This window comes from Camelina sativa, chromosome 5 (genome assembly GCF_030686135.1).
Source record: "Camelina sativa cultivar CO46 ecotype springtype chromosome 5, ASM3068613v1".
In the NCBI taxonomy this organism is placed as follows: domain Eukaryota; kingdom Viridiplantae; phylum Streptophyta; class Magnoliopsida; order Brassicales; family Brassicaceae; genus Camelina; species Camelina sativa.
Genome location: NC_141884.1, coordinates 9074475 through 9125209, shown reverse-complemented (window position 1 = coordinate 9125209; position 50735 = coordinate 9074475). Strand labels below are relative to the sequence as shown.

General features: G+C 33.1%; 3 protein-coding genes and 2 pseudogenes across 4 annotated transcripts; 2 read left to right on the top strand and 3 right to left on the bottom strand.

Annotated features, from left to right (window-relative positions):
- Positions 1–1885: 1885 nt before the first annotated feature.
- Positions 1886–4070, bottom strand: LOC104786314 (receptor-like protein 41 pseudogene; annotated as a pseudogene). Its single transcript, XR_015556526.1, has one exon. The product of XR_015556526.1 is annotated as a receptor-like protein 41 pseudogene (transcript).
- A 3868-nt stretch (positions 4071–7938) lies between these two features.
- Positions 7939–22153, bottom strand: LOC104789060 (receptor like protein 24-like). Its single transcript, XM_087449665.1, has 3 exons — positions 21795–22153; positions 12783–12919; positions 7939–8045 (listed from the first exon to the last, which is right to left on the bottom strand). The coding sequence occupies exons 1-3, from the start codon at positions 22151–22153 to the stop codon at positions 7939–7941; spliced, it is 603 nt and encodes a 200-aa protein (XP_087305791.1).
- A 4116-nt stretch (positions 22154–26269) lies between these two features.
- On the top strand, positions 26270–26843 carry LOC147943435 (uncharacterized). Its single transcript, XM_087512237.1, has 2 exons — positions 26270–26404; positions 26562–26843. The coding sequence occupies exons 1-2, from the start codon at positions 26270–26272 to the stop codon at positions 26841–26843; spliced, it is 417 nt and encodes a 138-aa protein (XP_087368363.1).
- A 20810-nt stretch (positions 26844–47653) lies between these two features.
- Positions 47654–49193, top strand: LOC104789059 (glycosylinositol phosphorylceramide mannosyl transferase 1-like). Its single transcript, XM_019245801.2, has 4 exons — positions 47654–48046; positions 48360–48523; positions 48620–48690; positions 48792–49193. Exons 1-4 carry the CDS (start codon positions 47669–47671, stop codon positions 48950–48952), a joined length of 774 nt encoding a protein of 257 aa, XP_019101346.1. The 5' UTR covers positions 47654–47668; the 3' UTR covers positions 48953–49193.
- A 15-nt stretch (positions 49194–49208) lies between these two features.
- Positions 49209–50094, bottom strand: LOC104789058 (nematode resistance protein-like HSPRO1 pseudogene; annotated as a pseudogene).
- Between the last annotated feature and the right edge of the window lie 641 nt (positions 50095–50735).

Genomic DNA, 50735 nt, shown 5'->3' with positions numbered 1-50735 from the left:
TACTAAAAACACAATCATCAAAATGAAAACTTATAAAAAAATATATTATATAGAATAACGCAATTTTGTAAAACATATTGTTTAAAGTATTATAAATATAAGATATTTTTATGAAGAATTACGGTAAAGAGTTACAATTAAAAAAATCATTATGACAAAGTGATCCTAACTGAAAATATTGAACTAATGGTTGTAATGAGTAAATGTAATTTTCTATTAAATAACTATAATTAAAAATATATTTAATAATGAGTGAAACTGTATCAATGAAAATTAAAATTAAAATACACAACTCTTAAAAACAAAATAAAAGAAATTTAAACATTAAAATAGTTCTGAAAGGAAAGTTACGATAAATATACGCAACTGTAAATTCTATATTAAGTTTTTTAAAATTTTATATTACTATAATCATTTCAAAAAATTTAGTTAGATTATAAAATAACATTGAACATTAGATATTAATATTCAAATTATTTAGATTCAACATAAAACGAAAACTTGTTTCAACGAACAATAATTTGTTAGTTATTGATGAAAAGATAAATATATAGAGAGTTCAAAAGATATGACTATTTAAATAGACAAACCTATTAGAACAAAAAGTTGTGATGAATAATTATAAATAAAATATAGTGAAAAGACACAACTCTACAATGAACAAATACAACTGTTTGAGTTTAAAAAAAAAACCAATTTTTTACAAAAAAGTACTACGAAAAGTCGCAATTGTTGTTCTCATTTTTTCAGATTGTTATATTTAAATATTTTTTTAATGAAAAGTTATGATAAATAGACGCAACTGTAAATTCTATATTAAGTTGTATAAAATTTCTCTATTGCTATAATCATTTCTGAAATTTTGTTTAGATTATAGAATAGCGTTGAATATTAGATATTAATATTCAATTATTTAGATTCAACATAAAATAGAAAATTTGTTTCAACGAACTTGTTAGTTAGTAATGAAGAGACAAATATAAGGAGAGTTCAAAAGCATGAATATTTAAATAGACACACCTATTAGAACGAAAAGTTGTGATAAAAAAATATAAATAAAATATAGTGAAAAGACACAACTCTACAATGAATAGATACAACCGTTTGAATTAAAAAAAACAAATAAAAATAATTTTATTACGAAAAGGTACTACGAAAAATCGTAAATGTTGTGCCTGCAATTGATTATACCTACAAACTGCTTTAAATAGAATACATCTTTATTACCATATTCAAAAGTCAAATCCAAAAGCTCACTATATAATCCATCTAACTCTTGGAAAAAACTCTAGGTATTTTCATTAAATTTTTATATATAAAATTAACTAAAGGTTGTAAATTAGTTTCATCGTTGCAAAAATCTTTTGTTAAATCAAGAATTGGAGGAATATCTTTACATTTAAAAAAATGAATGCTAGAAAATAATTTAGAGAGCTGTAAATACTATTGAGATTGAAATTTTATATTATTTTGTGTCATGGCAAAAAAATGAAAACAGTTCAAAGAGACTATATATAGATTTCAAAAGATATGAATATTCAAATAGACATAACTCTACAATGAACAGTTGCAACTTTACAAAAAGTCTATTACAATGAACAATCGTAACTTTTTGTAAAACACACAATTTAAATTTCTACAGATTTTTTCGAAAATTATCCAAAAGATACGATTGAAAAAACATAACCTTTGGTGACATTTATTCGGATTGCTATTATATATAGATTAACCTACTATATATATCTCTGTTAGACTGTTACAGTTATGCATATTATCTACCGTGTGAAAACAAATTAACACGGAGGATAAATCTCATAGTACTATGCAGAGACGTTTGTGAGTTAATATGATGCATATATTATTCAAAATCACATTTTTAAAAAAATTTTACATCAAAAGACATTTTTATTAGTGTAACAAATCACACGTAAACAGATAATTCACCATACTTTATAGGAAAACAAATAGAGCAGAGCATCTGACAAAGATAGAACAAACACAGAAGAAACTTCAATTACAAGACCAACAAAAATTTGACAGACAACCAAAGGATAAAAACTAAAAAACAAAATATAGTCCTAACGGTTTTTGCGTTTATTCAGACAAAACATCTTGGCGAGCCACTCCGGCTTGTATGAAGCAATGACTTGTGCTATTACCAATCCAAGCAACACTCCAGACCCGTACCCTATTGCCACTGCTTTCCAGTTCAACACTTCTTCTTCTTCTTTATCGTCTTCTTGCTCATGGTGTTGCATCGGAGGTGCACTAGTGCTGAAGCAAGTGTCATCCAGAGGGAGACCACAAAGCCCTGCATTCCCTTCAAAGGAGGATTTAGGTTGCCCAGTGATTTGTGTTCCTTGTGGTATTTCACCCTTGAGTTGGTTATGAGACACATTTATGAACGCCAGAAACGAGAGGCTCCCGAGTCCATTAGGAATAGTCCCTGAGAGTTGGTTTCTTGACATATCTAGTGACTCTATCTCCTTAAGATTGGACAAAGACAAAGGAATATGGCCTGTGAAAGCGTTGTTTGATAAGTTGAGTGCAATCAATGCCTTCAAGAGACCAATAGATTCAGGAATCTGTCCTTCAAGTCTGTTCCCAGAAAAATCAATGGTGGCAAAGAAAGTGAGAACCTTCGCTTGCTCCATGTGTAGACCTTTGTATTGCAAATCTATATGATCTATATAGGTAGAAGATCCAATTGACCCGTAAGGAACGGTCTCGTGTATCATATATAAACCCCCACCTTGATTCAACATGAGAGATGATGCTTTCCAGTTCACAAAGAAATTTGGTGGCAAGCTTCCAGTAAACTTGTTATCAGTTATCTCAAATATCCGCAGCTCAGGAAATCCGAGTGGACCTTGATGAGGAGGAGATATAGGACCGTAGAATTGGTTTGAACGAAGGGTAAGGACACACAAATTTGGTAAAGCCTTGAGCCAGAAAGGAAATGTATCTTTGATTCCATTGTTGTCAACGCTTAGGAACTTTAGAGATGAGCAATTGAGAAGAGATCTTGGAAGCTTCCCGGTTAATCGGTTGAAGCCAACGTCGAGCGTCAATAGAGAGGTACCGACATAGAATGCGTCCGGAATACTTCCTTCCAAGTTATTCTTCCGGAGAGACGCAATTGTCAAATTACTCAGACATTGTGGAATTGGGCCACTGAAGTTGTTGTAGGAAAAGAAAAGAACATCGAGAGAGCTTCGGTTGCATATTGAAAGAGGTATCTCCCCTGTAAAATTATTGTGAGCCACAGAAAAGATATTGATAGAGAGTGGTGGATCCGGAAGTGCTCCTTCAAAACTGTTTAACTCCAAATCTAATGTCCGCACTGCTGAATTTAATAAAACTTCCGCTGAACCTTCGAAACTATTTAACGAGTTATTTGCAAAATACACTGCGCTGAGATGAGGAAGGCTCCATAACCACTCGGGAATTTTCCCTTTCATTCTATTGCTGGATAAGTTTATAAATTCCAACTTCTGAAGGGTCCTTAAGATGTTTGGGAACTTGTTGATGCCGCAGTGCTCCAAGGTCAACGTTTCTAGGCTCGACATTATGTTTGAACTTGAACTTAAACGTAAACTGGCTTGAGATATTTTGTTTCCGGAAAGATCGAGGGATACCAAAGACTTGAGAGGTGATAACAAGCTTAAGTCAATTGGGTAGCTTGTGTTTTGGAAAGAAATGTCTAGATATTTGAGGGTGATGAGCTTTGAGATAGGCTTTAATATTTGTTCTTCAAAATGGTTATTGGCAAGTTCGAGGGACATTAGCTTCGATGAAGAAGAGGAATTGGGAAATTCAATAGAACCGGTGAGATGGTTCTCATTCAATTTCAACATTGATAAGGAAGGCATAGTGAGGAGAGAAGAAGGAATGGTTCCAGTTAAGTGATTATGAAAAAGTGCTAAAACGAAGAGCTTGGTTAGATTTTGTACCTGTGGTAAACTACCAGTGAGCATGTTTTGGTCAAGCCACAACTGTCTCAACAAAGTTAGGTTACTAAATGTGGGGGGAACATTGTCGTTATGAAATCCTTTTAAGAAGAATGATTTTGGTTTAAGAAAAGTGAGAGGGGAGTTTGGTATTTATAAATAGAGATATGTGGTTTTGCATAGGAGGCAGGACAACTTGACTTGGACGAAGTTACACCTAATAACTGAAGTCTTTGTATTCGGGCTTGGAGAAGTCATGTAGAGAAGTCCATGAATCATGATAGTTAAAATTTCTAACGTATAACTTGGGACTGGAATCATATCAATTTGGAAATTCTCACATATGTACAAAATTACAGAAAGAAACTTAGCATAACGACAAACACATGTAATACGTTTGTAGATTGGAGACGTCTATAGCTCTTAGTGTATTACAAATAAGAAATGGCATTATTTTAATTTGTTTGCAGATTATACAAACTTCAAAGCTGGTGAACCGGCAAAGTGATCACTTAAGGTTTAGTTAACAAAAGATCATTACACCGAACAAAAGATTTACGGTGATGATCGATGATCGATCTAAAATGTAACAAGGAATGTAAAGTCAGAGAAAATGGTTGTTTCAAATTTATTTATTGAATGAATTATGAAAGATTTCCCATAAAGATGCTACCACAAATTATAGGGCAGAAAATTCCAATTAGTATTGACTATTGACCCTAAAAGTGTATCATCGGATAACATGGCCCATAGTCTACGGGGCCTTAATACAAACAAATTTTAAGAGGACAAAAGTAAAGATGGGAAATTGGTAAAGATTAACCTATGGATACTCGTAATTTTTAAGATTTCAGAACGCAAGGAACAAAAATGAGAAGAAATACAGTTGGTTTGACAACATGAGGACTATAAGCTCATAGTCCATGGTATTAACATGGTAATATTTAAATTTTGAATGGGAGACTGCTTCTATGAGTTTGATTTTATTGTGATTAACACTATACCTGTATCAACTATAACCATAAATTTACTTATCAAGTTTTAAGTTTATATACTCATAAATTTTAAGTTTAACTATTGAATTGTTAAAAAAAAAAAATTATGTGATACAACAATTTGTTTCAAGGTGTTACAATTTTAGAGACTAAGTTTTTGGATTAGACATTCATCTATTGATACATTTTTGAACGTTGTTAAAATATACAATGTTATATAGTCACCAACTCACCATCAATCATGGTACATATATAAGTTTGCCGTTTTGAATGTTTCCAAAAGTAACCAAATACTATCCCGTTTTACACTGCAAGAAAACGCGCCTATGACGATGGAAGATACCCCTCACAAATTTGGGATGCTTTTGCGAGGAGTTTGCGAGGAAAAAATAAAATCTTGCAAAACCATTGCAAATATGTGAGGAAGTAATCCCTCAAAATTGCAACGAGGGGGCCATCCGTCGCAAAAGTATCAAAAATTTGCGACTGATGTGCGATAAATATTTTCATAGTAAATTTACGAGGTTATTGCGATGGATATTTGAAGTAGTTACAAAACACGTTTTAAATGAATGTATCCACCTTGTCGGTAGACTTGAATGGATCGAAGTTCGCCACACAAAGTTGCAGAATGACTTTGTGATAAGAACACAAATCAATATCTATGTGTGTAACGCCCCGACCGCCATTTCTCAGTGAGCCCATGTTCGTTCTCAGTTCTTGGGTCCACCTTCTTTAATGGACCTCACGTCCTCTCACTAGGTCCTTGAGCCCATCCATATCTGACGGTCGGTTTGTTACGTCCGGCTTTAAAGACTTGTTTACCGTCCCTACAAATCACCACATGATTTTTTTCTTTGTTTTGTCCTCACTCGCACAGTTCCGAAAATCACTTCCCGAAAAGTCACCCATCCTAAAACTACTCCAGCTCAAAAAAGCTTAACTTTGGAGTTCTCTCAGAACCCTTGACCGAAAAGATAAGTGCACTTTGGTGACATAGGTGGTCAAATCAATTCTTTTAAACCTCTCCAAAGACCGGGGTGTTACAATGTGAATCACACACAAAGATAAAGATTCCACAAACCTTTTTCTCAACCAATCCACACAAGAGACATTGATTCACAACTAAAATAAACAAGCAAAACAAAGCATAAGCTTTAAAAGTGAGAAACTCTCTCTTTATTTTCCAAAAAACTGTTTCCATTTACAATGAATAAAAAATGAGCTTGTATAGGCTCCATTTACAAATCATCAACATAAATACAAAGTAAATAAAATTAATTACACAAATCAATCAAGAGATAATTTATCAATTCATCATTGATGGAGATGGGTTCTTTTTATCTAGCTAGACACTTTCTTGATATATACATGCATTGGTTGCCTTCTAGAAACTACTTTGTAATTTGTTCCATGTATGTGAATCATATTTTTAGGATTGCATCATTTTTCTTGCTCAGAAGCTTGCTGTCGTTGAAGCTTCTCTTGCAACTCAAGCCACTCAAATACAAGAAAATGCACAAAGAATGTATAGCTATGATGCATACTTTGACTACCTTACTGAGAAGGATCCCGAGTTTGCTGCTAAGTTTGGAAGCAGAACCCCAACAAGTATTTAACATGGCTGCAATCCAACCATACCTAAGACAGAAGACGACACAGGCACAGCCATGGGCACGGTCACGGAACAGGAACCAGAGTTCCCTCTGTATCACAATCCTCTTAATTAGTTGGTTTAGAAACCGTGTGGTTTCTTATGTTTAAGACAATTTTTTGTTTGTAATGAAAAAAATTTAAGTTCTACTTATATTTATGTTTGACTTTTATTTTCGATTTTGAGTATATTTTCTTTATAATAATATTGTTTTTAGAAATGTAAATATCAAAATAAACAAAAAAAAAAAGCCAAAATCCGTAGCACTTTTATGCTATGGATTTGCGATGGATATCAATATCGCAAAATTGCTACCAATTTGCGAGGAGTACATATCACGTGGTTTATGATATTGTTCATATATTGCAACGACAAAAATTTTCGCAAAAGTCTTGCAAAACAGAGAGGGATTTAGTATGGCATATATTGCAAGATATTTGCCAGAAATAATGTACATCGCAATTTGCGAGAGAAAATATCCGTCGCAAGATTTGCGAGGGATGTGCAACGTTTTTTAAATTTGCGAGATGCGTATTTCGAGGAATTCACTTCTCTCGCAAATCTCTTACTATTATCGTTTTGCGAGGGATTAACGAGGAATCTTTTCATCGCAATAGGCGTGTTTTCTTGTAATGTTACCATATTTTCTACTCATAAAATTTAGCTAATCTCGTTTTAACAAGTCTTTGCATGATCATTTCATAAGTTTGATCAGAGTATGAGATAAAATCGTGATGATCAAACTCTTTCAAATAGAACCTTTAATTTTTCAGAATTAATCAAGCTGTTGGTGGGTATGCATATATAAGACTAGGTCTTTGTGCTCGTGGTGAAGACCTTGTTCCTTAAATTTGTAATCTAAAATCTAATGTTGAGTCTCCGGCCAACTAGGTTGGTGACGTGCATGGTAAAGTGATCATGTTATGGTTTAGTTAACAAAAGATCATTAAACTGGATTTTTTATGCCAGCCCAAAACAACACTCACAAATTCTATGGGAAGAAAAAATCTGAAGCAGAACAGAATGTGAATGTAAAAGTTGGTATATATGAGATTGTTGAAGGATGTTAATTAGAAACCGTTGAGTAAAAGTTGGTAAGAGATTGTTGTTTAAAGAAGAGATGAACGGTGAAGTTGATTTAAATCTCGACAAAACGTATGTCAAAAGCAAATGATGACTCCAGAGACTGAACCATTCTTTTTTTTTCATTTTTAACTCCATAGAAAAATAAATGACACAAGCATTAGATAAAGATTTCACAACAAACACAAGGAAATGCTTCAACACATCAACAATTACTTAACCAACATTATAGGATCAAACTCAAACTGAAACAGTTCTAACGGCTTCTGCGCTTAGTCGGACCAATTATCTTTGCAAGCCACTCGGGCTTGTATGAAGCAATGAGTTGTGCTATTGCCAATCCAACCAACACTCCAGGTCCATGACTTAAGCTTGAAGAAAGCTTGAGTCATAAGGAATCCTAATCCTACCAAGTTGTGGTTCTAAAGGATTAGGATAATGACATGTTATATTTAGGAGTTATCTAAATATATGCAAAGTTTAATAGGAATAGGTTTTGGTGTTTGGAGTTATCTATATTAGGAGATGCCAATGTGTGGCATAACTTAATAGGTTTTAGAGAGAACAAGAATAAGCTTTAGGTTTTGAGAGAGTTTCCTAAAGATCAATAAAAGAGAGTGATTCTTTTAATTTCTTGTTTTCTTTAAGTCTTTGTTTACAATATTTGGTATCAGAGCGATGGGAGATATCAAACCTACGGGAGAAATTGTTGAAGCTACTGCAATAAAACCAATCGATGGAGGAGGTTCTTCTTCCCTCAAGTGTCCAATGTTGAATTCGACAAACTACACTGTTTGGTCTATGAAGATGTGGATCCTCCTCAAAATACATAAAGTCTGGCCGATCATTGAAGCTCCTGGTGATGACAATGACATGAATAATATGGTGACAGCTCTGTTGTTTCAATCAATCCCAGAATCTCTCATCCTACAAGTCGGAGAACTAGACACGGTAAAAGGTGTGGGACGCAATTCAAGCACGGTACGTCGGAGCCGAGCGAGTCAAGGAAGCAAGGTTGCAGACCTTAATGTCTGAATTCGATCGACTTAGAATGAAGGATACAGATAAAGTTGATGATCTTGCTGGAAACTATCTGAAATATCTTCAAAGGTCGCAGCACTCGGAGAAAGCATTGAGGAATCCAAGATCATGAAGAAATTTCTCAAGTGTCTTCCTCGGTCGAAGTTTATTCACATGGTGGCATCGTTAGAACAAGTTCTTGATCTTAACAAGACCAGCTTTGAAGAAATTGTTGGTCGAATGAAAGCATATGAGGAGAGAATCTCTAAGGAGGAGGCAATACAGGAAGATCAAAACAAGCTAATGTATGCAACCCTGGAAGCTCAACAAAACCGTGACTACAGTGGAGATTTTCAAAACAGAGGATGAGGAGGACGTTTTGGTTTTAGAGGAAGAGGTCGTGGAAGGTCTAATGGTGGAAGAGACTTACAAGCTGGTCACTACGCCTCAAGCTGTCCAGACCGTTTGTTGAAATTACAAGAGATTCATGAAGATGATAACAATAGTGAAACACAAGATGTAGATGCCTTTATGATACACGAGGTTGCTTATTTGAATGAGAAACACTGAAAACACAGCTAATTCGAAACAAAGCTAAGCGGAGAGAATGTGTGGTACCTTGACAACAGAGCCAGTAACCACATGACAGGTGATAAGCGATATTTCGAGAATATTGATGAGACCATCACAGGAAAGGTAAGATTTGGTGATGATTCCAGGATTGACATCAAAGGAAAAAGAACTATCTCGTTCATAGACATTAATGGAGAACCAAGAAGAATGTTAGATGTATACTTTATTCCGGAGCTCAAGAATAACATCATCAGTCTCGGACAAGCAGCAGAAGCAGGATGTGACATAAGGATAAGAGGAAAACATGTAACAATGCATGATCAACAAGGAAAGTTACTTGTTCAATCTGAGAGGTCCAAGAACAGGCTATACAAGGTGATCATGGGAATAAAGAACACTACATGCTTATTCACTAAGACTATGAGTGAATCAAGTAAGTGGCATGCAAGGTTGGGACATATAAACTCTGAGACTCTGAAGTCAATGATGCAGAACAAGCTAACTCAAGGATTACCACGGTTCATTGTTAACTCTGAGGTGTGTTCATCATGCTTGCTTGGAAAACAAACACGTAGGGTGCTCCCCAAAGCTACTTCGTACAGAGCAGATACGGTGTTAGAGCTCATTCACGGTGATCTATGCGGACCCATCTCACCAAATTCTGCTGCCGGTAACAAATGTATTTTTGTCCTCATAGATGATCATTCACGATATATGTGGACAATCCTACTCAAAGAAAAAAGTGAAGCTTTCGAGAAGCTTAAGATATTTAAACAACATGTGGAACAAGAAACAGGGGCTACGATACAAACTTTCAGAACAGATAGAGGGAGAGAATTTGTGTCTCATGAGTTCAACTCGTTTTGTGAAAGATTTGGAATCAAGAGACATCTCACAGCTCCATACACTCGACAACAGAATGGAGTGGTTGAAAGGAGAAACAGGACATTGCTAGAGATGACAAGAAGCATCATGAAACATATGAAGATACCAAACTATCTTTGGGGTGAAGCAATCAGACATTCAACCTACTTGTTGAACAGAATTGCAACAAGATCGCTTGAAAACAAAACACCATATGAGGCACTGCGAAACAAGAGGCCAAATATTGATCACCTCCGAGTATTTGGCTGCATTGGATAAGCCATGGTGGACAAACCTCATCTCCGAAAACTCGATGATAGATCAAAGAACACAGTTCATCTCGGGACAGAACATGGCTCTCAGGCCTATAGACTCCTAGAACAACATACTCAGAGAATAATTGTAAGCAGGGATGTGGTGTTTGATGAGACAAAGGGATGGAATTGGAGCACTAACAGTCAAAACACAGAGCATAGTGGAAGTTTCAGTGTTGTATTTGGTGATTTTGGAAACCGAGGCATTCAACAAGAGGACGAAGAAGACTCTGTTGGAGTTCATGGTGATAACATGGAACGAAATTAGGAAAACAATGAGGAAAACGAAGATAATGTATCAGATGGTTCTCTAAGTGACCAAGAAATTGAAGAGATGCAGAATCAAGAGCAACCAGTGCTACGACGAACAACACGGCAGGTAGTAAAACCAAAGTATCTACAAGATTATGTCTTGTTAGCTGAAGAAGAAGGAGAATTCCTGCTCATGTGTTTGAACAATGAGACTAGACTATGAAGCAAGAGAGACTAAAGAATGGATATGTGCTTGTGAGGATGAGCTGCTATCGATCAAGAAAAATGAAGTATGGAACCTTGTAGACCTACCAGCGGGAGTTAAACCCATAGGTCTAAAATGGATATTTAAACTCAAGAGGAACTCAGATGGGACTATCAACAAATACAAGGCACGCTTAGTGGCAAAAGGTTATGTTCAACAGTATGGAGTCGACTTCGACGGGGTATTTGCTCCAGTGGCTAGGATAGAAACTATAAGATTATTGCTTAACCTAGCAGCTTCTAACGGTTGGGAGATCCATCACCTTGATGTTAAGACTGCGTTCTTACATGGTGAGTTAAGAGAAACAGTTTATGTTACACAACCAGAAGGCTTTGAGGTGAAAGGGAGTGAGGACAAGGTTTACAAACTCAACAAGGCTTTATATGGATTAAGACAGGCCCCGAGAGCATGGAACAACAAGTTAAATCAGACTCTGGTTGAGTTGCAGTTTAAAAAGTGCTTTAGAGAACCATCAATCTATCGCAAAGAAGTAAAAGGGAATCTACTTGTTGTTGCAGTATATGTAGATGATTTGTTTGTGTCTAGAACAAGCAGTCATGTTATAAATGAGTTTAAAACAGAGATGGCGACCAAGTTTGACACGAGTTATCTAGGAAGGCTAACCTATTACTTAGGTATCGAAGTGTGTCAGTTTGAAGGTGGGATAATACTAACTCAACAACGATATGCTAAGAAAATACTACAGCAAGCGGGCATGAAAGACTGCAATCGAACTCTCACGCCGATGGAGTCCGATTTAAAGCTAGCAAAAGCAGAGGAGGAAGAGGATATTGATGCTACAAGCTTTAGGAAAAATGTTGGATGCCTTCGATATCTACTCCACACTCGACCGGACTTAATGTACTGTGTAGGAGTGCTAAGAAAGTATATGCAGACCCCTAAAGTCTCTCATGGTGCTGCGATGAAGGAGGTGTTGCGTTATTTGCAGGGTACTACGAATTATGGATTGGTGTTTACACGATCCGATACAAAAGTGCCAAGGTTGATAGGCTATAGTGACAGTAGTCTTAATGTAGATCCAGATGATGGAAGAAGCACCACCGGTCATATTGTTTTATCTTGGAGGAAGCCCAATCACGTGGTGTTCACAAAAGCAAGATACCGTGGCATTTTTGTCTTGCGAGGCCGAGTTTATGGCCGAAACAGAAGCAGCTCGACAGGCTATATGGCTTCAAGACTTACACGAAGAAGTTACAGGCGTGTCTAGTGAGAAAGTCACAATTAGAGTTGACAACAAATCAGCAACTGCCTTGACAAAGAATCCGGTCTTTCATGGTAGGAGCAAGCATATCCACACAAGGTATCACTTTATAAGAGAGTGTGTGGAGAATGGTCAAATAGAGGTTGAACATGTCCCTGGACATGAGCAAAAGGCTGACATTTTGACTAAGGCTTTAGGAAGAATAAAATTCAAGGAAATGAGGGAGCTAATTGGAGTTCAAGACTTGGAGGAGAATGACTTCAAGCTTAGGAGGGAGATTGTTGACTTAAGCTTGAAGAAAGCTTGAGTCATAAGGAATCCTAATCCTACCAAGTTGTGGTTCTAAAGGATTAGGATAATGACATGTTATATTTAGGAGTTATCTAAATATATACAAAGTCTAATAGGAATAGGTTTTGGTGTTTGGAGTTCTCTATATAAGGAGATGCCAATGTGTGGCATAACTTAGGAGGTTTTAGAGAGAACAAGAATAAGCTTTAGGTTTTGAGAGAGTTTCCTAAAGATCAATAAAAGAGAGTGATTCTTTTAATTTCTTGTGTTCTTTAAGTCTTTGTTTACAAAAAGTCCATATCCTATGGCCACTGCTTTCCAGCTCAGCACTTGTTCCTCTTCCTCGTTTTCTTCTTTAGGCTGTTCTGTTGGTGGCGTATTAGTAATACTCCCAAAGCAAGTCTCCTCCAAAGTAAGACCACAAAGACCAGCAATCCTGTAACGCCCCCGAACCGTTCTATGACCACGAAGGCCATCGGACAGCCACGGAACGTTACTTGCGAAATTGCACCGACATGATTCGGTCGAGGGATGAAAGCTGCAGACTTCCCGACCGGTCCCCCTGGCACAACTCCACCCGCAACCGAGGTTACTTAGGCTTTGCAACCCTTGCGGCCTGGTGCGTTGTGTTAGCCCGGACAAGGCCGAGTATCATTTGCAACTTGCCATGTTTTCCCGAAAACCGAATATATTACTTTAACAAAATATTACATTGTAAATAAATCATTAAAGCAATATATAAAAATAGTCGGGTAATTTACATAATCGTTTATAAAAATATAGGGTTTTACAAAGAACACAAGAAAACCCTATCTGGTACCCCAATGTTTGCTCCGGCTCTAGACTCACTTAGGCTTCCCTGCAAGACAAAATAATATCATGAGTAATCTAAGATTACTCAGTGAGCCTGGGTACCCCTTTCTCCTAAACAGGATTCAACTTTCCCCAACCCGACTACCCGGCAAGCAAAGAAAACAAGCAAGTAAAACAAACTAGCAAGTAATCAAAGCAACGCAACGAAAACAATAGCGGAAGCAATTTAAACCACAAACAAGCGAGAAAGGTTAGATCAAGACGACTCGACTCAACGATCTAGACTCGCTATACGCATTACAAGACGACTAAAGAACACTTTAGACTCTTGACTCATACGCGACTCGCAAGGACAATCTAGAATAAAACAAGGGACACTTGAAATACCCTAGACTCCTTCGCCTATCAACCAAACAAAGACATCTAGAATACTACAAGGATCGCTTGGAATACCCTAGACTCTTTTCACCTAAGGGCCCTCGATAATCTGTTCCGTTCCATACTGTCCCCCATGCCGAGACCACAAAGGTCACCAGCAATGAGCCCGCAATTATGCTACATCGTCATGTAGCGGTCACGCTAGTAGCTAGCTAGTCGTGACAGTGTCCCGCGTGAGTGGTCGTCAGGAACTCATGCGTGACAACTGCTTTTGGAACAGAGATCGACTTTACTATTCTAGCTAAGACTCGAGAAACAAATTCAAGAGACTAAGCTAAAATAAAACACACAATAATTCAAGCAATGATAATCAAGAAAACATGCATGAAATCAAGCAAGAATACGACATGCAATAATCAACAAGCAACAAGAAATACAATTCAAGCAACTTAAGATTCTTCTACATTAATGCAATCAAATTAAGCAACTTAAGCAAAATTAATGCAACAAGTTCTAATATGCATGCAACCAATTTGATTTAATCGTTTTGAATCCTTAAGTCCAAATTACGCATGCAAGGCCATTTGATTTAAACTCTTAAATCATCTTAGTCCAATTAAGCATGCAAGTTCATTTGAGTTAACCATTTAAATCCTTTAAAATTCGTTTAAGCATTTAAACTAACCTCACACGAATTTATGCGATAATATTTCAAATGAACTTTACCAAGTTAAACATGCATGCAATCCTCTGAACCAAATTTTAAGTGTTCCATCTTACTTAAAATGCATCAAAATTCATTCGCATGGTGATTCATGTTAGATGTGCATTTAAACATTTCACTAGTATGAATCCTACCATATTACGCATGCATCCAATTTAAACCGATTTTTACATGCATCTATCCTACATGCATTACCGCAGAACTCACCTTTTCACGCGTCGATGATTACCAGACTTCACCGCACCACTCGATAAGACAATTTCCTCTCTCTTCGCGTCAAACAGCTTCCCGCTTCTTCGTCTGCTTTTGATCTGCCACCAACTTCCTTTCTCGGCTCGACATCAACTCTGTCTCTTTCTCGGCTTTACTCAACCGTAAACCGCGTCTCGCTCTCGGTTATCTTCGATCACAAAACGCGTCTTGATATCTATCTTCTTCGATCGAAATCGCCTTCTTTTATCAATGATCTCTCTTGACACGATCGCCGTCTATTCTCGATGGCTTCTTCGACAGGAACTCCGTCTTTTCTCGATGATCTCTACCTCATTTTTCTCTCGGCGCAAGTAATATTTCTCGACGATCTCCCTCTCTTCTTCTCTCTTGCGAACTTGCCCATTTTTCTTTCTTTTCTCTCTCGCTCACCTTTTCTCTCAATTTTCTCTCCTTACCCCTTTATGTCTTGTGCGAAAATGAGAGAAGTGAAGCTCTATTTATAGAGAACTTGGGCGGTGGAGATAGCCAATGTATGAAGCACAATTTTTTCTTCTTAGTGCATGTGTTTAAACACTTGGTTGTGTTTAACTTCAACACTTGGCCACTAAACTCCACTAACTCCATTTGATTTCTTTAATCCTCCACTAACTCCCACTAACTCTTCTTGATTTATTTAATTATTCCACTAATTCCACTAATTTTTCTTGAATAAATTAATCCTCCACGACCTCTCCTTTGATTAATTTAATTCTCCACTTCTCCATCTTTACATAGTCGATTTTACAAGAGAAAACGATCTCTTGATTCCTCCGGCAAAAACTCAACTTTTTCGGTCATCACGCAACACCTTCGGATGCTATCGGTCTCGCTCAGCAGCATGTCTCGGATGCTTCGACGATACGTCTCAGACAATTTTCTCGGCACTCTCGGTTAATTTTGTCGACCATCCTCGAACTTCTTGATTTTCCTCGGTCATCTTCATATTTTCTCGGACATTACCCGGATATCTCTTGGACGTCTCGGTTTTCTTCCTTGGTATTTACCCGACTCTTCCACAGATGCCGTTTCTGCATAAACCGTTAATTTTTTTTATCGATCTTAAGACCTCGATCGTACCTCCGGTCACTCCAGTCTTGGCTCGGCCATTCTCCGACTCACGAATATTTTCTCGGACTTCTTCTGGTCGTTCTTCTTTGTTTTACATCTTCTTTCTTATTAAGTCCTTCCCGAGTCATTTCCTTGAATTTTTATTTTGGGATTTTTACCCTTGGTGAGGGCCATTACATTCTCCCCCCCTTATAAGAATTCGTCCCCGAATTCTCACGCCTTCTCCTTCTCTCCTTGTGATGTCGTTACTCCTTATCTTAAATGCCATTGCCTTGCAATTACTATCACGTCAATATCTTTATTGGAACCTCCCTTTCCTTGGTAGTTTCGTCTCCATAATCTCACTTCACACTTATACCACCGTTGGCGATGTTTTTGAAAAGCTTACTCATCTCCAGCATTCACTTGGCTCCTCATAATCTTTACGATTTTCAAATACTAAGGCTTTTGCCTTGTTGCACCATGACTTGTCCACCACTTAACTTCTTTGACTCAATGCTTCTCTTTCTTCAGCTTGTTCCTGACTCTTCTCTCCTCCTCCAATTTACATCTTGATTCACCCCCATCATCTTGATATGCTCCTCATACAACTTGTATTTTCTCCTTCGTTAGCAACAATACTTTGCTTCTCTGGTTCCTCCGACTCCTTTATCCTTACATGCCTTAAGGTTTCACCCTCCTTCGATTTCTTCGGCTTCGTATAGCTTCTCTTAAAATTACTTTGAATTCCTTCTTCAACTTCCATACCAATGAAATTGGATTTGGTAACTTCTCTCGACTCTCGCCTCTTAGCATAATAATGCTTCTCCGTTGCCGTCTATTATTTTCTTGCACCTTCTTTATCTATTCGCAGACCATTTTCTTCTTTTATGCATTATCTTCTTGCATCCTCTTTGTCCTACTCCTTGGTCCACACACTATTTTCCGCACCTCTTTGGTCATGTCTGGTTTGACCTTTTTAATTTTCCACTGTCAATTATTTGCACTACTCTTTCGTTCTTTCGATTTCTTTGAGTTTGCCTCAACCTTCTCCATCATTCTTCTTCTTTTCTCTTCTCCTTCTTTTGATTCTTAACCCGAACCGGCTGCCCTGTCCTGATCGAACTCTCTTGGACTTTCCTGAGCTTCTTCTCTTTTGTCTGATCGCGTTTTGTGGCGCATTACGTGAATCCTCATCGATTGCGTGAGAGTTAATTATGCAAATAATTAACTATGCATCCTATAAAACTCAAGCAACAATCAAAGCAAGTAATTCAAACAAGCAAAGATTAGTAAGTAGTTAAATAGCAAACAAACAACACAAACACGGCTAAAGAACGCAAAGTACTTTTCCAAAAGATACAAAGGTTCTACACCAATTAGCCGATAATTCTAAGGGTTCGGATCCTAGACAAACACAATAAAGGTTAGGTCTAGAAACAACAACAAAAAGAATACTATCCAATCCTTACACATACACCCCAAAAAGAACTTCCCTTACTCCCCAGAGTCCTACTGGTTCCTGAGCCTAGTACACGCTTCGCACATGCTCATGCACTCCCTAGCTGGCTCATCAGGTGGCGGTTCAGCGGGAGACTCGGTTGAGGTAGAGGCAGCAGACATCGAGGTTCCAGCTTGGTTCGTCGGGTTCTCTTCCACTCGTTCAACTCGTCCTATCGGGTTCTCCCCCGTCTCCACACGTTGACTAGATGAGATCATTGTCTCTCGCACAGCTCGATATGGGCAGTTGTAAGTGTAATGTTCCACGCTTCCACACTCAGTACACCCAACACGCTCTGGGAATGGCAGATGTTGTGGTTTGGTCCTCCAACAATGATTGTTGAGATGTCCCGGCATCCCACACGTATCACACGGCCTTGTATATCGCATAAGATCCGGGTTTGGGCAGCGATAGGCAAAGTTCCCTCGCATCCCGCACCACTCGCACTCCACGTTCGTCGGGTCACACATGCGCCTCAACTCCATCCTCCAACAATGCCTTGTCCAATGTCCAATGCCCTCGCACAGCTTGCAATAAGGCTGGTTCCTCATATGGACTTGGTTCGGATAAACCACCCTTTTCCTAGCAGTGGCTCTCACTCTCAGCCTGCCTCTCGGTTGAAAGGTCACTAGCCGCGTCTCTGGCTGCTCTCTTGCCTGAAACTTGTGATACGACATCCTCGGCCTCTTCAAACTCGAACTACTCTCTCCTATCTCCAGTCTTACTCGCTCTCGGTTCAAATTCCTTAACTCATACATCCTAGCAATCTTCTCCAAATCTGGGTCTATCGGTTCCTCTTCTTGCCGCGATAACACCATTCGCAATGGTATGGCTCGAATAGGGCTGTCGCGCCTCAGCACCATCTGGTTCGGCTCCACAGGGTCTGGTCTCACTTGACTTGGTTCACCTTGTTCTCTCACAACATGACTTGGTCCTCCTTGGTCTCTCGCAACTCGACTCGTACTAGCTCTCGATCTTGCATCCTCTCCATGCTCCATTCTCGCATCAGCTTCTTGGTCTTGATCTCTTGGTATCGGGTCTTGGTCATCCATTGGCTCCACTACAAAAGTTGGAATCCCTTCATCATCACTCGACAATAGATCAATCACCTCCACACACCGTTCTCTCTTCATCGTGGGTTCCCTGATCCTAGAGTCTCCATCGGCTGGATTCTCTTCTCTCTTGGCCTCCGGTACAACGACTTCCCCATCGCCTTCGTCCGCTCTCTCCGGTGAACGCATCTCATTCAGCATGAGAAGGATCCTCGCAACCATCTCTGGCCTCTCCTCTGCAGGTTGCTCTCCACTAGGGCCTCCGGTCTCGGGTACAACTCTTGCACCACTCGCAGCTCCTTCTTCTTCCGGCAAGTACACATCTGTCAAGAAATCCAGGATTTTATCAATTACCTCCGGGTACTCCCTCATATAATTCTCAGGACTGATATCCTTGTCCTGATCCTCCACAAGATCCAACAGCAACTTCTGTAACTTGTCGGCGAGCTCCACCTCCGCGTCTCCATAATCTCCAACAGGAATAGTCTCAAACTTTCCTTGCGCATCCATTCGCACTTGAAGACGACTTGGCTCTCCAATCTCCAACACAATTGTCTGGTCATCTTAATCAGCTTCCAACTCCTCCGTTTCCTCTAAACACTCGGACGGATCGGTCTCAATAGACAAGTTGGTGTCATCAGCGTCAAACACCCCGTCCTCATCCCAATCATTCGAATCATTTGGCCCTTGGCTGTTTTCTGATTCCGTCGACAAGAACCCATTGTGATGCCCACAATCCTCATGTCTCGGCCCCTCATCTCCTGAACCATCCCCGCGACCTGAATCACCTGAAGACATCTAAAACCCACAAGAAACATGGTAAGATGCTTAGTCCACTCTAAGGTTCAACTTAAAACTAGACAAGCAAACAATCGGATAAAAGTTTTGTGTTTTTGCGACACATTTACTCGATAAAACCTTGAAATGCACAAGTGCTCGCGGGTTCAAAAACACCGCTCTGATACCACCTTTGTAACGCCCCCGCTCCGGCTCTAGACTCACTTAGGTTTCCCTGCAAGACAAAATAATATCATGAGTAATCTACTCAGTGAGCCTGGGTACCCCTTTCTCCTAAACAGGATTCTACTTTCCCCAACCCGACTACCCGACAAGCAAAGAAAACAAGCAAGTAAAACAAACTAGCAAGTAATCAAAGCAACTCAACGAAAACAATAGCGGAAGCAATTTAAACCACAAACAAGCAAGAAAGGTTAGATCAAGACGACTCGACTCAACGATCTAGACTCGCTATACGCATTACAAGACGACTAAAGAACACTTTAGACTCTTGACTCATACGCGACTCGCAAGGACAATCTAGAATAAAACAAGGGACACTTGAAATACCCTAGACTCCTTCGCCTATCAACCAAACAAAGACATCTAGAATACTACAAGGATCGCTTGGAATACCCTAGACTCTTTTCACCTAAGGGCCCTCGATAATCTGTTTCGTTCCATACCGTCCCCCATGCCGAGACCACAAAGGTCACCAGCAATGAGCCCGCAATTATGCTACATCGTCATGTAGCGGTCACGCTAGTAGCTAGCTAGCCGTGACAGTGTCCCGCGTGAGTGGTCGTCGGGAACTCACGCGTGACAACCGCTTTTGAAACAGAGATCGACTTTACTATTCTAGCTAAGACTCGAGAAACAAATTCAAGAGACTAAGCTAAAATAAAATACACAATAATTCAAGCAATGCTAATCAAGCAAACATGCATGAAATCAAGCAAGAATACGACATGCAATAATCAACAAACAACAAGAAATACAATTCAAGCAATGTAAGATTATTCTACATGCATGCAATCAAATTAAGCACCTTAAGCAAAATTAATGCAACAAGTTCTAATATGCATGCAACCAATTTGATTTAACCGCTTTGAATCCTTAAGTCCAAATTACGCATGCAAGGCCATTTGATTTAAACTCTTAAATCATCTTAGTCCAATTAAGCATGCAAGTTCATTTGAGTTAACCATTTAAATCCTTTAAAATTCGTTTAAGCATTTAATCTAACCTCACACGAATTTATGCGATAATATTTCAAATGAACTTTACCAAGTTAAACATGCATGCAATCCTCTTAACCAAATTTTAAGTGTTCCATCTTACTTAAAATGCATCAAAATTCATTCGCATGGTGATTCATGTTAGATGTGCATTTAAACATTTCACTAGTATGAATCCTACCATATTACGCATGCATCCAATTTAAACCGATTTTTACATGCATCTATCCTACATGCATTACCGCAGAACTCACCTTTTCACGCGTCGATGATTACCAGACTTCACCGCACCACTCGATAAGACAATTTCCTCTCTCTTTGCGTCAAACAGCTTCCCGCTTCTTCGTCTGCTTTTGATCCGCCACCAACTTCCTTTCTCGGCTCGACATCAACTCCATCTCTTTCTCAGCTTTATTCAACCGTAAACCGCTTCTCGCTCTCGGTTATCTTCGATCACAAAACGCATCTAATCTCGATCTTCTTCAATCGAAAACCGCCTTCTTTTATCGATGATCTCTCTTGACACGATCGCCGTCTATTCTCGATGGCTTCTTCGACAGGAACTCTGTCTTTTCTCGATGATCTCTCCCTCATTTTTCTCTCGGCGCAAGTAATATTTCTCGACGATCTCCCTCTCTTCTTCTCTCTTGCGAACTCGCCCATTTTTCTTTCTTTTCTCTCTCGCTCACCTTTTCTCTCAATTTTCTCTCCTTACCCCTTTATGTCTTGTGCGAAAATGAGAGAAGTGAAGCTCTATTTATAGAGAACTTGGGCGGTGGAGATAGCCAATGCATGAAGCACAATTTTTTCTTCCTAGTGCATGTGTTTAAACACTTGGTTGTGTTTAACTTCAACACTTGGCCACTAAACTCCACTAACTCCATTTGATTTCTTTAATCCTCCACTAACTCCCACTAACTCTTCTTGATTTATTTAATTATTCCACTAATTCCACTAACTTTTCTTGAATAAATTAATCCTCCACGACCTCTCCTTTGATTAATTTAATTCTCCACTTCTCCATCTTTACATAGTCGATTTTACAAGAGAAAACGATCTCTTGATTCCTCCGGCAAAAACTCGACTTTTCTCGGTCATCGCGCAACACCTTCGGATGCTATCAGTCTCGCTCAGCAGCATGTCTCGGATGCTTCGACGATACGTCTCGGACAATTTTCTCGGCACTCTCGGTTAATTTTGTCGACCATCCTCGAACTTCTTGATTTTCCTTGGTCATCTTGATCTTTTCTCGGACATTACCCGGATATCTCTTGGACGTCTCGGTTTCCTTCCTCGGTATTTACCCGATTCTTCCGCGAATGCCGTTTCCACATAAACCGTTAATTTTTTTTTTGATCGATCTTAAGGCCTCGATCGTACCTCCGGTAACTCCAATCTTGGCTCGGCCATTCTCCGACTCACAAATATTTTCTCGGACTTCTTCTAGTCGTTCTTCTTTGTTTTACATCTTCTTTCTTTTTAAGTCCTTCCCGAGTCATTTCCTTGAATTTTTATTTTGGGATTTTTACCCTTGGTGAGGGTCATTACAATTCCCTTCAAAGGAAGATTTAGATTGCCCAATAATTTGTGGTCCTTGTGGTATTTCACCCTTGAGTTGGTTGTGAGACACGTTTATGTACGCCAAAAATGAGAGGCTCCCTATTCCATTGGGGATAGTTTTAGAGAGAGTATTCCTTGACATATTAAGTGACTCGAGTTTCATAAGATTGGCGAAAGACAGAGGAATATGGCCTGTGAAGGCGTTGTTCGATAAGTTGAGTGCAATCAATGCCTCCAAGAGACCGATAGATTCAGGAATCTGTCCTTCAAGTCTGTTCCCAGAGAAATCAATGGCGGCGTAGGAAGTAAGGACCCTCTCTTGCTCCATAGATAGACCTTTGTATTGCAAATCTATAGCATCCATAGGTATAGTGAACTTTACCAAAAGAATTTTTATCATATACTATATATAGACCCCCATACTCATTCATGGTGAGTGATGATGCTTTCCAATTGATAAAGTATCTTGGTGGCAAGCTTCCAGTAAACTTATTATCAGCTATCCCAAATATCCGCAGCTCGGGAAATCCGAGAGGACGTTGAGCCGTATCTTTGTGACCTCACCCGTAGAGTTATTGCACAAGACTCCATTAGAGTAGTCACTATGGTTGCAATTAAGAGTATCAAACTCGTTCTTGAACTGCGTAAAAGCGTGAATCTGGCGGGGGCGACAAGCAACAAGACCAACAATAGAATTATTATAATATGAAGAAGCTTGAAGGGGAGACAAAACAGAGTAAGAGTAGCGAGAGCCGAGAGAAAATACAAACGCAGATGCGATTCTGACATGGTTGTCATGAAAATTAGATAAGAAGAATGAGTTTGCTTGATAAAAAATTGTGAGAGAGAAGATTGGTATAAACAAAGATACATGTGGTTTTTCATTGGTGCTATGTGACAGAAACACAAGTTGAGTTGGAATCAGTTAAAGCTAAGTGAAGTATTTGTGTGGGAAGGAGAAAAGTGCGCCTAAATTAGTTTATTTTTCTAACGTATAACATCATCAGTTTGAAAATACTTTAGCAGATACTATTGGATTCATTTCTGAATCATAACAGAAAGGTAACTTTAATCATTCGTAATCCTTGTTGCAAACGGAAATAGAACAGAGCAATATTATACTTCGTTGTGACTTGTGAGACATGAACTGATAAATAAAACTTTGGCATCAAATAATTTTTTTAAAATGATCAAAGACAAGAAGATCATCATACACAGCTTATAAAGCACGTACCGCATATATTTAGCTATATTTTTGTTGAAACTCTATTTCCTCACTGAAATTCCTTATACCATTGTATTAGGTTTTAGAAATTGTGGCCTTACAGTGAAATGGCATTAATTTTGTTAATGGGTGGACTAAAGAAAACACAGCCTATCTTTAATTTTGGTAGTGGTATAAACATTAAAGAATATGGGATTAATCGTGTTTGTGGAATTGGAGAAGATTTGGTCAAATTTCAAGAACAGAGACTTTTGCATTGACACTTTTTCTTTACACACCTCTTTCCTTCCCTGAGTCAAGCATGAGAATCTCAATGCATGATGATTTTTTATTCTTGAACTAAAAAATTTCTAGTCACCACTCTAAAAATTTCATTACTAGAATACAAAAATGCCCAAATCTTATATAATATGAGAAGGTTTTTTTCTAACTTTGCCTGCCAATGCAACAGTTGGCGCTCTATATTTGTGACACATGTCTTTATCACTAATCTTAAACTAAACATTTTTTATCTAATATATTAAAGGAGAAGTCGAGAGGGCTCACAGCCAATCTCACAAAATTTGACCTTTCTTGCCCTTAATGAAAAATACCCCTGAAAAATTTTCGGACAAGCTTTTGTTCTCTATTTAGGTTGCTGAAACGCACCACATTCATCCTCAGATTTAAGATTACTAATTTGCCATTAATGAGAATCCAAACTGGACGTTTGTACCCTTCAAATTAATTTAGAAAATTATTAAAAGTCTAAATTATTAAATATCTAATCTATATAATCGTTAAAACATGATTTTATAAATTTTAAAACGCTAAAACCTAAAATAATGGGCTTTATAAAAAAGCCAACCAAAATATACCGACCTATTCGAAACCCTATTATAGGTTGTTAACTAATATATATATAGGTACAACCCTAATCATTCTCCAAAATCCGAAATCTTTAAAACAGAGAAAACCCTAATTTTCTCCCATGTTCTTCAAATTATATATGTATTATAGTTTTGATGATCCCTTATATGGTTCTTCGTATTCGTGTTCGTGTTCTAATGATTCATGTCCTCTTTCTGTAGTATTTGTTTGGAACGCAGGTTCGAGCATTACCAAAACTTTGTGTATGGTTTCATTACTTCTTATATTATTTTGATTTATTAAACGTTTTGTAAAAACGATTATACTAATTCTTATGTTTCAGGTGAGTTAGTAAATGGTCGTGATCTTTGTTCTATGTTCCCGCACAAGAGATCTAGGTCTTTTATTTGTGAATACTTAAAACTTTATTCTTTATAGTTTGATGATGCTAAATAGAAAGGCTTATTTCTATAGTTGCAGGAAAGCTTCCGAAGATGATCATATTTATGAGAGATGTTTGGTAATTTTAATAGTAAACTACTCTATCATCGTTCTTAAATTTTATTCATGTGTTTGTGGCTCTAATAAATAAATATAAATGAATAGGTGGAGGTGGCGAGGACTATCGAAATTTCTTATTTGAATTCTGCATCTTCATCCATGCTAAAAGGTATGTTACTAAATTTAAAATTCCTTTTATTAATATATTTCTAATGATTTAATTAAATTTAAACATTGTTTAGATGAATCTACCAATGATCGTATGGTGAAAAACAGGTATTATTTTACATTTTAAAGGAAAATTATTTATATATATATTTGATTCAGAAAATCATATTAACATTTGTAGTTACTGACTATTATTATAGAAAGACTGTGAATGGTGCTAATAAAATCCCAGAAGTTATGGTATATTTTTAAATAAATTATTTTTTTATTGTTTTAAATTAATTACTCTTATTTTCTCGGATATAACATCATTTAGTGTGACTAAACAACAGATTAGAGATGCAGAGTCAGCAATACAACGTCTTTCGGCTATTGTTCGGTAGTAATTCTATGTTAAAAGGCGGTTTTGACACTAATTCTTTGTTTGGATCATCTTCTAATGTTTGTTAATAATTTTATTATTTGGTATTAACACGGAAACAATATGTGTTTAAAAGTCATCCTGATACTAAAATTTTAATGAAACATTTTACTAGCGTTTTTCCGTAAATTTTGATTGTAACCCTATTTTTGTTAATATCTGCAAAGAAGCTATTGATCGCAAAAAATCAGAGTCGTTTCCTTTCCATTTAAACTACACGGTAATTATCTTCAAATATTATTTTAAAAATAGAAAGCGCTTTGGAAGAAGATATGATTGGTGTCGTTGAAAAAATCCAGGCGTGAAGAGAGGAGGAAGACGAAATTTAGAGAATAGTAGGATGAATGTTATGAGATCTTATAATCGTATTTTTATTGATATTGTTTTAGATGGATGAATATTTTATGAAATAGAAATATTCCAATGACTATTTATTTTAATAATAAAAAATTGTACTTTATAAATGATGATCAAATATAATAATCGTGAAATACAATTATAAACAATACAAACGACCGGATACCAAGGTTCTTGATGATTATATAAGAACTAAATAAAACAATGAAATGCTATATTCATAACTATTATTAAGAAAACAAAAAGCATTTAATATTATGTTTAAAATTTTGAATAATATTGTTAATTAATGAAAATAATCTGCATATAGAAGAATAATACTTGGTGTCGTAGCTCATATTCAGGCGTGATGAGAAGATAAGCATGATATTTAGAGAATAGTATGATGAATGTTATGATATCTAATCGACCAGTTACTAAAGTTCTTGATTATTATTTAAATATGGAAAAAATAATGAAATGACATAAAGATAGCTAATATTCTTAATGTGATAATTATTATGTTCAAAATTTTGAAGATTATTGTTAGAAAAATCTAATGTTGTTATTTTACATTATGTAAAGTAGGGTGGATAATCTTAAGAGATATTCTATATTTAAAACAGAATAGAATATAGTGTAAGATCACGATTTATTTAAAAAAATAAAATGTAAATACGCATTAAAAGCCGTAATGATAAACATTAAGAAGATTACTATTTATCTCTAAAATAAAGGGAAATATAAAGATATTAATGACTGGAGATCTATACAGATTAGTTAAATGAATTGCTAAACACAAATTTAAACATATCACTTTCGATAAAAAAAATGTAAATTGTGAATATATAAAATTGCATATATATATACGTCTATTCGACTCTTTTGATTTTAACTTAAATCAAAGAAGAAAACAAATATCAAAAAAAAAAAAGCAAAAAACTATGGTTAGGTATAGCCTTTTCGATGATGTTTCGCGTTTGAACTCTTCAAAATATGAATGGAAAATTCGTGTGAAGGTTTTGTGTCTGTGGGAAGAGAAAGGTCCAAGTTTGGAGATGGTTTTAACTGATGTTAAGGTATTTACTTTATTTTAATTATAAGCACATTATATATTTCAAACAACAAGCTTATATGCAATTATACCTGAAAGTTAAAAATTACAAGGTTTTAAAAATATTGTTAAGACATATAAAATCGTATTATGCGATAATTAATAATACTATGTTTTACTAGGGTGTAAAGGTCCAATGCTCATTTCGTGGAGATGTTTATGATCGTTTTGTCTCAAAGTTCAAGGTTGGTGATTGGCTTGATTTCGAAGACTTTAAGGTTGTTGAACAGAATGGTTCATGTTTAGCTACTACACATCGTTACAAAATTGTTATTTTGTACAATACCAAGATCAGAGATAATTCAATTGTTGGAGGGGAAGATTTCTATGATTTCGTCGATTTCAAACTCATTCATGATGGTACCCAATGTGAAGATTACTTAGTCGGTGAGGGATTATTTTAGTTATTTTAAATTTAATCTCAAATATTATTTGTAATTCTTTATATTTGAACTAATTAAAATTTTATACAGACATTATTGGTGAGGTTGTAAATGTTGGCGAAATCATATGTAATTTTAGAGAATTACAACAAAAAGAGGAAATCAAAGGGGTGGAAAATAATAAGAAACATGTGGACGTCACACAAAGTGATAATATTCATATGTTATTTAAGTACTGTACTCGATATGGTTCAGATCAAAAGAAAAACATTACTTTTCATGATCAATATGAAACAGATTGCACAATCTTTGAAGACTCTGATGATGACAGTGATGTTGGAGATCAGGACATGATGATTATAAGGAAGATTTTATTTACAATGATACAACGGATGAAGAAGAGGATGATACTGAGGAAGAAACTGATGATGATGGCGAATACCAATCAGATAACAGTGGTAACGATGATCAAGATGACGAACATTATGCCCAAGATTTAGAAGAGGATGAAAAAGATGATGAGCTGCAAAGTACTGAAGATAATCTTAAAATTAAAAAATGAGGAGAGGATATCTCAATTAACCACAAAATCTCATTTGATCTTCGTGATTTCAGGTAAATTATAATACTCATATATATATTTATATATTATACATAATCATAAACTTTAGCCATTATTTTGAAATATACAAATTTTAAATTTTTAATTTTAGTGGAACCCTACTAAGGTGTGAATTATTCGAAAAAACGGCTGCAAAATTCTACGATGCTTTAAAATCATTCCAGGATGAACGTTTAATTTGTGTTATTCGTTGGGGTGTTATTGAAGATTTCCAAGGTATACAATTAATTTAATTATAATTATTGCATATTTATGTTGATCGGGTATTTAAAGGAATAAATTCTGTTATAACTTTGTAGAAAAAAGAAGTATATCTTCTACAGTTTGTACGCGAATAACACTCAATCCTCGCAATTCTGAGGTTGCGAAAATGATGGAATTGTAAGAATATCATCTCTGTTCATGCTATAAAATAGATGAAAACGAATTTTGTTTATAAACTTCTTTCATGTTCTACTTAATTGAATTATAGGAGATCGAGGAAGAGGACTCGCGGATAGAAGACTGACTTCCACATTTTTTATGGCTTTCTAGGGATTTTATGGGATTTAAATTATTTTATATTTAATTAGTAGTTGGATTTTAAAAAAATTCTTGCTTTGATATAAAAGTGAATGTTTTAATTTATTTACATTTAATTAGCTAATTAATTTATTTACATATGACGAATTATGGTTTAAAAAACCATTAATTTTACCTTTAAACAAAAATATAAAAATTAACTACATATAAATTACTTATAAAGAAATATGAAGAGGAAGACTTTTAGGTTTCCAATGAAGTATCAACCAAAATCTTAACAAAAAAACGATAGCCCAATGCATGATAATTAAAAGATGTCAGCATGCAAGTTGAAAAAAAAAAGGTAGGCATGCAATCTGAAATTTAGAGTTTCAACCATCCAGTTTAATTTTTAAAAAATAAAGTATTCTGAAAATACGAAAACATTGATCATTCATATCGAACAGAGACTCATGCAGCTTTCCCTGTGTAGAGCACGGGTTTTAATACAATCCACACAAATATTTAACTGTAATTTTATAATTCTTATCTTTTTTGTCTATGAATATTTGAAGTACAACAAATTGTAAGTTCTCTCAGAAACTTTTTTTTGCTTCTAAATACACGCAAAAAAAAAAGACCAATCGGGATGGTGCTGTACTTGAAAGATCTGAAACCTACTTTACGTAACCCAAAAGTTGCTGTGAAAATACTTCGAGAATGGCCACCGCATTTTATTCAAGGACAGCCTTTTTATCAAAGTTTGATTTTGGTAGACGAAAGGGTAAATTTTCTTCCTCATCCCATTTTGCCGTTTTTACAAATATCAAACAAGATTTACAACAAAATAAATCAATGGAATGCTATATTATGTTTATATTATAGGGAAATAGGATTGATGCCAAGATAGATGCAGGACTTTATGTAGACCGTTACTATGGAAAGCTCAATGAAGGAGACTGGTACGGGATTTCTAGATTTATGGTGATTGAAGGTCAACAATCATTCCGAAATTCAAACCATCCGTTTGAGATCATTTATACAGATCCAAGAAAAAACAAAAATGGTTCTAATAAATCCCCGAAGTATTGACAATTTTATTCTTATGTATGATGCACCGAGAATGCAAAATGCGACGCCTGACGAGAAGAATTGTTGTGTAGGTAAGTTATTATACTCAATTCATGTTCATACATGCATCTTATTTTTACTATATTTTTTTAACATTAGAATTATTTTCTATATTAGATGTCTTAGGAATGGTGATACATATAAACGAGCCGCAGATGATTGATTTCCTTGATAATCAAAATGGCTACATTTCAGAGAATGAAGTTATGACCTTCACTATCCTTGAACACAAGTAAGAGATTTTTTAAAACTTTCTATAACGTTATAAATACATACAAATTTTATTTTAAACAGTTCTTGATTAAATTATATACAATCATTTTTTTTTTCTGAAAGTGGCCAAGAGATTGAATGTGTTGCTGTTGGTTCGGTTTGTACTGCATTTCTTGAGAAACGGAAAAAAATTATGTCTTCGCCTACCTATACTACTAATCAACCAATAATGTGTACTCTTCTGTTTTGGAGGATCTCTGTTTACGAAGGTACTGTTCAATATTAAGTCTCATATACCACCCAAAATATCATTTTACTTAAATTCTACTTTGCTAGGTATGCAATGTTGATGTCTCAGTTGCAATGCTCAAAGGTCATTCTTGAAGATGAAGTAGATGGAATTAATACTGGCGATATGCTGTAATTTCATAATTTAAATAAATTGAAAAAAATAGTATAAACAAAATTATGTGGGAAGTTTAATCCTGAATTGTTTTATTTTTACAGACGCTGGCTAGATGTTGATTCCAGTGATGAAGATAATGAAGATGAAGAATGATTTGTATAGTTTGTTAAAACTTTGGGCATGAATATTTGTTTTTATTTATTTAATTATGTTTTTGAATGATTATTTAACTTTTATTAAGTATTTTACTAAAATAATAAATATCTTTACAAAATTCTCACGTGATTTTAATTAAATTTAAATATAAAATTTGACAGAGAGGATCGAAGGTTTTTCTTGGTTAATCTATATGCGCCTGGCCTTAATAAACGCCAATTTGAGAACCTTCGCAACTATTAGAACTAATATTTAAGCATTTTACGTCTTTATATTATTATCGTGACCATTTGTTTTCCCCTGTCAAGAAAGAGAGAGAAAAATAAAAGCTTATTATCATCCATAACCTTGTGGTAAGATCCCAAACGATATTAGATTAATTTTTTCGTCTCAGCAGTTCTTAGTTTGAAAGTTTAAATATTTTTATATTTTTCTTTTCAGAATTATAGATGGAAGGTGAAAGTTCTAGGAAACGGAAAGAGCCCATGTCAGCTTTCGGATGGGAAGATGGAGCAATCGACATGGTTAAACAAGCGTTCAGAAAATCGAGAGACGTGGTTCTAAAGGAAACGACGAAACATTTCACTGCGATTATTGATATGTTGAAAGAGTATATCAACAAAAAGGAAGAATCTGTCGGCTTAAGCTGTCAGCTTGAAACAATCGATGCTCAGATCTCGCTAATAAACAATATCTTGGAGGGGCAAATCGACTTGGTTGAAGAACGAAACAGGCTAGAAGATGTTAGGGTTGTTATTGAGAAAGATGAAAAAGAATGTGTTATTCCTAATATTGATTGGGATAAACTTCGTGTTCCCTTTATTAGTGGTTAACAATGTTAAGAATTTTATCTTAATCGTTTGTTGTTCTTGAATTTTAAATTTTTTATTATCTGACGTAAAATATAATCGATGCTTTATTTTATTATTCTAAAACCCGATAATTCGTTAAAGCGATAATATAAAATAGAGATATTGACCTAATTACGAATTCTAAAATTAGTTTAAAGTTATTCTCATAAATCGTAAATAAACATAATTTAGTCTTGGACTTTAATATTTCCATAAATGTTCATGTTATATAGTTCCTATATTCATTGAATGAGATATTTATACAAATATTTAAAACTTTTTAAAATCGTAAGTTTCTTAAAAGATTAGGTAAATATTTAAAGTTTATGTAAATATAAAAATATATTGGTGATTACTGAGAATGAATATATACCATCGAATTTATCTAATGATAAGGAATATTGAGTTTTGACAATATCGTAAATGTACGATTTCCAAAAAAAAAAGGATAATGTATATATATATATATATTTCTGATAACAACTTTATAAAATCGAGATCTTAGGTTTAGTTTTACCATAAGATTTTTTTCTCTTTTATAAGCATGGCATGTCTTCTGTTCGATCCTATTAAAAAAACAGAAAGAGAGACTATTTTTACGATGTGGATGACCTAAACCCTTTTATTCATGAGTGGACGATTAACGTCAAAATACTGAGGAAGTTTGAGGTCTGGCATCCTAATTTCAAATCATCAGACTTGATTGTAGTCGATGATAAGGTAATTTTACAGTATGTATCCCGTATGATAAATTTCAAAAAAAAAAAATATTATGTTGCTTATATATTTTTTAATAATGTAGGGTAAAAAAATTCAAGTGATGATGCATCCTCCTTATCGTGACATCTTTTTAAACGATCTGGAAGAAGGTGACTGGATAACGTTATCAAGTTTCTCACTAACCATTGTTGATGGGGTTTTAAAGTTAACTGATCATCGTTTTATGATACATTGGGGAGACAAAACATGGTTTAAAAAAATTCATCCTTTGTCTTCCAAGCAGTTTTATTCTTTTTTATCATTTAATGATATCAAAAGAGGGAAATTAGACCATGATCATTGTGTAGGTGAGATTAAAATAACTATATTAAAAATTTTAAAAATACCTGTTAAATAATTTCTAATGCAATTTTTATGAACAGACATTATTGGAAGAGTGTACACTGTTGGAAATCGTTTTGATGAAGGTCCACCATATAAAGAATGGGATGAGTTGTACGTCCTTTTGGAAAATATTGAGTAAGTCGTTCTATTATCGAAATTTGAATTAATAATACAATCGTATTCATTAATGTCTCTAATTGTACACAACGTATAATTGTAGGTTTGAACGATTATCATGTCGTTTACCAAAAGACTACGCGAATGTCTTTTTCAATAATTGGATAAATTGTGATTTTGATATCATATGTGTGTTACATTTTGCCAAACTTGAGACTATCAAAGGTTTGTATTATTTATACACGTTGAAAATATTATTGTTTATAATTAAAAATATGTTAATTAATTACTTATTGTTAATGTAGATACATGGATGGCAACAACGGTACACAATTGTACAATGGTCATGATCAATCCTGAATGTTCTCAAGTCACGCAGATGTTTGAGGATTTTGCCTTAATGGAGAACTGATATTGATAATATTTAAAGTGTAATTTGATATATCATAAAATATCTATTATATTTGAGTTTGGCCTTTACAATGATTTTTAAATTTACGAAATAACCGTTTTGGTGATTATCATATAAAGAACTTATTTTGAGGAAATTCTCAGCGAGTTTTGTATTAATAGATTAATTGACTTTAAGATTGATTGAATTTAATTTAAATAATTTTAAACTAAGCAATATAATTATAGTATGATCTAATCAAAGAATTCTATTGTATTAGATATATATATATATATATATATATATATATATATACGAATATCTAATTATGGTATATACGGATAACTAATTATGGTAATTACATAAAAATATGAAGATAATATAAAATATAACTATGAAAATAAATATATTTTGTTAATAAGCTTTGCAATCAGTATAAAATAAAGAATATTTTAATTTTTACTAACCGGAAATGTTTGTGGTGATAACATAATTTGGAATGTAGATATCTAAAAAATATTGAATACTGATACAAAACAGAAATTTTACAAAAATGACGGGAAACATGATAATAATGATTTACTAATTTATGATTTTTTTACAAATACCATTAAAGTTTTGACGATGATAAATATAATGAATATTTGACAATATCTTTAGATGTAAATATTCCAAAACAGATTTCTGTATTATGTATATATAAATACGTTTAAAAGACAGATCTCTTTGAGAATTATTTGAAAATAAGTTTATTATGGCTAACCTCCTATCCAATGCTATAAAAAAGGATAGTGAAGAGAGACTATTTTTTCGATGTGGATGACCTAAACCCCTTCGTTCATGAGTGGAAAATTAACGTAAAAATTCTGAGGAAATATGAGTGTCGTCATCCTCTTTTCAAATCAACAGACTTAATCATAGTAGCTGAGAAGGTATATTTTCATTATATAATGTTTTATTAAAAATTTAATTTAGTTTTATGTACTTATGTAAAACGTTTATGTAGGGTACAAAAATCCATGTATTGATGGGTTCTCCTTATCGTGACATCTTTCTAAACGATTTGGAAGAAGTTGAATGGATTATGTTATCAAGTTTCTCATTAAGCAATGTTGATGGCGGTTTTAGGCCAACTGACCATCGTTTCAGAATACATTGGAGAGATGGGACATGGTTTAAAAAAATACTTCCTTTGTCTTCAGATCAATTTTACTCTTTTGTATCATTCAGTAATATTAAAAGTGGATATTTTGATTCTGATCATTATGTAGGTAAGGGTAACAATTTATTATTATAGTATATGTTAAGTTTGAAGTGCTTGATTAGTTAAATTATTGTAAAAAATTTAGTAGATCGTATCGGAAGAGTCTTTAGTGTTAGAAATAGCATGGAACAAGGTCCACCATACAAAGAATGGAATGAGTTATTTGTTGTTCTTGAAAATATTGAGTAAGTTGTTCTAAATTATTGAGCTTTCTATTTTAAATTTCAATGATTTGAGAAGTACTCAATGATGATAATTTGTAGGGGTGAACGTTTCTCATGTCGTTTACCAAAAGACTACGCGAACGGCTTCTATGACCATTGGATACATTGTGACAATGATATTATCATATGTGTATTACGTTTTGCCAAGCTCGAAAGTAATAAAAGTTCGAACCATTTCTTGCTGATATATTTATAATATGTTTCTTTATAAAAAGATAACTAATTATCAAATTTTATTAATGTAGATACATGGATGGCTACCACGGTGCACAATTGTACCAGTGTCATGATCAATCCTCCATGTCCTCAAGTCACACAGATGTTGGATGCCTTTGCTGATATGGAAATTTGAATTTAATTTTAAAGTGTATGACTTTTATACTTCATATTTATAAAAAAAAATGATACTTAATCCCCTATGATAATGTGATTGGATTTTAAATTGATTTATAATATTATTAAATTATTATATAATACATAAAACGAAATCTATATTATATTAATTCCCTTTTGTATTCAAAATAGTCGTCCCCTCTGATATCTACATATTCATGAACCTTTCAATTATTTAGTTAAAAGGTGTGAGTGGTAACATCCCTTCGAGTCGATACTTTTTATGCAACCATTAAGACCTTATAAATTCTTATAGTCGAGTTTTAAAACTTAAAACTAAACTATTGTCTTTTCAACTTCTACATTTCACTCTCTTTTGAAACTTCTCTCTAACTCAAATACTTTTATTTTTTAAGAAAAAAAAAATGGCGAGATTTGTGATGCTCAACAAATTGTGTCCTTGGACAATGGGATGGATGATTCGTGCCAAGGTTTTTCGTTCATGGAGAGTGAGAGATCGTTCGAATGATGTGTCGACAGAACTAATCTTGGTAGACGAAGAGGTATGTTATACAGATTTATTTCGTTGTTTCTTCATATGTATTCGTGTGTCTAAATACTTTAGATAATCATACTCTGAATTAGGGTACATTTGGACATGCTACTATCCCGGCATCACTCAATGGTGTTCCGGAATTTAATTTGTCGGAGGATCGAACTTATGTTATAGAGAAGTTCGAAGTTAAGGATGACAAAGAACAGATCCAGAAAACTAAAAACGGTTATCGGATCTTCTTCACAGACAAAACTGTAATCAGTTTTGCAAGAGATCCTATCATTTGCAAATCTTTTAATAATCTAGATTTTAAACGTGTTTATGATAATGCGTTTCATGGAAGATGGCCTTACGGTAAATCAGACTTTATAATGGATTGTTTTAGAAAACATTAATTTGTTATTTTTAATACATATTAATTGTTTTTATGGCAGTTAATTTGATTGGATGCATCACCAATATGGGTGAAATCAAGAGTTTCAAAAAAGAAGATGGTGTCTATCGTTGGAGCTTTATGGATCGCTACATAAAATTCACTATCGAGTCGATTGAGTAAGTTTATATATGAATAGTAATATTTTTAGAAACTGTTTAAAGTACTTGATAAAATACGTTGGTTGACATTATTATATCAACAAACCTTTTTCCAAAGGGGATATGTACTTGACTTGCTTCGCAACAGGGGTCTATGCCAATCATATGTTCAAAACTTTCAAACTGCGTAACAGGAAGAGGGTCTGTCTGTTCAAGATGTGGAAAGCAGTAATATTCGGAGGTGATTACATTTGTTTATAGAATATTAGTTTAGAAGTTCAATACAGTTTATTATGATAATGAATAATTTATTTATTTAAAATTGGTGATGCTAGATGATAATGTTCTCCTAACCAACGGCGATGGATGCACGGAGATTGTCGAGAACCCAAAGAGTGCAGAATTTGCAGACTACATGTTCATGTAAGTCAGAGTTTTACTTTGGATCATCTTTCGATTATATATTTTAAAAATATGTGGATGTATCTGACTAACATTAAATATTTAGGTACAATTACGTTGATCATGGTGAGTCAAGAATCAAAGATTTGGATGATACCGACTATAGGTTTGTTATGGACCTAAGGTAATAATCAAATCTAACTTTATTTGATTAATGATTAATTGATATGAAAAAATACTGATTACAATTTATCCTTCTGCAATATGAAAAATACTGATTAGAATTTATCCTTCTGCAAAATACAGAGATTCACTTGACTCTTATATTCATCTTGCTGTTGAGGACTCCTTTGAGAAGCATCGAAATCCTTATTGATAACTATGCTCAAATCCGAACTTCGATGTTCCGTATTTTTTGAATATTATTGATAAACATTTTTGTGAATTTGTATTTGAATATTTGTTGGGATTTTATAAATTAATTAAAATATTATTTTTCCGGATTATTTATAAATTTAAATAGTTGCAAATTATAACATATAGAGATCTGTTTAATTAAAAATATTTAAGACCATTATTATAATTTACAAAATAACGTTTATTTTAAAGATCGACATATGGTAACTTACAACTGCTTGATGATTTTCATTAAATCTGAAAGAGTAAAATTATGTAAATTTACTTTTTGAATAATGATATTAAGCATATCGAGAATATTCAAAAATGATATGTTTACATTCCTCATCATTATCGTCTTTAAAAAAAAGTAAGAAAATATTCTAAAATAAAAATAAAATCAAGACGGTTGTATAACATCTCTATAAATATTGATTCTATAATGTGTTAAAGAGTCGTATGCGCAACTCAATATGACTTCTAAAAATATGAATGTTCGACCTTTTGTTCAGTTAGGCAATCTCAACCCTGCGTTAGACCATCAAAAGATTAGAGTCTATATCATAAGACTTTGGAAGTCATTTAAGTCCCTACAGATGGTCTTCATTGACAGTGATGGAAGTTTTTAAAAAAAATTAAACGTGATATTTATTTGACTTCTCTATGAATTTTCAGTAAATCTCGAAAATAGCTTAATAACTTCAAATCGTTATATATAGGGTACAAGGATACATGCATCTATTGAAGATGGTTTGGTCAGCAGATTTCAGAACCAACTCGTTGTCGGCGAATCTAAAATATTTGATACATTCAACTTAGTAGATTATGATAGTAATTATAAGACAAGTTCTTTGGGATTTAAAATCATCTTTTATAGAACCACGGTTGTGAAACTATGTGATGAATTTCCAGTTCGTGTTCCAGAAAAATATTTTCAGACTTTTACTTCTATCTTGGCTGGAGAATTAGACAAGAATGTATTGTTTGGTAAGTTGTTAATTTTTTTTTAAAAAAGTTAATTTTACGATAAAAAATAATAATTTATATGTTTTTTTGTAGATGTAATCGGCCAGATTGTTGGTGTCGGAAATCTTGACAGCGTTAAAACGAAAGGAAAGGATAATGTCAAATTGAGTTTGGATTTGCAAGATTTAACGTAAGGATCCTTATTTTTTTTTTTTTTAATTAATTTAAAATATCATAACTAATTTTTATTCTTATTTCATGCATTCGTAAAATAGTGGAACCCGGTTAAATTGCACAGTGTGGGGTGAACTTGCAAAGGATTTTGATACACAAATAAAAGAACATCAAGATACTGTTGTTGTTTGTGTAATAAGATTTGCATGCCTAAAGGAATGGAAAGGTAATATCTGACTTTCGGAAAAAAACTTAAAGCTTATGATTGTCAACTCTAACGTTGCCAATTAAATCCACGTTACAGGGAATTATAGTATTTCCAATGCGTTCAAGTCTACTGACATTCAGATAAATCCAGCTATGTCTGAAGTAGACGCGTTTCGAAATAAGTAAGTATATATATATATATATGAATATATATATATATATGAATATATATATATATATCCCTTCCATATTATTCTGCAAGACATGTTATATATATTTATATATATATTCTTATTATTATCATAACTATACAGGTTGCCCACGGATGCTGTTGATTTAATACAACTTGATGATGACACAAGCCCTCAGAAACCAAAAGTGACATTATATGAGGAGTTTTTCATTGTGAACGAAAAGAGTACTATGGACCAAATTGTTTATGCACTTGAGATAATGTTTCTAAAGTAAAATTGATATTGTGAACCTTAAATTCTTCTGACTTATCTATCTGAAAACAAACGTTTGATTTGTTCTTTACAGGCGCGAACATGTGTAACAATCGCGACAATCTGCTCTGTTGAAGTGTTGCCTAAATGGTATTATTCACGCTAAAGTCTTGAATTCTTGGCATGTCACCGAGTTCTTCACAAAACGTGTTCTTCTTCTTGTGGATACGAAGGTTAGAGAAGTTAATCGAAAATCGATTTTACATAAATCTTTATTTTAGTAGTGTTTATATATTAGATTACTTACACGATTTTAACAAACTTTGAAGGGTGACACGATTGAGGTCGCCTTTGTCCCAACTATACTTAAAAAGCTCCGGAAGTATATTTACGAGGGCGAATGGTATGAAATTCGGAATTTTCAAATCATCAATCCAACCCTCAGGGAGATGAATACTCATCATCCTTTTCAGATCAAGTTTACGGATGATTCAACCATGTTCCTGCTCGAATCAATCAACTCCAAAAATTACTTCCGATTCAAAGATTTGGATGATATATATCATGGAAGGATCAATCATCACATATCTTTCGGTACATTTTTCTAAATTTATTTGTAATTTATTTTGGTTATCATAGGATAAATAAATTGGATTGGATTGTTTACTAGCTTTGTGTTGAGTTATCTAGAAACTTTAAAAGAATTTTGGAACTTTGTTTATTGGTCCCTCCAATAGAAAAGTACAAATTGAACTTTTACCAAAATAGTTTCATGTGAATGTTTAAAAGCTTTGGAGACATACATTGTAAAGAAAATTCCTGACTTTTTCCAAAAATAGATGTTTGCGGATGTGTAGTAGCTGTGGAGGACAGAAGAAATCATGGAAATCGAAATGGTGTTAATGAAGTTGTTTTGACACATTATGTGACAACCTGTCCGTGGACCCCACTAGCCTCACTGCTAGTTGCCCCCATAGGCTGGCCCTGCAGGGCATCGATCCTAACCCATCACTGTGAATATCCCAATCCACCAGTAGGTTATTGGTGCATCAGGCGTTCCTCGAACCCTGATCCCTCACCCTTTAACAACCTTCCCACAGACAAGTTGCCACCAATTGATCTGCAGGTCAATTGGTGGCAACTTGTCTGTGGGAAGGTTGTTAAAAGGTGAGGGACCAGGGTTCGAGGAACGCCTGATGCACCAATAACCTACTGGTGGATTATGTGAGTTAGTCCACAGTGATGGGTTAGGATCGTTGCCCTGCAGCGCCAGCCTATGGGGGCAACTAGCAGTGAGGCTAGTGGGGTCCACGGACGGGTTGTCACACATTAAATGGCAGGTAAGTCACATTTATTCCATCTTTACTGATTTTAAGATATATAAGTTTGTCTTTATTTTGTAGAGTGTAACAAGTATATTCATCTGTAGGAATGAAACTGTAAAGTGTCGTGCAATGAATTACTATGCTAACCTTTTTATGTCTTCATGGGAGTCATCTGGATGCCATCTCACATATCAAACTGAACCGGTGTTTTGTGTACTGCGTTTCTGGAGGGTTGGAGAGTATGAAGGTATTTACTATTAATAGAATTTGCTAGATTGAACAAATGCTGAAGACTAGGTTGTATACTCATTTAGCAATCTTTTTAATACTTAAAACATCCCTAGGTGAACCGTGTATGTAAACACATTGGCCTCCTCCAAGATCTTTATAAAACCGGAGTTTGAAGGACTTGAGAATCACAAGGCTATGTAAGTTTTTAATGTTCATAAATATCAAGTGGTGTATCATGTTAAGGTCTAACTTATGAATGTGTTTTCTAATTTTTTAGCTCGGAATTTGCTGGACGTTATTACATTAAGCACATAATGCAGCATGAAGGGTAAACTGGAGGAGTTTAAGCTGAAGGCACATTAGTTAACAAACTTTTTGTATATGCTAAATTTTTAATTATTTTGAAAGTTTGTATGATCAAGTACTATAAACCCTTTTATGGGTTGCTTTCTAAGATTTCTTATTGGTCTAAACGAAATTATAAATTATTTTGACCCAGATTCTACCTAATTAAAATTAACCACATAATATGGATTGGGCTCATTAAATTCTTGAAATTTTGCAAATGGGCTTCAAAATTATTTTAAGAAGATTACATATATTGAAGACTTTAATTAAGATTTTATTAAATACTCTTTTTAATTGTCCATTTAGAAATGTGAGATTAAAAGATTAAAATACAAAAATAATTACAATTTTGAACATATTTAAAAAGAACACAAATCTAATTTGAAAATAGGATATTTATTTGACATTTTTTTTATTTAATTCTTGCCCGCACAAGTGTGCGGGTAACTCTCCTAGTATACTTTATTTTATTTCTATATTATATGGTGTATAGTTCGCTTTAAAAACAAAATTTACATTGCTACAAAAATATATTTCTTCCAACCTTTTTGTTCTAACATATAATATATTTCCTAATGAAAGCATATACCATATAACTTAAAAATAAAACTACTGATCAAACCAATTAAAACAAAAAAAGTTTTCATACTTTTAAAGTAAAAATTGAAACCAAGTTCATTTATGATAGACTAATTTTAAAAATATAGAATATGTACTAATATACTAGGTTTTGAACCCACGCAACGCGTGGGTTTATTTGATATATTTTGATGAACTTATATATGATTGATGACCTTTGATGAAATATTATTTTATAAAAATTTTAATTAGTATTAAGGAAAAAAACAAATTTCAGATACACAAGTTTGAAAAATATAAAAATCAGTTGTATTATAAAATCAAATCTGATCAAAAAAATCATGAATCTAACTCGACGTCCAGGTGAGACGGATCAAAATTGTGATCTCACATATCCTAAACCATTTCTTTGACCACCAGAAAAACGAAACAATTTTATAATCATAAATTTATCTCGTTTTCATATTTAATTGATTGCTACCACCTATGTTTTCATGTTTTTTATTCAATGTTTTCTTATTTTTCATATTCTTTCTTGTCATTTTCATTGTCAAATTTTATGGTAATTGTCATCGTTACTTTTACCGTCAGGTTCTGTGTTATACTCTTCTTCTTCTTCTTTGTTAACTTCTTCACATTCTTCTACTGAAAAAGTTTTTTTTTAGACTACCACACAACTTATTAACCCATAAAACTCTAAGACCAAAATCATTTATTTTCTCATAAAATTTGTGCAATTCATAAAGACCAAAATAGTCAACACATGCACCCAATTATTGATAATTTCATCCATATACTTATTCGGTTTTAGATCCACATATATTGAAACTTGTCAAACTAAAATTCTTGTACATATTTCTTTTATTTATATAGATTTTACTTTTACTTTTTTTTCTAAAACATCTTAATAATATAGATTACTACTATATGGACACCTTTAGGAGTTTATAGCTTCAACTTTTTATTAGTATAGATATAATATTTTAAAATTTCTATGGAAGATAAGTAGTTATAATATTTTAAAATATTCTGTGAAGTTTAAATATTTTTAATATTTGAAACTTTTAAAAGTTTCAATATTTATAATATTTTAAACTTTTAAAAGTTTCAATATTTATAATATTTTAAACTTTTAAAATTTATAAATTATAATTCTCTTAAAACCTTTTAAAAGCTAAGAAATTTTAAAAATTTATAAATTATAATATTTTGAAACCTTTCTAAAGCTAAGACTTTTAGAAATTTCAATATTTATAATATTTTAAACTTTTAAAAGGTTTTCAAATATAATATTTGAATCTTTTTAAAAGTTTCAATATTTATAATATTTTAAACTATTTAAATTTAAAAAATTATAATATTTAAATCTTTTTAAAAGTTAAGAACTTTTAAAAGTTTCAATATCTATAATATTTAAACTTTTAAAAATTTTAAATATTATAATATTTTTTGAGACTTTTTAAAGTTTTAATTTGATCAAATAAAAAACTGGATCAAACCGAATAAAACTTTTAAACTTGGACGCCTGATAAATCAAGCTTTCCTACTCATTCGTTGTTGGAAGCATATTAATCTTATTTATACTGGTTCTGAACCATTGTCTAAAAACATTTTAGCCGATGTGGGATGTTATACATAGTTCTTTTATTTCCATAAATTTAAAATTCTGGAAATTTAGAAAATGTTAATGAATGACATGTCAAACCCTGATAGGTTGTTTAAAATAATTCTTAATATATAAAATTCTGCAAATTTTAAAAATGTTAATTAGTGACATGTCGAATCTCTATTGGATGTTTAAAATCCTAGGTGGACAGCCTTAGAAGCTTATAGCTCCTACTTTTATTTAGTATAAATAGGTTTTGAATCCACGCTACGCGTGGATTTATTTGATATATTTTGATAAAAATTATATATACTCACTCCGTTTCAAAATATAATAAATGACCACTTTAAAAATGTTCAACCAATCATAAATAAAACTGCATAATAAAAAATATTAAACTAATCTAAAAGTATCATAGAAACTTGAAAACATCGTATATTATGAAACAAAATATCTTCTCTAAAATATCTTATATTATGAAATGGAGGGAGTATGTGATTGATGACAGTAATGAAATATTATTTTATTAAAAAAAAAATATTAGTATTAAGTAAAAATTTAAATTTCAGATACATAATTTTTAAAAATATAAAAATGAGTTGTGTTATACATTCAAATCAGATAAAAAAGTCATGAATTTAACTCGACGTCCTGGCAAGGCGAATCAAACTGGTGACCTCACATATCCTAAACCATTTCTTTGACCACCAGAAAAACAAAATAATTTTGTAGTCTTGAATTTATCTCGTTTTTCATATTTAATTGATTGCTACCACCTATGTTTTCGTGTTTTTATTCAATGTTTTCTTATTTTTCATATTCTTTTTTGTCATTTTCATTGTCAAATTTTATGGTAATTGTCATCGTTATTTTTTATCTAGTTCTTCGTTATACTATTCTTCTTCTTTTTTTTCCTCGTCAACTTTTTTACATTCTTTCACTGAAAAACATTTTTTTAACTACCATACAACTTGTTAACCCATCAAACTCCAATACCAAAATCATTTCTTTTCTCATAAAATTTGTGCAATTCATAAAGACCAGCATAGTCAACACATGCATCCAATTATTGATAATTTCATCCATATACTTATTCGGTTTAAGATCCACACGTATTGAAACTTCTCAAACCAAAATCCTTACTCGCAGAGAAAGTAATATGAACACATGTATAGTTAAAATAATATTTGTGCTTTTCGTCGATCCTTCTTCTTCAAATAACATGAACTCAAGGTCTTGCGACGTCAATCTTTATTTCTTAGACTTAAAAATAAAAAATTTACTGCAAGAATATCAAATTATATTTCTTTTATTTCTACAATTTTTTTTTCTAAAACTTCTTAATAATATAGATTACTACTATATTTCCAAAAAATCTTAATTAGTGAAATATCTAATTCTTATTGGTTGTTTTAAATCCTATATTGACACCTTTAGGAGTTTATAGCTTCAACTTTTTATTAGTATAGATATAATATTTTAAAATTTCTATGGAAGTTAAGTAATTGTAATATTTTCAAACATTCTATGAAGTTGAAATACTTTTAATATTTGAACCTTTTAAAAGTTTCAATATTTATAAAATTTTAAACATTTAAAATTTATAAAGTATAATTTTTTAGAAACCTTTTATAAGCTAAGAAATTTTTAAAATTTAAAGATTATAAGATTTTGAAACCTTATAAAAGCTAAGACTTTTAGAAGTTTCAATATTTATAATATTTAAACTTTTAAAAGGTTTCAAAATATAATATTTGAACCTTTTAAAAAGTTCAATATTTCTAATATTTTAAACTATTAAAATTTAAAAATTATAATATTTAAAAACTTTTTAAAAGCTAAGAACTTTTAAAAGTTTCAATATTTATAGTATTTATACTTTCAAAAATTTTCAATATTATGATTTTTTTTGAAACTTTTTAAAGTTTTAGTTTGATCAAATAAAAAATCGGATCAAACGAATAATACTTTTCAACTTGGACGCCTGATAAATCAAGATTTTCTGCTCATTCACTGTTGGAAGCATATTAGTCTTTATTTATACTGGTTATGAACCATTGCCTAAAAGATTTCTAGCTGATGTGGCACGTTGTACATAGTTCTTTTATTTCTATAAATTTAAAATTTTCCTTTTTCTAAAAATTTTGGAAATTTAAAAAATGTTAATGAATGACAAGTCAAATTTGATATATTTTGATGAAAATTATATATATTCATTCCGTTTCAAAATATAAGAAATGAACACTTTTAAAAAGTTCAAGCAATCATAAATAAAACTGCATAATAAAATATATTAAACTAATCTAAAAGTAGCATATAAACTTGAAAACATCTTATATTATGAAACAAAAAAATCTTCTCTAAAACATCTTATATTATGAAATGCAGGGAGTATGTGATTGATGACAGTAATGAAATATTATCTTATAAAAATAAATTATATTAGTATTAAATAAAAATTTAAATTTCAGATACACAATGTTTAAAAATATAAAAATGAGTTGTGTTATACATTCAAATCAGATCAAAAAAATCATGAATTTAACTCGACGTCCAGGCAAGGCGAATCAAACTGGTAACCTCACATATCCTAAACCATTTCTTTGACCACCGGAAAAACGAAGTAATTTTGTAATCTTGAATTTATCTCGTTTTTCATATTTAATTGATCCCCACACCTATGTTTTCGTGTTTTTTATTCAATGTTTTCTTATTTTTCATATTCTTTCTTGTCATTTTCATTGTCAAATTTTATGGTAATTGTCATCGTTACTTTTATCATGTTCTTCGTTATACTCTTCTTCTTTTTCTTCTTTTTCTTCTTCTTCCTCGTCAACTTTTTCACATTCTTTCACTGAAAAACATTTTTTTTAGACTACCATACAACTTGTTAACCCATAAAACTTCAAGACCAAAATCTTTTATTTTCTCATAAAATTTGTGCAATTCATAAAGACCAACATAGTCAACACATGCATCCAATTATTGATAATTTCATCCATATACTTATTCGGTTCAAGATCCACATGTATTGAAACTTCTCAAACCAAAATCCTTACTCGCAGAGAAAGTAATATAAACACATGTATAGTTAAAATAATATTTATTTTTTTCGTTCATTCTTCTTCTTTAAACTCAAATAACATCAACTTAAGGTCTTGCGACGTCAATCCTTCTTTCTTAGACTTAAAAATAAAAATTTTACTGCAAGAATATCAAATCTTATTTCTTTTCTTTCTATAAATTTTAATTTTTTTCTTCTAAAAATTCTTAACAATATAGATTACTACTATATTTCCAAAAATGTTAATTAGTGAAATATCTAATTCTTATTGGTTGTTTTAAATCCTATATGGACACCTTTAGGAGTTTATAGCTTCAACTTTTTATTAGTATAGATATAATATTTTAAAATTTCTATGGAGGTTATGTAATTATAATATTTTCAAAAATTCTATGAAGTTGAAATATTTTTAATATTTGAACCTTTTAAAAGTTTCAATATTTATAATATTTTAAACTTTTAAAATATATAAATTATAATTTTTTAGAAACCTTTTAAAAGGTAATAAATTTTTAAAATTTAAAGATCATAAGATTTTGAAGTTTTAAAAGGTTTCAAAATATAATATTTGAACCTTTTAAAAAGTTCAATATTTATAATATTTTAAACTATTTAAAAACTTTTTAAAAGCTAAGAACTTTTAAAAGTTTCAATATTTATAATATTTAAACTTTTAAAAATTTTCAATATTATAATATTTTTTGAAATGTTTTAAAGTTTTAGTTTGATCAAATAAAAAATCGGATCAAACGAATAAAACTTTTTAACTTGGACGCCTGATAAATCAAGCTTTCCTGCTCATTCGCTGTTGGAAGCATATTAATCTTTATTTATACTGGTTCTGAACCAATGTCTAAAAGATTTCTAGCCGATGTGGGACGTTGTACATAGTTCTTTTATTTCTATAAATTTAAAAATTTCCTTTTTCTAAAAATTCTGGAAATTTAAAAAATGTTAATGAATGACATTTCAAATCCTTATAGGTTGTTTAAAATAATTCTTAATATTGAAAATTCTTGAGATTTTAAAAAATGTTAATGAGTGACATGTCTTATCTCTGTTGGTGGTTTTAAATCCTATGTGGACGCCTTTAGGAGCTTATAGCTCCTACTTTTTATTAGTATAGATATATATAAAATTAACGTTCATAAGATAAAATATCACATTATTATCAAAAAAACAATATAATATCATATTACTATTACATGCATCATGACATAAACATTATTTGCTTGTTCTATATATAATTAATGCCTCAAGAGTTCCCTTGATTTTTATATTACTCTACAAAAAATTAATAATCTAATAGCCTAATACAAAGGTTATGCACAACCCACCTAGCAATCATTCACCCATAATCAACAAAATTAAGAAGATTTAATCAAGAAAACTACTTTTAAATAATTCATCGAGGGAGAACACCAAGGGTGTTCTAAGCCCAAAAAAATTAGAAAAATAATGAATAGTGAGCTTAGAACTATTTTTTTTTATCTTGAATGAGAACTGATTTAAGTCCAGTTCTTATTGGTCGTGGCTTCACGTGATTGGCCGAGACTTTTTCTAAAGAAAGAAAAAATAAAATGTTTGTGGATTCACGTGATTGGCCGACATTAATCTATGTATTAATTAAATAAAATATCTGTGTGCTTTAATTAATTAAGTAATATGTTTGTTTGGTTTTTTTTTAAATTTTATTTACAATGTTTTTTTTGTTTCATAAAAATTTTGTATTGTATTTTGAATTTTAGTAAAAGTTTTATAAGTTTGCAATTTAAATGTTATTTTATAAGTTTTTATAATTGTAATATGTTTAAGAATATTATATTATTAAATCTTATGATCTTAAAGATGTTCTACCAATAACTAACTTCTTAACAAAAGATCTTAACTAATAAATCTTACATTATTTTCATAATATTAACAACCCTTATTTGAATGTAAGATCAGTAGTTTTAGGGGAACCAAATTTTTATGAAACAACAAAAACATTAAAGATAAAAAAAAACATATTACTTAATTAAAGTACACAAACATTTTATTTAATTAATATATAGTTTAAGGTCTAAATTTATTCTATATATTCTCAATCAGATCCTCTTTTAATTTGTGAAAAATTGTTTGCACAAACTTGTATCCATTCACACCTTGCCACGTCAGTTTAGAACTGAGCCAATATCAGTTCTACATCAAGAACTAAAAAAAGTGTTCTAAGCCACTATTCATTATTTTTCTATTTTTTTGGGCTAAGAACACTTCTCATGTTCTCCCTATAAAGATGGCCTAAAGATGCCCTAAGATATAATAAAACATTATAGTACTTTTGTATTATTATATATCAATATCAATGTCTAGCTATTAAAAAAAATATATAAAATGATTTAAAGCAGATGACATAAACACACCCGCGCGGGTTAATAACCTAGGTGTTGTTAAGCTTAATAAATATATGGGTATATGAATGCAGAAGCTACTGAGATTCTGTCATTTGTAGCCAATGAAATTTATAATCTTGCTATGGTAAGCTAATGAGTGGTTTTATTTGTTGCGTAAACAAAATATGCATATGTAGGTATGTGTATAGGTTAGGACTTATGGAGTAGAATTTTTCTATTTAGGTAGTAGGCAGCAAAGTTTTGTTCTTTCTTGTTTAATTTGATGGTTTTCTTTATCAAATCTGCAGGAAAGGTTATACACTTTTGATGAACACATGGAAGAGATATGATCTCTTAAAGAAGTCTGTTTCACACTATGCATCATGTTCTAGGCTTGACTCTATTCACATTGTATGGAGTGAACCTAACCCTCCATCAGATTCTCTTAAGGAGTATCTTCAGAATGTTCTGAAGAAAAAATCAAGAGATGGGCATGAGGTTGAGCTGAGATTTGATATTAACAAAGAAGACAGTTTGAACAACAGATTTAAAGAGATTAAAGACTTGAAAACAGACGCTGTCTTCTCAATAGATGATGATATCATATTCCCTTGTCATACGGTAGATTTTGCATTCAACGTTTGGGAGAGTGCTCCAGATACAATGGTGGGGTTTGTGCCCCGTGTTCATTGGCCTGAAAAATCGGTTTGTCTCTTTTTATTGTTGAGTATCCTCAAGAAGCTTCTTTATCAAATAACAGTACCAAAATAGTCAAAATGTTTCTCTTCAGGTTGTTTGCTATTAGGGACCTTTTAACTTGTAATTCATAGATCCCTCCATTAATTAAGTTAAGTAGTGAATCGTCTATCTTCCTCCATCCCTATGATCAAACAGCTAGTATTACTATTGAAAGAACTCTGTACATGGTGTTTGAATTGGTTATATCACCTTCTTTCATTATTTAAACTTTAAAGAAACTTCGCGTACTTCATGAAAGTTTGACTTCAATTTTCTGCAGAATGATAAAGCCAATTACTACACTTACAGCGGGTGGTGGTCTGTTTGGTGGAGTGGTACATATAGTATGGTACTCTCAAAGGCAGCCTTCTTCCACAAAAAGTACCTCAGCCTTTACACAAAGAGCATGCCGGCATCAATCAGGGAATTCACAACCAAGAACAGGTTCCTTAACACTTTCATTATCTCTTTGTGTTTTCTTGTATTCCTGAATGTGATTAAAATGTACTCCACCTAAGTGTGAGCTTTATCTAATTACAGGAACTGTGAAGATATTGCAATGTCATTCCTGGTCGCAAATGCTACAAACGCTCCTGCTATATGGGTGAAAGGTAATTCTAAAATCGCAGGTCACTTTGAGAACCACCACATGATTCTGATATAACCTTTGATGATGAAGAGCATATCCTCCTCTTTTGGCCTGTTTTTGTAGGTAAAATATATGAAATCGGTTCAACTGGAATTAGTAGCATAGGAGGGCACACAGAGAAAAGAACGCACTGCGTAAATCGCTTTGTGGCAGAATTCGGGAAAATGCCGCTTGTATACTCTTCCATGAAAGCCGTGGATAGCCGCAATTTATGGTTCTGGTGATTTGCTTCTTTCGCATGGTAGTACATTTCTGCTTTCTCTTCCACTGGTTACTACTACACTTTCACGTTCTAGCTATCGATGGGTTTGACGCCAAGTAAGAGTTCAAAACAGAGAACTGATCTTACTTTTACGGAAAGATAGAAGATAGAGAACGAGAGTTTAGAATTGGTGGCTTATGGGGTTTCTCATAGAATCTTACAAAGAGAGATAGTAGTAGCCTAGTGTGTATGGTGTACCCTCATTGTACCTTTTGTAACATAGTAACTTGTAACATCTCATGTTGTGAAACTATTGTTGTTGTGCTAAAAAAAATGAGTTAAATGTATTCATACACTGATCGTTACATGCTTACAAAAATTTCGGTTGTATTGTTACATCTGTAGATAGTATTCGTTAATCGTAGTGTCAGTGTCTTCCATTGCAACCCAATTGGCTCCAGAACTCTCCCAGAAAAGTCTTTGCAGCATCTAGACTCGGGTAATACGGTGGCTCCATAAACACTTGAGTCAGCGAATCACACGACTCATGACTCGCCACGGTTCTATTAGCATTAGCCTCCGCACTCCCCATCATCGTCGCCACCAACTTCTGGTACCCGAAAAAGAATCTCTTGGCTGCAGACTCCACCGCCTGCATTCCCTGAAGCAAATGTATCTTCTCGTACTCTGTCTTCCTCGAGTAAAGCTTCATTGCCGCCTCTTGCAACCTCGGACCTCCGGTGGGATCCACCTCAACTTCAAGCACAGCTGGCACTTTCTGTCTCAGCTCTTTGGACATCTTAGCCATCTCCACTAACCCTTTTGACCAGAAACAAAACGCGTCGTTTTGAGACGTGGATTTGATCTTTAACTGTTTCTTCACCTTCAAGAAATCTTCAGGATCCATCAGAATGTGTAAATCTTCGATCTCTGCCAGAAGCTTCCAGCTTCTCTCTAGCAAGTACACGTCGGAAGAAGCTTTCTCGAAGTTTCCATCTTTGATCCTCGACTCGATTCGATATAAAAGATTCACGGAAACGTAAATCCACGATTCAAGAATCTGATGAATAGTGTAGAGCATTTGATTCTCTTGGAGCTCCTTGGTGTTCTTTAAAATAATTATTAATATATAAAATTCTGCAAAATTCTAAAAATGTTAATTAGTGACATGTTGAATCCCTATTGGTTGTTTTAAAACTTAGGTTTTAAAAACTTTTTAAATGTTAAAAAATTTTTAAAATTTTAAAATTATAATATTTTGAAACCTTTTTAAAGCTAAAACTTTTAGAAGTTTCAATATTTATAATATTTTAAACTTTTAAAAGGTTCGAATATAACATTTGAACCTTTTAAAAAGTTTCAATATTTATAATATTTTAAACTATTAAATTTTAAAATAATAATATTTAAAAACTTTTTAAAAGCTAAGAGCTTTTAAAATTTTTAATATTTATAATATTTAAAATTTTGAAAAATTTAAATATTATAATATTTTTTTGAAACTTTTTAAAGTTTTACTTTGATCAAATAAAAAATCGGATCAAACCGAATTAAACTTTTAAACTTGGACGCCTGATAAATCAAGCTTTCCTGCTCATTCGTTGTTAGAAGCATATTAATCTTATTTATATTGGTTTGAACCATTGTCTAAAAAATTTCTAGTCAATGTGGGATGTTGTACATAGTTTTTTTATTTCCATAAATTTAAAATTTTTCTTTTTCTAAAAAATTCTGGAAATTTAGAAAATATTAATGAAAGACATGTCAAATCCTGATAGGTTGTTTAACATAATTTTTAATATATA

Excerpts from the sequence above, each read along its gene's own strand:
- LOC104789060 (XM_087449665.1), bottom strand. The coding sequence starts at position 22,153 with ATGGAGCAAGAGAGGGTCCTTACTTCCTACGCCGCCATTGATTTCTCT. Across the intron at positions 12,920-21,794 it reads TGTAATGACCCTCACCAAGG|GATTGCTGGTCTTTGTGGTC; the intron begins GTAAAAATCCCA and ends GGGGCGTTACAG. Across the intron at positions 8,046-12,782 it reads GAAAGCAGTGGCCATAGGAT|ATGGACCTGGAGTGTTGGTT; the intron begins ATGGACTTTTTG and ends CAAGCTTAAGTC.
- LOC147943435 (XM_087512237.1), top strand. The coding sequence starts at position 26,270 with ATGGTTAGGTATAGCCTTTTCGATGATGTTTCGCGTTTGAACTCTTCA. Across the intron at positions 26,405-26,561 it reads TGGTTTTAACTGATGTTAAG|GGTGTAAAGGTCCAATGCTC; the intron begins GTATTTACTTTA and ends ATGTTTTACTAG.
- LOC104789059 (XM_019245801.2), top strand. The coding sequence starts at position 47,669 with ATGAACACATGGAAGAGATATGATCTCTTAAAGAAGTCTGTTTCACAC. Across the intron at positions 48,524-48,619 it reads GAATTCACAACCAAGAACAG|GAACTGTGAAGATATTGCAA; the intron begins GTTCCTTAACAC and ends ATCTAATTACAG. Across the intron at positions 48,691-48,791 it reads TCCTGCTATATGGGTGAAAG|GTAAAATATATGAAATCGGT; the intron begins GTAATTCTAAAA and ends CTGTTTTTGTAG.